We start from the raw sequence: 71857 nt of genomic DNA, 5'->3' as shown, positions 1-71857 counted from the left end.
TAGATTTAATAGAATAAGACTAAATAATTAACAGTAATACTAAAGAACCAGTATTAATCCCGATACTGATATAAGATATACAGGAATTATACTCAGCCGACTATATCAGTAGGAAGCTGTGCACTCCCAGCAGGGGACAGCAAGTATCGGACACCGCGAGCGCAATGGCTTCAGGAGGAAGGGAAGGCCTCAGGGCTCCGGCACCGGGGCAAGGGGTTGTCTGGACCGCCGCCATCAGGGAGAGAGAGAGCTACGCAGCAAACTTTTCTAATTTATATTGGATGTGACGTTCATGGTATGAAATAATCCTGTTGGCCAGCCTGGGTCAAATGCCCAGGCCTTGCTCCTCCTTGTCCCTGCACCCGGCAAGGCTCGAAAACACTAAAACCTTGAATCCCACGGAGCCTGGCTGGCTATAAAGTAAATATTTTCACAAATTCAGACACTAGAGTCTTCTAAAAGTGCAATTTGCCCCAGCATTAGAAGAAAAGTTAGTCCTGTGTCTCTCAACCCAGGACACCTTCTCTTAAAATGATAACAATTAAAAATGTCTGTGCTTATATGGTTTATCTTTTTAGCTGAATTCACAAGGTTTTCTCTGGGGGAACTCTGTAGATCCTTGAGGTACAAGCAGAAGTTAGAGATTACACCATGATTTTATAAAACCAGCTTCATGGCAACACATGCTGTCATCAGGCATGTGTCTACTTCAATTGACCTTACCCAATTACTTAATTTTATGACTCACTCTAACAAAGGTTAAGACGTTAAGGTTTTGGAAATCTATACCAAATAATATCATTGTCAGAGATTGCTTCCTCTTATAATAGTTTCATTAAAATCAGGTAAATAGATGAAGGGTCATCATGTAAGGACGCCCACTGAAATGGAAATTCACATTTCAAGGCAACAGCCCCGCTGCCTGACATACATGCATGCCCTAGTGTCTCCCTTTTGGGAGCAAGAAATACTTGACTCTTTTTGACTTGCATAAATGACAGGAAACTCATCCAAGGAAATCCTCTACAACCTTAGCATTTTTAATTAGGAAAGGGAACAAGGAGGAAAGGCGTCTCGGTGTGCTCTTTTTAGGCCAGTCAACAAACATCTGCTTTTGTGCTTCAGCATGTATTTTCAGTTGTAAAACTGTGGCTTACATGTGGGTGGGGACACGCTTTGTGGTTCAGCAGCAGTGGTCATTATACGCACTTTCAGGTTACGCCAGGGGAAAAGGTATCCCAGAGCCTCTGCTTGGGAGCTGTCGCACCGCATCTCATCCCCTTCCGTTATCCCCATCACCTTAATGCAATTTTGTGCAGATTATCTGTGGGCATGGGCTATCTGAAGTATACTATGCCTTGATCGAAGGGAAGGTGAAGCCACATTAAGGGCCAAGAGGTTTTATCATGTTACGATGTTCCAAGCTCTTCTCTCTCAAGGTTATGCTTATATCCCTCCAACAAAGACTGTGTTCTTTAAATGTCATGGCTTCAGTAGCCCTTGCTGTTGTCAGCAGAGCTATTAAAACCAGCTAGCAGACCAAGCTCAGTCTCCTTGAGCTTCTGCCTGCTAGAGCCTTCTCATGTGATATTTCTCTCTCTTTCCTTGGGCCTGCCCCAATGACCAACCCCAATGACACTCTCCCTGTGAGGAGTTTCTGGGTGAGGATGCCTGGTTCTCCAGGCCCCAGGGGTGCCTCAGCAGCGGATGCCAGGGAGGCTCTGCACGGGCTTTCGGAGCAGCCACAGCAGCCCAGTGCTCACAGACGGGGCTGGGGCCATTTCTGGGTGAGGAACTGGAGAAGGCTCAAGTCTCAATAGAGCAGCTCTGTCATTGGGTGGAGGTTCTAGCAAGGGCAGGCTCTGCCAGACAGATTTATAGATACAATGAGAAATTGATGACATTGTTTAACCTCTTTGAGTCTAAAAACACATGAATGAGCATCACTGTCACTCCACAGCTAACAAGACCCTTAAAGTTTTGTGACTTTCCAGAATAGTTAGTTGAATGATGCTCAAAGCCCTCAAAAATAGGAAATAAAGGTTAAGACGTTATTAAGACATTATTAAGACAAATATTGAAATTTTATGTCTGAGTACCCAAAGCTGTCTGATATAAATCAATAAATGCCCAGCTTTGCCCTACTTCAACAGTGGCGTACTGCAGCTATTTCTTTCAAAACTGAGTAAGAAGTGCACAGCACTCAGATCAACAACAAGGGTTTAATCCTCTCTCTTGATTAAGAAAAGAAATTTTTTGGCAAGTCACAATAAGCAGAGGTTCCTTCACTTGTTCTGTACTTGGAGCAGTGAACCTAATGCAATAAATATCCTCATTTTCAACTTCTACTGTCGTTATCCCCATCAGAAGGCATCTGCCTTCATTGATAGCAGTGCTACCAGGGAAGCACACGCTGCTTCTCCTGCTGCTAGGTGGTGTTCAGCCACTAGTTACTCTACCAGAAGTATAATACACATTTTTTTCCCCTAGATATATGAAACTGTACTCAACTTTTTAGGATTCACTTTCTTTGAATGGATCCAATTTACCCTGGAATCCAGATCGCACTGTGCGATGTCCGTCGCCATCGTGATTTATCACTTCATCTGTGCTTTTGGCATCTGCAAATAACAGTCACTTGGTGGCTTTGTATTTGTTTCCGGATTATTCATAAAAATATTACCTAAGGTCAGGTATGTATGTTTTTGATGCTACTTTGTAAGATGTCATACAGTATTTCTTATTTCCTGTGTATCTTATTGATAATATACAATGTTAATTTATTTTAGTTTGAAGGCCATGAAAGACTAAGTTAAATACCCTGCAGAAGTGTATTACATCATCCTAGTTACAAAACACAATTATATTTTTTAGTACAGTCTGAGTTCAGTTTGCCAAGTCCAATTTCTAAAACCATGTTAGTGAGCATCAATATACTTTTATAGACTCAACTTCATCTTTTACATTTTATAACTGATGAGGTCAGCCATGTCATTTGAGTCCAGCATTGGAGGACTTCCATTGTATATTCAGAATTATTAACAATAATTAACAGCAAGGCAGAAAGCTCCTCAGCCAACTCTTCTAGATTATTGGGTGAAAGTTCTCTCTGCCTTCCTTTTAGAATAGTTATTCCTAATTACTGTAGTTTAATATAATTACATTCTCATTATGGGTTGGCGAATTATCCAGTACCTTGATTAGATATAAACACATGCTTTTGCTCCTTCCCAAACACTCTAGTTAACTGTTGAACATTTCTTTGCACCATTTGCATTCTCCTATCAATCCAGCAGCCTTAGCTGCTCTTTTACCTTCTTTCATTTATACTTTAGATTTCCTTCTATTGTCCCTAGTTTTACTAGACTTGAATTTTCTTTGGCTTTATTTGGTAATTTTTATTGATACGTTTGTGATTGCTATCTACTTTTAACTACTGTTTTTCCTTCCTTTTCCAGAAAGAGGTTTTCATAGATTCATAGATTCATAGATTGGTCCAGGCTGGAAGGGACCTCCAACGGTCATCTAGTCCGACCTCCCCGCAGTCAGCAGGGACACCCCCAACTAGACCAGGTTGCCCAGGGCCTCGTCGAGCTTCACCTTGAATATCTCAAGGGAAGGGGCCTCAACCACCTCCCTGGGCAACCTGTTCCAGTGTTCCACCACCCTCATGGTAAAGAATTTTTTCCTAACAATTTTTTAATAAAATTGTTCATTTTAATATTTAAAATATTGTGGAATACTTACCATGAAGTTTTCTGAGAGACACCCTGATTTTCATTAATATTGTTAAATTTCTCTAATACATTCTCAGATTTTCTTATTTCTTAACTATTTTTTTTTCTAGGAAACTAATCGGGCAGATGTAGATAATTTATCTGTGTGTGTATCTAAGTAAACACATACACGTCTGTAAATGCCTACTCAGCCACAAAGATGTGCGCATGTAACAGATCTTGGCTGAACCTGTACTCTGTCTGCCCCTATTTGATGTAATTGGTTGTGAGCACTGATCTTCACGCCACCACAAGCTTCCAGCCCTGTGATTGTTCCAGCCCTTCCCACCATGGCTGGGTCTGCGTGTGTGTCACCTACTCGGTACTGGAAAATTATTGTCAGTAATTCCTAAAATTTCTAATGCAGTTTTGCTGCTGTCTTTGTGAGAATTCCATTCTCCATATGTCAAGGATGACAATGCCGTTTTTATTTTCACATATTATTGACATGGATTTAAGGGCTTATTTGGGTTTTCTATGCCTTTTTCTATGCTAAAAGCATTTTACTTTTATCCTTCATGATTTAATGTTTTCCATACATTATTCATACTTACATTGTCAGATTTTAAATGTGTGTGATTTACTAGAAAAAAACCCTACAGTTTTAGTCCCTGATTGATTTTCTTGTATAACCTTTGCACTTAATTGTCTTACAGTGGCTAATGACATTTTATCACATTATATTATTAATGCAATGACATGCAAAGAAATTCAATTTGGGTATAACTGAGATCTAAATCTTAAACAAGTGACACCAAATGTAACCCAGCAATAGGCAAAATTAGAGTTCAGCCAGTGGCATGGTATTACTATTTTCCTCGTGATTTATTTGATACTAAAGAAAACCCATAACTGACAGAGGAAATTCGTTGACTTGATTCTGACTGACAAGATTTTACATATGCTGGAAAAGACTTTGTTGCAGTTTCTGTAACAATGCATACCGCTGTCCTGATTTTTGTGGGTTTTACCTAATATGAGATATAATTCTTCTTAGATCTGCTTTTATTATTCATCAGTGAGGTAGCATATGAGTAAATAGCAAGCACGGGAAATATCGCTGTCCTCCTGTTGTCATTACATATTTGATTTGGCAAGTTAATAACATGACTGTAAAAGCTGTTTATATGAGATAATCATCACTGCAGAGTTTGGGCCCAGAAAATGGTGATATCTTCCTCCAAAACCACATCTGTGATGGAAATTTCCAAGAAAATCACTTTGACAGGAGATTACTAGTTTTACTGCAGGCCAGATGCAAACTGAAAGATACCAAACTTGGTGATGCTTTCATCTTGAAGCTGCCAAATCTACTGCATTTCCCTTTTTATTTCTTACTCAAAAGTGGGACATACTTGACTTTGCTTCTGTAAAAATATTAAGTTACAGAAAATACATTGGATGCTGGAAAAAATATATATATGGAGACATGCCCAGATATTGGTTTTTCTGATTCTATATTCAAATTTCCTCAATATTAAAGAAAAAAGCATAATCTGTCATAATAAAAAATACAGTGTCCAAAAGGTATTGAAAGCTCTTCCAATTGTACCTAATAAAGCAGATACAACTTTTAGCCAAATGAGAAAAAACCTGGACAGATCCCAATTCACTTACGTGCATTACTAAATGTATCATAAAGTTTCCAGTACTTGTAGGAATAAGTGGGAATACTACCTTTGTTCTTCAGGTGTTCACATACCTGGGGACACCTAGAAGAAATCCGCTTTTATTTCTATTCATCACAGGGAAAAATAACACAACAGTTTCTTTGGTAGGTTGCTTTCACAGCTGCATTAAGGCCACCGTGTCACATTTGTACAAGTTCAACTCCTTCCAGGATTCTCCCTTGGCTTCAGCAGTCATTTCCACTATGGGCAGAGAAGGTTTATGCACAGGGATGTATGATGTGAGAGAATATATCAAGAAAAATCAGCCTCTCGCCACTCTGCTAGTGACTCCCTTTACGTATGTGGCACCTGGCACAGGCATCCTCCTAGTGATAACAGCAGTCAGAAGTATGGCTTAAGCCAGTGTCTGGGTATAATTTTAGAAAAAAATAAAAAAAAAAAAAAAAAAGAAAGGAAAAAAAAGGGGGCATAAAAGGCTTCTTAGCATGTTTCTGAACCCATTTTTAGTTTCCAGGGCAACTTGCTGGCCTCAGAAACCATAGGCAACTTTGCAGAGTTCCTTCTCAACAATAATCCAGACAAGTAGCTGCACCTTTTAATAGAATCATAGAATCATAGAATGGTTAGAGTTGGAAGGGACCTGAAACAGCTTTTCCGCTATTCACCTGGTCAGGCTTGTTTTTATTATTTATTCCAGGTCACAGGTCATGGAAAATGATGTGCTCCCGAGGTGAGGCATACACAGGTATGTATGTCCAAAAATGCAACTGTTTACAACACCCTCAGTTTCTTCAAGAAGTAATATATTAGCATTTGTGGGATTGGAGAAGTGTTGTGCAGCCTCTAACTAGAGACTTGAGGCAAGTGCTTGGAGGCTAAACAGAAGGGGAGGGGAGTAGGGCTTTAGCAATGTTCAGGGTTAATATCCCGAGATGCTTGGTTTCTATTTCACCTACCTGAACCATTTTAAGTTCAGTTTGTTTATTTGTTTTACCTGTTTAGGTACAGACTGAGCAAATAAAGCAGAGTGATAAATTGGGTTAAATGGGGAGGAGTTTTTGCTGTTGAACCTGAAATTCTTGCAAATTGTTTTTATAATCAATAGAATAAATCACTGACTGATAAGGACAGACTATTTGTGCATAATGCATGGGTGTAGTTGCTCTTTGCCAACTCTTGTATCCTTTATATTACCCTTTTTTCTGGCTACTGACAATTTTAGGGGGTGGACTAACAAACTGGCAAAGGGTAATCTGATTTTATATTTTGTGACATGAAAGGGGGAAAGCTTTCAGACGGCACGTGTGAACCTTGCACAGGGTTATTTATAGAAGACTCTTCTGTTCCTCAGGGAAACAAAGAAACCTTTTCAACCCTGTCTAAAGTACAGGAATAATCTTAAATTAAAACCTGCCTGAGGGCAAGCCGTGTGTAACAATTCAGAGTTTTATCCTTGGACAGGGATCGTGTAGGGTCTTGGCTGTACTCTCTTTGCACTTTGTGTAATCATTTTTACTTCTGTGAAGTAACTGCAAAATACCACCTTCTGTCTGACTTAGGCTTTGATTGTATTTTATGTGGCTCCGTGGAGCCACATATGAAAAGGCTTTCAGAGAGGAGATTACATCTGAAATCCTCCCATAGATCGATCAGAGGCTGTTAAGTATGTTAGAAATGCTGTTGCAGAGTGCACTGGCAAGTTTGGCAAGTTGTTTTACAGTGGCTTAAAAAGGTTTTACCTCAGCTTCCAACTCCATTCCTCTGCTGGAGTTGCTACCTACATATCAGAGCTGGTGGGGGCAATGCGGATTTGTGACTTGGCAGCTGTGATGCATAGGGTAGCATTTTAGCAACTGGGAAAGCAGGTGGATTTGCACTAAAATGCCAAACTGAGAAGTTTTAGAGAGATAAGCACATGATACCTTCTGCTGGGCTGGAGGGTTGGGAGAGGAGACAGAAGGAGAGGTGGGTAGCGTTTGGTTTATGGTCGGAATTGGTGATCTTAAAGGTGTTTTCCAACCTAAATGATTCTGTGATTCAACAAAGGGGCAATGCAGGAGGGTGTGAGTAGCAACATCCTAAACTGGCACAGCATGACCACTGGTACTCTTTGGTTTGAGTGATCTGCTCATCCGGGCCACAGTGATCTATGGTTTTAGGTTCCTCTCTTCTGGAAGCTACTGCGTTTAAATCTCCAAGCAGAACTGGCAAAAAGGAAGATGTTCCTGCTCCTTACCTGTTTTGCTGCAAATTCAGCAGTTTATTTAAGTGAAATTTTGCATTCATGCAGCTGGGCTGCAGACACAAGTTTGCTTCTGCTGCTTCTGCTGCAGGGCTACGGCACTTACAAGAGGGGCACAAGTGCAGATTTATGGTAGAGGAGCAAGGACTTTTGCCACCTCCTCACCCTTATGTGTCTGCTGTGTGCCCACACCCAGACCCAGTGATGTGCTCACTGTGGGTTGCAGTCTGGCACAGCAGATCCTTCTAGCTCCTCTGAAGCCAGAGGGGCCGGCAGTCAGTGTCCATCCCTTCTGGTGTCCTTCTTGCGGCCCCAAGCTGTCACTCCACCTGAGACCCTGTAGATCCCTATCTTGATGTGACGGGGAGCCATAATCTAATGCAAAGGATGGATGTCTCCTGTTCCATTAGCACTGGGGCTTTGCAAGGGTGCTCAGATAGTGAAGCAAGTTCACCAAAGCTTATCTGTCATATCCATAACCAACAAAAAGCTTTCAAAAGCAGCTGCAGTTACCACTAACCCAATCTGGTTTTTTTCCTAAAACCAGAGAAGTGAAGTGGATAAGACACTCCCAGAGGTAGGTATGCCTTTACCCAGCCCAAACCCTGTGATGGTCAGGTCAGCAAACCACTTATCGCACAACAGCCTAACACTTTCCTTGCAACTGCTGCCTAAAACCTCAGTGTCATTCTCCGACTCCTGACTGTGGTGTGTACGGGGGAAATTCCCTCATCTTAACAACCTGGATTCTTGTCCATCGTGGGAGCAGCGTGGAATATTCTTCTGTTTATGAGCTTAGGAAGACTTACAGTAAGGAACACTACAAAAAAGAAATAATCTTTTCTGTGGTGGCAAGTTTTGGAATGATGGAGTGCAGGCTTTGCTGGCCCACAGGGGATGGGTTCCTTGCTTCTGCTCTGAAAGGAATCACGTACGTTCAGTGTGACCAGCATGCTCAGCTTGTCCTTTTTTAGTGCTCTGCTTAACAGAAGTAGGGCTGCAAGAACAACACCCACAATCTTCTTAACAATATATCCCAAGAAGAACAAATATGATGAAATGTAACACCAGTGATCTCACGTTGTGCAAAATTTTAATTCTTTTTTTATATACCCTGCCTTATTTGAAGCGCGTTTTGGGGGGATTACCACGTTTGGTTTTGTTTCTTTCTATGTATAGATTCTGTCATTCCTGTATTTCTGCAAGTTTAAAGAACAATGTGTGTACATGCCCTTACAGCCACACTTATCTTCCTTCTGAAGGAATTCCAGCTACTGATATTGCCAAGAAAATTGAGAGTACGTACCGATATTGCACAGAATGTGAAACACAGGTTTGCAACCTTGAACACTAATTACTAAACAATTTCAGAGATGTTTCCATGCACAACAACTAACACTATTAAGATACCTTTTTAAGACCATGTCTAAAAGGGAAACTCCATCAGCATTATGATTGTCAAATAGTACTTAAAATGGGCACTAATTGTTTTTTTGTGTATGACTACAAAATGATATGTTTTACTTGTAGTTAGTATGATTTTGATAGAATTTAACTCCATGTGTCCTCTTTTGTAGAATCAACTGTATTTTCACAAGTCAGCAGTTTTTGCTATTTTTCTTGGGTGAGAATTATGTTTATATTTACTTTGAAATAAAACTCCTTGAAATGTTTTATTTCCGGAATGAAGACTAATAATAATACAAATGTAATTGGTTCTCTTCTAATAATTCGTTCTTCATAAACAGTTTTGAATTAAGACTGACAGCTTTTCTTATTGATATAGGATATAGAGAAAATGTATATGTATTTACAGAATACATGTGTGTTATTTGCAAAAAGCTCAAATTCTTTGTGCCTTTCATTCTCTTTGAGGGCAGGACCTGTTAGAGCAACCGATTAGGCATGTAGCAATTCTAGAATAAGTGAGGTCTTGCAGTTCAACGGGCTTTAGTTTTGTCCATTAATAATTAGGAGAAAATCTGATATCATCATTATTAAAATGCTTTTTTGATTTATGCAATTTAAAGTCCCTATATTCTTTGCCATTTGACTTCCCAAGTGGCACATTACTCAAGCTGCTTGCTTAGAAGACCTATCTCCTTATTAGTTACCGTTCTTCTGATGGTCAGAAAAACTTGAATTTTTATCAACACACACTTGAAAACTGCACTAATCTGAAAACATTGTCTCCACCATGCAACAAGACCACACTCTGTACTGAAACTGAGTAGCAATCCTCTGCGAGAAAGAGTCCATACTTAATGAGGGCTTCTGAGGATTGGTAGTTTGGTCACGCACGCTCCAAGTGTATCACAGCAATTAAATGATGCTTTTATCAAATGTCTGTAGTCGTAGCGTTCAGGATTTTCATCTGTTCTTCTCTAAGGTCTTATGTTAAGAGTGCTTTTCTGGATCAATATCCTGACATGCTGGCAGAGTCCTGTGCAGCGCTCGCAGCCTCCATTAGCAAGGCTGACCTTTTGCCAGCCCAGCAGACATCACCCCCTGGTATGTGTCATACGCCCGTGCTGCATTTTAGCTACGGCAAAAGAAGGTTTGAATGATATCTGGCCAAAGAAATAGAAATACTTTTATTGCTTGCAGTATTAACAATGTATCAGTTATATCTGCATCCACTAACAATCTACTACCTTGTAATCCCAGATACTCCTGCCCTTATTGCCGGTGAGAAGTAGATGAGGATGAGCTGATGGACCACTGTCTCACCACAGATCAGAAAGGAGAGCAATAGTAATGGACATATTTTACTTAATTCACATGTTAAACTGATCAATTCTAGCAAGCATTACTGATAGGCAATAGCAGACAAAGATAAAATATATTAAATGTTTAGCTGGTTTTGACAATGGAGGAAAAACATACCTATATTCATTCCCTCTCCCCATCTCCCACAGACAAGCATGTATGCACATAATATTTAGAATATTAGCACTCCTATCCTTGTGAGTGCTGGTAGAAGCACTGAAAAAGGTGTAGGAAGTCTTATGATGGATACAACAAACAGTTACTTACAGCCAAGACGATGAGCATTATTAGGTTCAGTGACTTGCCTGCTTTTAAATCCCGCACGTGCTATTTCTACTGCCCTACCTCAGATTTATGTGTAGCATTTGCTGGGTATTCTCATCTGGGTTTTGAGGTTATAATTTGACAACTGCTTATGTGGCCTTGTATAGGAGTCTGTCATAGTGGGCGTTTTAATTTTCTTTTTTCACAGAAATGACTTCATTCTGAAGGTCCTCAGAGGCTGCAAGGTCTTCCTGTGACCCGGTTTGTCGGACTGAGGTCCATAGGGTGTAGACTCAGACCTTGACAAGAGTAATTTACTTCCCCGATCATTGTTTGCCGAGGCATTTTAAACTCAGAAGAGGTGTTTTAGAGAGGTTGCAGACTGAAGGACTTGTAGACAAATCAACCAACGCTCCCGTTTCCCGCAGCCGGTGGGATGGGGGAAACCCGCTCTGTTCTCTTTTACATCACAGGTTACTTTTCATCACTTCGACCATGATCATGTTAGTAAGCTATCATGGAGCCAAAGCTTCAATTAAATGAAAGGAAGCACTCACTCAGAGCGTATACTGTGCACACCTTCATCTGAGTTAATGCTTTAGTGTATAACATCTTGCCAAATTTTGTATTTTTCAGATTAGACTCTGTATTTACTTTGGTCAATGGAAATAATTGTCAATAATTTTTATTACACTTACGAGTCCATAAGCTCTTATTTTTTCACTCAGGGCAAATTCATAAATAGCTGTACTGTGCAGCTGTAGGGCAGAATTAAGCCTTAAAACTTAGAAAATTTTTAAATCCTTCACTCAATTCAGAGCTGCACATACAAGCTGATCCTGAGAGACTCGTGAGCACAAGTCTTAAGAGGAGAGGCTGAGGGAGCTGGGGTTGTTCAGTCTGGGGAAGAGGAGACTGAGGGGAGACCTTATCGCTCTCTACAACTACCTGAAAGGAGGCTGTAGAGAGGCGGGGGTCGGTCTCTTCTCCCAAGTTACAGATGATAGGACAAGGGGTAATGGCCTCAAGTTACGCCAGGGGAAGTTTAGTATTCCAGGTTAGATATTAGGAAATATTTCTTTACTGAAAGGGTTATCAGGCATTGGAATGGGCTGCCCAGGGAGATGGTTGAGGCACCATCCCTGGAGGTATTCAAGAGAGGAGTTGACATGGTGCTCGGGGATATGGATTAGTGTTGGGTGGTGTGGTGGTGTGTGTGTGGGTTGTGTGTGGTGTGTTGTGTGTGTGTGGTGGTTTTTTGTTTTTTTCATTGGTTGGACTAGATGATCTTAAAGGGTCCCTTCCAACCTAGGTGATTCTGTGATTCTGTAATATGCATTATACAGCCTCCGTTGCACATTTCTTGGAAACCTAATGTAAAAAACAACATTCAGAACTATGTTTGCCTACCAATAAAAATTATAAGCCTACCAATTAAAAATTATAAGCAGGGAAATGAAAATGTGATCTTTTAAGTCATAGTGGTTTCATAACTGCTTTTGTTGGTTTATAAACTGTAGACACCACATCGTTAACACAAGGCAAAGAGAGGGAACGTGCCAAGACGCGCACTTTGTTGTTCGCTACTGACACACTGACCCTTCCCTTTAATTCTGAAATACATTTGGAGTAACTGTTTCAGGATTTTAGGAGTATCTGAAAAAGTGACTTGGCACAGCTGTTTCAACCGTTTTATTTCAAACTTAGAATAAACACATCAAAGTTTTAGTTCTAAGAAAGGCATAGGGTTTTTTGGCGTGTTGTATCATGCTGCTCATTACCATAACAAGTCATAAAGCTGGTTTTAGTCTACACATAGTATATTCACACGTGGTGTATTCCATGATAATCATCTTTTTAGCATACACACAGTATTCTCATGATATTGCTTGAAGAAATAAATGTCGCAGCAACTGCAACTTTTATATTACAGAGAACCCACAGGAAGTAATTCAGCTTTTCTTGTGATGAAGTGTTTAAGGCACTTCTGTTGTAAGCACACAGATGAATTAATTTGTTATTGAAGACCAGAGAAACTCTGTGTGTTTCTTGTAGCACTTTTTCATCCAAACAGTGGCTTGGATGATAAACAAGTGGATTATTTGTTATTACTTTATTATTTGAATGATAAACAAATGGATTTGGATGATAAAAAAATTTTGTATTGGGTAAAACAAATGCTTTTGCATAACAGTTCTCTTGTAGCTAGTAGGAGGGAATATTTTAACCATCAGATCTGTATAGGTGGGCAGTCCTTGGGAGGTCTGCAGACACGAATTCCACAGACAGGATTAGCATAACTGACGGTTGATCTGACAGTGCACTGTGCCTGGCAGTATTCATCTTGCTCAGAGAATGCCATTTGGCCATAATAGATCCACTTAGTTCACAGTTCTGTTGTTTTTTTAAACACTGATAATATTTCTTCTGTAAGACCTCCAAGGCAAAAATTGAATACTTCCTTCCATTTATTTATAGCGTTTTCCAATTTTTTGTTTAACACCTGGGAGAGACCCAAGCTATTTCAGCAGAAGTTTTATAAGGCATCTTCAACTCAGACATACACTTTGTTATGAAGGCTACATAGTGAGTAATGGTATTTGCAAACTACTGGACTTGATTTCTTTATGTGTATCTTCTTCCACACCTTTTACAATCCAGAAGTCATGAAAAGCACTGAGCAGATAACTGCACCATGAAGTCACGACACATGGCAGGTGTGTACAGAAACAGCATGGTCTGGTACTCAGAGGTGCCAACTTATGGATTCTGTCCTCAGTTCTGTTGCTGTCTCATGGTGGCACAAGGGAAAGGAACTCCATTACCTCATTTCTTAACAGGTATCATGCGTCTGACTCATGTTTGTAATTGACTTGGAGATCCTCAAATGAAAACCTACGTACTTTAAATGAAAGTTGTTTCAACAACCCATTTTTATTCTGTAAGAACCTAAAATGACACAGTCTTACTTCTGAAAGGTGCTGCAGCTGTTTGCTGTCTGAGTGGGCTGTAAAACAGAAAATGTAGCACAAGCATTAACATGCTGCTAGAATTTCTCAAGAATATCAGTTAGTGCTTTCCTGTATTTATATTTGATACTCATCCAGACAAAATCCCAAACAAAGACATATAAATTTTTCTTTTTTTTTTTTAAAATGGGCAAAAGCCCTAGAGAAAATGAAATCCAAATGGAGGGCAGGGGTGAAGAACCATCTTAATAATTTGAACTTATAACTCATGCACATGGCAGAAACAGACCTATGTATGATAGCTCACCCATATATAGCTTCATAAAGTATAGCTGGGACTTAAGTATTTATTTCTATACACAGTAATATAACATGCATCACCAAATTGGACTCTTTAGTACATAGCATTAGCATTGTTGGGTTTTGCATAATCACTGAATTAATTGGTTTCTGCATTTGACATTCTCATTTATCTCAAGCTCCGTAATGATTTCTCTTGCTTTATACCACTAAGGAGCAGAAAGTCAGGCAGTAAACTTTAAACATGGATGGAAACCCACTGAAACCAGTATTTTGTTAACTGGTAACCCAAGCACTCAAAATTAAATCTATTAAAACATTAATTACTACCTTGATAAAATATCCTTTTTTTTTTTTCTTGTAGGACATGAACACTGTTGGAGAAGTTCCTGTTGAAAGAGTTCTGGATGGGTCATTATTAGAATATGAGCATGTGAGTCATCCCAACAGTGCATAAGGACTACTGCAAGAGTGGAAGAACGTGTTCTGTACATAAACACGGTCATTAAAATTTAGCCTTTTGCAATTAATGGAGTGTTAGTAACCAGAGTGGACCTAAAAATGTTAGTTCTTTTTTTTTTTTCTTAAGCATTGTTTTGTTTTTAAGTTTGGTGTTTTTTTTTATTATTAAATTTCAGCTTAATTTAAAAAATACGTTTGTTTGGGGTTTTTTGTAAGGATAAAAGAAAATATTGTCAGTTTCTCTACTTAAAACACAATGGTCCTGAACTCGCTGCTAGTCCAGAACACGAAACACTGGCTTTGACAGCAGCTTCTCCTATTTGTTTGCAGCTCCAGTCCAGGAGCAGGCCAGTCTCGTGTACGTTGATGATGACAGTTCAGTGCTGGAGGTAGATGACAAACAACAGCTTTTCAGATGCTACGGGACCAAATTGGAATGACCTCCCGGCCCCCAAATATTATCAGGCGTACTGCCTGCTGACAAGGACAGCATTACTGACCCCATAAGGCTGCACCTAAGTTTCCATTTACAGTGCAAGATGCAACTTAAAATTAGCAAAGTTGGTAAGTGAAAGCCATCTTGAAAGGACAGCAAGAAGTGAATATTATGTTTATAATTAAAACATAGAAAACCATTCAAAAGATTGACAGCATCTTTTAACTAGCCTGTATTCTTACTATGTAAGTTAAAAAAACAATATGTATGGGGTTTTTTACACATATATTACAATATAGTATCTTTCAAAGATGCAGTTGATTTGTCAAAAAATAAAATTCATGTTCATGCATAGAACTATGTGCAGTGATTAACACAGGTTAACATGTTAACAAGGGAAATCCCAATAGACTTTAGGTCTTTACTGTTTTTTCTTGGAATCAGAAAGTGGCTCCTTTTTGGGAAGAGAAAGATTCAGTGTTTGAGAATGAAATCAACGGCGCAATGTCCAAGTGGAAGCCAGTGACGAATGGTGTTCCTCAGGGGTCGGTACTGGGACCAGTGCTGTCCAACATCTTTGTTGGAGACATGGACAGTGGGATAGAGTGCACCCTCAGCAAGTTTGCCGACGACACCAAGCTGTGTGGCGCGGTTGACACGCTGGAGGAAAGGGATGCCATCCAGAGGGACCTGGACAGGCTTGAGAGACGGGCTCATGCAAATCGCATGAAGTTCAATCAGGCCAAGTGCAGGGTCCTGCACCTCGGACATGGCAATCCCAGGCACAAATACAGGTTGGGTGGAGAATGGATTGAGAGCAGCCCTGAGGAGAAGGACTTGGGGGTGTTGGTGGATGAGAAGCTCAACATGAGCCAGCAGTGTGCACTCAACCCAGAAAGACAACTGCATCCTATGCTGCATCAAAAGAAGTGTGGCCGACATGTCCAGGGAGGTGGTTCTGCCCCTCTACTCTGCTGTGGTGAGACCCCACCTGGAGTACTGTGTCCAGTTCTGGGGTCCCCAACATAAGAAAGCCCTGTTGGAGTGAGTCCAGCAGAGGGCTATGAAGATTATCCAGAGGGTTGGAGCACCTCTCCTATGAGGACAGGCTGAGAAAGTTGGGGTTGTTCAGCCTAGAGATAAGAAGGCTCTGGGTAGACCTTATAGCAGCCTTCCAGTACCTAAAGGAGGCCTAAAGGAAAGGTGGAGAGGGACTCTTTATCAGGAAGCATAGTGATAGGATGAGGGGTAATGGTTTTAAACTGAAAGAGGGGAGATTTAATTAGATATTAGGAAGAAATTCCTTACTGTGAGGCTGGTGAGACACTGGAACAGGTTGTCCAGAAATGTTGTTGATGCCCCATCCCTGGAAGCGCTCCAGGCCAGGCTGGATGGGACTTTGAGCAACCTGGTCTAGTGGGAGGTGTCCCTGCCCATGGCAGGGGGGTTGGAACTTGATGATCTTTTAGGTCCCTTCCAACCCTAACCATTCTATGACTCTATGATTCTATGAAATCTCCTCAGTCAGAATGATGACAATGCTGCTCCAAAGGGTGGAATTTGTGGGAACATTTAAGTAAAAAAAAAATGAAAATCTTATCTGCCAAAGCAAAGTAGCCAAAAAATATAGGGGAAGAAGTTATTGGATTTATGGCTTCAGAACTTTTTATATGTATGAAATAAGCTACCACCGTAGGAGTGTTACCCTTAGTTTTATTGTGGCTGCAAGTGTTCTTTGTTGGCAGTGATGCAGATACACTGGCAAGAGCAAAGGGGGTCCTTCCCCTTGCACGTGGCATCTTCCGATTCCCCCCGCAGTTACACGGCTTTCTCTCTTTCTCCTGCTCACATCCACCTTTGACCGCTCCCATAGAACAAATCCTTGCCCTTTTCATGTTGGCAAGATGTGCTGTTCTTCCAACAGCAGCAGCATTGTCAAGAAAGCAACCAAAATAATAGCTACACAAAAAGTAGTCATACAAAGTTGTACAACAGCTGCGCGGTGATCTCCAGTGTACCTCTTGAGTGGGAGCTGCCCCCTGCAAGCGTCAAAATTTTATGAGCAGCTCTGCAAGCTTTCACTGTTGAGATTTCATTTCACAAACACGTTTTATCACGAGGAATAAAAAGTTGGCAGGGCCATTGGTTTCATTTAATCTAAAAACCTCTGATTTAAAATGCTTTCCTTCACATAAATGTGTTTCATAAACTTCAGCTGCCTGATTTCTCTTTACATGTTGTCTATGTCAATGGCAAAAACTATGTAAGATTTACAAGGCTGGTGCTATGCTATATATTGCTCCGTGGCGTACTAGTTGTCAACTCCAAGGTCACAGCTTTATTAAAGGATCAAGATTTACAATAACGTTAGCAAGAGCATGAATGCCTTCACACACACCTTCCTGTAGTTTACTTCCCTGAGGTCACCTGCGCAATTTCTCCCCCTGCCAAAAGCTACTAATAGAAAAATACTGCCGTCTCCTGAACAAAGTCCAAATGGACCTATCATGTTCCTTTAGTAATAAATCTTTGCTTTTGTTTAACACCTGCCTTCAAAGGACGTAACCCTCTTTACCTGCAGTAATTAATTTAACTTCACAGCAGCCTTATTCAGTGATTAAAAACTGCTCCCTTTTTACAGATTGAGAAATTGAGGCCTTGCTGAAGTCATACAGAAAGACTGAAAAGACATGGAAGCCCATCTCTGCCAGCCTCTGGCATGCTGAGGCTGAAGGCCACGCTGCCTTCCTCCCAATGAGAAACACAAGGTGATAGCGTGATAACATCTGAACTGAGACTTCTGTAACTCGTCCTTTGAATGTACTGTCACACCATGGATAGGGCACACCTGAAGCTGGCTATACAGCTGTGGTATAGTCCTAATGGACACAAAACCACACAAGAAGCATTCTGCAGGCTACTTACCACCAAAGGTGTAGTTCTGTGTCTTCCTTTGGCTGTACTTGCACTGTTTAAGAGATTACTGCCACCAACTGCCACTCATTACCTGTCACGCCTCCTCAGATCCACCAGCCTGGCTTCGCATTTCATTTCAGGGAAGATAATCAGTTAATCACTTTAAATAGTAGGGCTTTTTTTGCCAGCCCATGAACAGGTCAGCTAACCCTTAGCAGCCTCTAACAGAGCAGTGACGAGCACAGAGGAGCAGTAAACTCCTGAGCTAGCACAGCCACAGTTACAAGAGGACATCTTACAGCAACACCTCAAATACCAAGCCTGTCCTCTCCCAGGAGATCCATGCCCAGGGAGTTCTGCTTTTTCCACCGGATTTTCTCCCAACCTGAAGCATGTGCAGTAAATAATCCAGCCCAGGTGACTTAAATCTGGCATTGGGCCCATCGCTTCGGATGTGCTTCCCTTCAGCATTGCAGATCTCCTGGTACTTGGAGCTGTTCAAATTTTGCCTCCATGTGGTTTAAAAATAAGGTATTTAGGGTAGTCATGGGCTTTTGCTCTACCATCTCTGCTTTTGCTTAGGAAGATGCTAGCATTTTTAGATCCTGAATAAGAAAACAGAGCCAGCATCATTCACAGAATCACAGGATGGTTGGTTCGTCCCTCACACGAAGGGAGACCTGAGCTTCAGCTTCGTTGTCTGCAGTTCCCTCTCTCCCTTCCAAACCAGGAACCCAGACGAAGGGAAGGGCATTGCCTCTTGCTGCCCATCACAAGAAGCACCTCTGATGCACAGTCTGAAGCGTGAAGAGTTGTGAAAGGCTGGAAGGCACAGGTGAACCACAGGTCTCCCCTAGCCCAGTGATCTCCTCTGAACATCTACCTACGGGACAGGCAGCTGTGGTCCCGAGGAGGCAGAGAAAATGAAGGTGAAAGACCCATTTCTCCTCAGAGATTGGTCGTAGAGGCTCTCCTCCGATGTAGGGCCTAGGCCGGGGCTAAAGCCCTGGGCCAGGGACCAGCCCGGTCCCCGTTCCTGGCGGACACGGGCTGAGGGGCTGCACCAGCTGCCGCCGTCCCTTCGGCCCTTCCCGGCGGCGCCCGCAGGCCCCAGGCGCCTGCGGAAAGGGAGGTGCGCGGCGCCGGCTGGCCCCAGGAGGGCGGTGGGGCCGGCGGAGAGCGGTAGGCGGAGCGGGTAAGCCTCCCGGGCAGGGCAGGGCGGAGATTAGGGAGGGAGGGAGGGAGGGAGACCGCCTCGCCGTGTCATAGCAGCCCCCGGCGGGCCGGGTAGGCGATCGCCATGGAAACACAGGCCCCGGTCCCGCCCCTGCCCACCCCCGGGAGAGCGGTAGCGGCGGCGGGGCGTGGGTGCCGCCGGGAGCCCGGCCGGAGCTGCGGCTGGGCCCGCTGGGAGGAGGCGGCGGTAGCCGCCGCGGCTCGCTCCCTCCCTCCCCGGGCACCGCCAGGTAGAGCGCGGGGCGGGGGCGCTTGCCGGGCCGGGGAGGGGGGGAGCCGGGCCGGGGAGGCGGGGCGAGCGGCGCGCAGGCCGGGCCCGCTCCCCCACCGCCTCCGCCGCAGCCCCGGCCTCCCACCTGGCGCCAGGTGCCCACCCGCCATCTTCTCCCGCACCCCCGGCGCCCTCCGCCCCGCGGCCGCGTCCGGCGGGGAGCGGAGTGGAGCTCGGCTCGCCAGGGCGGGGCTCGTTCCGGGTCCCCGATCCCGCACGGAGAGGCCCTGACGTGTTGCCATGGCCGAGGGAGCCGCCGCGGCGGCAGAGGCGTGCTTCAGCGAGGATGATTTTTACTGTCCCGTCTGCCAGGAGGTGTTCAAAACGCCCGTGAGGACCGCGAACTGCCAGCACGTGTGGGTATTCCTCCCCGCCGACCCCTCCCGTGCCCCCCCCCCCGGCTCCCTTCACAAACCTTTTACCGCCGCTTCTCCGCCTTTTACTTCTCTGTGGTCTCCCCCCGCCCCCGCCTTCACCCTCACCCATCCCCAACCCCAGGGCGCAGAACCCTCGGCCTGGAGCCGGCCGCGCCGGGGGACCGCGGAGGTCGTTGTCACCCCGGGACTGACCCGCCACCACCGAGGAGAGCTGGCTTCAAGGCTGGCATGCGAAGCGGTGCCTCAGCCTGCCCTCCCTCGCCTCCTTTTGTAGCCAGCGATGAGGAGGGGTCAGGCAGGAAGGAAGGGCGGCCCTTGGAGCAAGCCGTCTGGTCGGTGGTGGCCCGGGTTTCACACCTAACCTAACTCGCCTTTTTGACTTCATAGTTCCCTGGTGGTTTTCAAGCAAGGACCATAGCATAGTTGCTCGCTCTCTCTTCGCTTCGTCTGCTCTGCGTTTTTCAGAGGAACATCCGATTACAAAGCACTGCTTTGTAGAAAAAGGAAAACAAAATAGCTCTGGCAGTTGGTACGCGAGGAAAGAAAGTGAGAGAACTGCAAAAGCTGTTGGACTAAGATCTTTGGAGATGCATGCTAATCGAAGCTTTGCAGTATTTTTGGCACCGCTTAAGGACAATAAACGGGAGTTACTCTGATAAGATCTTCCAGTATCACGTGCCTGCTGCACCATTTAATACCTCATTAATGATCAATCCGGTGTATGGTTTAGGAATACTAGTCAGTAAATAGTAACATCTTTCCCTAAAGTGCATTGCCAAGTTCCCCTAATTTCCGTATACTTGTTTGTAAGCACCACTATTTCATTTTCCTTGTATTTATAAGAATTTCTGTTTAGTAGACTATTACTCTGATATATATCTTTTTTTCCCCTGATAATCACCCAGCTCTCTTCAAGGACAAAGTATCTAACTCTCTTCTCTTTGCTAACCTGTGTTTGTGGTAACTTTTCAATTTAGGTTTTGCAGGAAGTGCTTCTTGACAGCTATCAGAGAAAGTGGAACACATTGTCCTCTCTGCCGGGGGAGCGTGACTAAAAAAGAAAGAACATATCCCAAAAGGGCTCTAGATGTTGAAAACAGTATGAAGAAAGCTTCTGGGGGCTGTAGATGCTGTGAGAAGCAGGTAGAGTAAAACTTTACAAAAAGTTGGATAAACTGTTCTTATTTGTGACCACACATGCTTTTACTGTGTGTCATTCTTGTCTTGGAGTGAAAGAGCCTGTAGCAGTTTGAACTTAGCTTTGTATGGCTTATGCATATACTAGGCATGAAGCGTCTGCTAGGTATGTCTAACAGACATAAACCTGAGAGAGGATCTTGTATTTATTGTCTATAAGGACTTTTTAAGCGGAGTGCCAGTTTTTCCCCAAAACAATGTGAAAACTGAATATAGCTATAAAGCTGGCAAAAGAAAAGTTAGACAACTGAAAGTGAAAGTTGCAGATATATGAAAAACCTCAGAAACTTTCACTATGGAAATGAAAGTGCTTAGAGGAGCTACTGTAAAACAATTTAAAACCAAAAAACTACAGGTAGATTGCTCTTGGAGTAAGTACAATCATATGTAATTTCCCCCTACCCCATCAGTCTATTTACATTCCCTTCATTCCCTTTGTAAAGGGGTCATTATTTTCAGAACATTGGGTGAAGTCTTGATCCCCACTGAAGTCAAGAGTAATCTCTCTTCTGATATAAATGGATGCAGGATTTCAGCCACACATTTTGTTTACATCAAATTGCATCAACTCCAGGTAGTTGTCTTCATGTTTGTTTCATTTCACTTGGGACTTAGTTCTGCCAATGTGAAGATTAGCACTAGTGGAAAGCCGAGCTGCTTGCTTTGTTCCACATGATTCATTTAGGGTGGAAATCTGGGAGAAAGAAACAATAGCAAGTTGGTAAACTGGAAGGAAGGAAGAACAAAATGGATCCCCAGAAGAACTCGAATGGAAATTAGGCACAGACGCATGAGAGGTGATCTTGTTCAGCCCCTAAACCTGTAAGCACTTTCTGACAGTGCTGTTGGATCTGAAATTCTGATTTAAGGCATGTCCAGCACAGCTATCTTCTGACGAATCTAAGCAACTCATTGTCTTTCCTTGCATTTTAGCTGGATAGGCAGCCTTAGCGTTGGTGTTCATTCACCTTTCTTCCCCCTCCCCCCCCCCCCCTTTTTCTTTTTTTCCTCTCAGAAAAGTTCTGTATTCTCAGAACACATGTAATGCAAAAAGACTTTGCACAAGGTAACAGCAGGCCAGAGAAGACTGAAGGAGCGGTGTGGCTTATCCCATCCTCATGGCCCCTCTCTGTCGTAGCTCATCAGTCATTGATCCTGGATCTGGGAGGTGTAGTTCCTGTGACTTTGTTTCAGTTAAATGGAGTTTACTCGCATCTTTTACCCCCTAGAGAATTCTCTCAGTTGCTTGGCCGTTGGGGGCTTGGGGCGTAGGAATATGCTCCAGTCTCACAGGGTGACAGAGGCTCTATGGAAAAAAGAAATGAAGATCTCCCGATGGGAAAGAAAGTGTTCATGCTGAGAGGGGAGACACAAGTTCTGGTTTCTTCTGCATATGATGTCAAAATAATTCCTGCATGCATTGCTTTCTGTTGGCAGAATTGTCTCTTCCTTCTATCCCTGGATTGGTTTGTATAATTTCAATAATTTGGCATTTCATTTACAGGTTAGATTTTCATGGATGAGACAGCATTATAAAACGTGTAAGAAGTATCAGGATGAATATGGTGTTTCTTCTATTATTCCAAACTTACAGATTTCCCAAGATTCAACAGGGAACAGGTAATCAGGGTGTTTTATGTATAACAATGCATCTTCTTCTCCCCCCACCCCCAAAGGAAAGTGTTTTTTTTCCAGGGCATGCCTTCTTTTTGCAATAATTATTGTCCATATTTTAGTGCTTCAGAAAATGACAGTTTTTCCAGGTCTTTTTCTTTACTCTTAGCAAACAGAAGAAAACCTTCCTGCCTGATGGTTTGGAATGTCTTCTAGGGACTCTCCTAAAGAGTGTATAGTGTTTGCGCCTTATTTTCACTGCCTTGACAGCATTTGAGCAGTTCACTTTGTAACAAATTTCATAATACTTAGCCCCAGGGAAGTTTCCTTCTCTTCTTATTCCCCACTCCCTCTTCCCTAAGTCTGTTTCAGTGGGTATCCTGTTAACATTACTGTGCAAGCTTTTGCTTTCTGATTGAATTTATTTTGAACTGATGCCTTATGAAACGTTTAAGGAACTCCAGTATGTTACACACCATAAAATACGAATGCCACTTACCATTTGTTTTTCAGACAGTAAAGCTAAAGAACTTTTTTTCATCCCTTCTCACTGATGTGTTTGTTTGAGGATTTTTGCTTATTTATGAAGACCTTTTTTTACATAATAGTTTCATAGAGCTTTATTATATGTAGCCTGTCCTTTATTTACTTTCTTTTGACATCTATTTTCTATTTTTAGCAGTCTAAACTTCTCTGTGTTTAGTTTTCAACCCATCAATATATTGAAAGTGGAACTTTAAACTGTTAGCAGAACTAGTTGCAGCACTGTTCCTGGGAAAATTCGGAGGAGATTATACTGAGTGCTATTGAAAGGCTTTTAAAGAATAATAGAGTCACCAGGCACAGTCGACATGGGTTCACAAAGGGAAAGTCCTGTTTAACTAATTTGATATCCTTCTATGACAAGGTCCACCTGCCTAGTGGATGGAGTTTTTCTGGATTTTAGTAAGGCTTTTGATAGTGTCCCTCACAGCATCCTTCTGGACACGTTATCCAGCTGTGGGACGAGTGGGTTCATGGTGCGCTGGGTGAAGCAAGGCCTCTTGATAGCCTCTTAGCAAGGCCTTTGATACAGTGTCCCACAGTATTCTGCTGGAGAAACTGGATGCTCATGGCTTAGATGGGTATACTCTCTGCTGGGTAAAAAACTGGCTGGAGGGCCGGGCCCAGAGAGTGGTGGTGAATGGAATGAAGTCCAGTTGGCGACCGGTCACGAGTGGTGTCCCACAGGGCTCGGTACTGGGGCCGGTTCTCTTCAACATCTTTATCAATGATCTGGACGAGGGGATCGAGTGCACCCTCAGTAAGTTTGCAGACGACACCAAGTTGGGTGGGAGTGTTGATCTGCTGGAGGGTAGAGAGGCTTTGCAGAGGGACCTAGACAGGCTGGCTGGATGGGCTGAGACCAACGGAATGAGGTTCAATAAGGCCAAGTGCCGGGTCCTGCACTTGGGTCACAACAACCCCAGGCAGCGCTACAGGCTTGGGGAAGAATGGCTGGAAAGCTGCCTGGCAGAAAAGGACCTGGGGGTGTTGGTCGACTGTCAGCTGAACATGAGCCAGCAGTGTGCCCAGGTGGCCAAAAAGGCCAACAGCATCCTGGCCTGTATCAAGAACAGTGTAGTGAGTAGGACCCGAGAGGTGATCGTCCCCCTGTACTCGGCACTGGTGAGACCCCACCTCGAGTACTGCGTCCAGCTTTGGGCCCCCTACCACAGGAAAGACATTGAGGTGCTGGAGCAGGTCCAGAGAAGGGCAACGAAGCTGGTGAGGGGTCTGGAGCACAAGTCTTACGAGGAGAGGCTGAGGGAGCTGGGGTTGTTCAGTCTGGGGAAGAGGAGACTGAGGGGAGACCTTATCGCTCTCTACAACTACCTGAAAGGAGGCTGTAGAGAGGCGGGGGTCGGTCTCTTCTCCCAAGTTACAGATGATAGGACAAGAGGCAATGGCCTCAAGTTACGCCAGGGGAAGTTCAGGTTAGATATTAGGAAATATTTCTTTACTGAAGGGGTTGTCAGGCATTGGAATGGGCTGCCCAGGGAGGTGGTTGAGGCACCATCCCTGGAGGTATTCAAGAGAGGAGTTGACATGGTGCTTGGGAATATGGATTAGTGTTGGGTGGTGTGGTGGTGTGTGTGGTTTGTTTGTGGGTGTTGTGTGTTTTTTGGTTTTTTGTGGTTTTTTTTGTTTTGTTTTTTTTTTTTTTTCATCGGTTGGACTAGATGATCTTAAAAGGTCCCTTCCAACCTAGGTGATTCTGTGATTCTGTGAAGGACTGGCTGAAGGGCAGAGCTCAAAGCGTTGTAGTGAATGGGGCTACATCTGGCTGGCGACCCATCGCCAGCGGTCACCACCATCTCAGGGTTCAGTTCTAGGCCAGTCCTGTTCAATATATTTATCAATGACCTGGATGCAGAAGTTGATCTGCACCTAGAATGGAGTAATGCCGGACGCCAGTATAAATTGGGGGAGGAGTAGCTGGAGAGCAGCCCTGCAGAAAGGGATCTGGGGGTGCTGGTCGACAGCAGGCTCAATACGAGTCAGCAGTGTGCCCTGGCAGCCACGATGGCAAACCGCATCCTGGGGTGCATCAAACACAGCATGACCAGCCGGTCAGAAGAGGTGATTATCCCGCTGTATTCAGCGATGGTGCCGCCTCACCTTGAGTATTGTGTGCAGTTCTGGGCCCCACAATTTAAAAAGCATGTGAAGGTCTTTAAGTGTGTTCACAGGAGGTCAACAAAGCTGGTGAAGGGGCTGGAAGGAATGTCTTGTGAGGAGCAGCTAAGGACTTCGGGCTTGTCTAGTTTGGAGAAGAGGAGGCTGAGGGGTGACCTCATTGCTCTCTACAGCTTCCTGAGGAGGAGAAGTGGAGAGGGAGGTGCTGATCTCTTCTCCCTGGTATCCAGTGATAGCATGTGAGAATTGCTCAAAGCTGCATTGGGGAGGTTTAGACTGGACATTAGGAAGCATTTCTTTACACAGAGTGTGGTCAAACACTGGAACAGGCTTCCTAGAGAGGTGGTCAATGCCCCAAGCCTGTCAGTGTTTAAGAGGCGTTTGGACAATGCCCTTAATAATGTGCTTTAACTTTGTCAGCCCTGAATTGTTCAGGCAGTTGGACTAGATGATTGTTGTAGGTCCCTTCCAATGGAAATACTCTATTCCTATTCTGTTCTAGTTTCACCAAAGTGTCTGGATGTTGTTATATCACTATTTATTGACTACATCACAGTAGAATACCTGTACTTAAAATATTACAGAAGTATAAAAAATGTACCATGACCAGATTTGTGACTGTAAATATTCATGTTCTTAGGATGATCAGTGTGTCTGAGCAGTTTCTTCTGGCTTAGCTAGAGGTGCATTTATGGTCAAATTTACTTTCTAAAACGTTCCTATCAGTCCCTCTTACTTTAGGAAAGAGTTTATTTTGTGCATAGTGTAAGAAAGTTTATCTTACATAAATAATTTCAACACATGGCAGTTAAATGCCTATTTACATAGTCCTACGTAAAAAAAACTTAAAAAGTGCTACCTGTCTTACATTCACGTAGTTCATTGTGCCTGTTGAGCTACTTGGCTGTAATCTCCATTACCATTCTTGTTGGCTAAATGACTGTTGTCTTATATACCACTTTCCTATAAAGTTGTGTAGTATTGCACCAAAGGTCACCGTGGTAACTAAATGCTGAGACATACCTTGATCCAAAGGAAAAGTTGTGACAGTTAAGATATGTGCCATTACATATTTTGCCTGGAAATTCACAGGACAATGGAGAGAGAGAGATAGATAGATACATATTTTTTTCCCCCCATTACTGTTAAAATTCTAAAAAAATTAATAGTGGAGTAAAATAATCTCTATTTTCATTGTTTTTTTTTTTCTTCATTTAAAGTAGCAGGAGTGATGCAGTATCTGATAATGGCGAGATGGCTAATAATCAAATACTTCAAGGAGAAACGAGGTAGGCTGCTTATTTTTCTATAGTTACTATTAAAATAGATACAATCGTAGTGCAAGCTTCTACTAACTTGAAAAAACCCCACATCCACCTTCAACAAGTGGTATTAAAAAAACCCTGTAGTTTCTTCTATGCTTGCATCTGTATGTTAGAATTTGAAGGATTTGAACTGAAAGATGTTACCAGTAAGTAAGAACAGGGTGCAGTTGCAATTGGAACAAAAAGAATTTTCAGAAGTCTAGGTCTCAGAAGAATGCATTTAGGTACACAAATAATAAATGTGCTTTAAAATTGCAACTTGGAAGTAGCAGTGGAACGCCGTTAGATCTGCTGTTATGTCAGTGTGGGGAGGGGTGGGGTGTTGTTATCAAAAGAAGTGAAAAAAATGACAAGATGACAGACGAATTAAGCTTTTTGTAATACTACTTCTAAAACTCTCTTTTCTGTTTAATACTGTGTATTTCTGTTCACAGTGGACATCCAACCTTCAAATGCCCCCTGTGTCAGGAGTCCAATTTTACCAGACAACGTTTGCTGGATCACTGTAATAATAGACATCTTTATCAGATAGTTCCTGTAGTAAGTAGAGTTGCTTATGTATGCTTCTTAAGCTACTTCCGTTATAATTATGTGACCAATTTTAAATGTGCAGTAGCTAGTCTATATCTGTGAAGATCACTGTGGTCTGAGGAAGGCGATGCACTTAATACAGTGCATTATTTAACTTGAGGAGTGACTTTCATTTGTTTCTTGTCCAGCTTCTTGTCGGTTCTAAGGCATTTCTGACTCGGCTGTCACATTTATTTTGATGTGTAGTGAACTCAGGTTTTGAGCCTGACACCTACTCTTCTTCATTTAGTACTTCAGAACTGTTTCTATAGAATCCCATTAGTAACATAGCTATTGTTTCATGTGAAACCTACAGTTACTTGAAACATAATCTAAGGTAATCAAAGGGAGTGAAGGAGAAAAATCTGTTTGGTTTTCTATTCTTTTCATCTGTATAGGGTGTGCTATTTTTTTCTTTCGGCTTATTTGATGATCTCAGTTGTATGAAAATCCTTCCAAACAATAAGGAGGATGCAGTAATTACTTTCTTTTCTAAATTTTAAGCAATGGAAATTGACAAAAAGTGTGCCAGACAGACATGATAATCCCCCACTCCTAAGAGAAGCAGTTAAGAAATTTGGCAAGTTGAAATGTAAATTTTGGAATGTTACACAGTTGAGGAAAAGAACACTTAGAATTATGATTTTATGTGACCATCTTTACTGTATTTTAGTAGTGGATGAGTAATAGACGAGTTATTCCTGTCTTTAATGCATTCTTAATTACCAATAACTTTTTTTTTTTAATTCTCTCTCTTTCCCCTTCCCCTCCAAATTCAGATCTGTCCTATTTGTGTATCTCTTCCTTGGGCAGATACTAACCAGGTTACTAGAAATCTTGTTAGCCATCTAAATCTAAGACATCGGTTTGACTACGGAGAATTTGTGGTAAGCTTTTTCTTCTTTGATGTGTAGGGGAATAAATGGTAACTTTTTTCTCTAAATAAAAATGCCAAATAAAAATTTTGTACCAAACTTGTTTGTGCTCTGGACATGCTATGTTCCTGCTCTGTACAGAACTCAGGAGTAGGCCTGTCTGTTGTTAAACTTTCCGTTACCAACATGAAGTGCTGCTGGGAACAGGTGTTGTCAATAGTTTAGCTCTGCTCCAAACTGATGACTTAAGTCTTTAGCATAGCATAGCATTCTCAATGTGAACTATTTGTTCCTCCAGAACAGTTTATTACTGCTGCTTCTGGGGGAAATAAAATAGATGCTGCTCTGTTTAATTGACATTTTTAACCTTTTATGGCAGAAATGACTAAATTGTAATTCTCAGGACTCAAAGTGTATCTTGACTAGTGGGTATTGCTGCCACCACCTCTCTTCCAGTATGTTGTGAGAGAGGCTGCAATGGGAAAGAGATGTCATTAAGTCATTGTTCTCACCCAGAGCAATACCTTCTTCCAGGCTCACTTTGAGTAAATGACCTTGGAGTAGATGCAGAACTACATGCCTAGATGTAGTCACTGGATGGATCTTAAGTCAAACCAACCAGATGAGTTCTGCATATGGGACCAGAGAGCAAGAGAGTTTGTGTTGTTTCTACAGAGTTTGACAGGCTTTGGGGTACACTGCTTGAGCATTGTGTGGGACAAGCATAGTATTTGAGGTATAGGCAGCCTCACTGATTAGAGATGGCAAAGATGATGCATGTTTTCTTTGCGTTGAGTGATCTGTGACAGAGGCATGAAGAGGTAGGAGATTCATACAGGGGATTGGGCTCTTCAATATCAGTGCATCTTGCATGATTGAGGATGTAGAACTGGTGATTGGAATTCTGATTTGGGGAAGCTGCCAGAATTGCACCAAAAAGGTGTATTACTCTGCCATATTAGCAGCTTGGAAGATAGCTTTTCAAAAGTAGCAGGATTAACCACCCATCTTTTGTCATATGTTTTTGCTTTCTCATTTTAAGCAGTATATTTTCAACAATCTATAATTACTATTGTCTGGGGATCGCATTTTGTTTTTATTAATGGAGAATGTTATGGCTGGTTGGAAGCCCTGTTATAAGAATTGCATGCCACATTCAGCTTTCCTGAGCTGGCTATTCTGTAATGTAATTGAGCCAGGGAGAGAAGACCCTTCTGCTTAATGAGCCTTGTCGCACTCCTCTGATTCTTCTCCTGTCTCATGTATCTCTTGGTGTTTAGTTAAATAAAAGATATTGTGCAACATAAACAAGCATCCAGTACACATAAAGATGGAGAGTCTTCATCTAGGTGCCAATTCCTCTGTAGAAATGTGGAAAATGAATGATTAAACTAAGGACTGTGGTACATCTTGAGTATTTGTCCATTTTGATGATGTTTTCATTTTGTTTAGAATCTTCAGCTTGATGAAGAAGCCCAATACCAAAATGCAGTTCAAGAATCCTGTCATGTGAACTTTTAATGTATAGCCCCTCTTCATCTTGCTGATTATCTGAGAGAAAAAAAACATTAATTCTGTTGGTGATCTGAAGTGTATGTTAATGCAAATGGTATTCAGTAACCATTTTTTCAGGCTTAACTTTTTTCCGTGCTCATAAGGACTTTTCATAAATGATTTTGCTGAAACTCAAACTTCACATCTTTTCTGAGATCTGTCCCTGTGGAATTAGGGGCCTTTTTGGAACTTCTCACTGTTGTCTTGATTTTCTCTAACTTTTACTTCTCTGTTAATTACACAGTTTCTTTTATTAATGTCAGATATTTTAATTCACAAAACCAGCTTTGAAAGTAGTATCTTTAGAAAGATATGCAAAGATGCTCTGTTGCAGTGTTGAGTTTCTTTGAGTTCAGCTGTCATCTGCTAAGATATCTATGAGATGGTAATTTTTTTTTCCTCCTCCTGCCCAAGGACAAAGTTTTATTTGATGTTGTGATTTGTTTTTTACCATTACTATGTGAACGAAAATAACAACTACTTAAGAAATAAAAATATAAAATGTCCCTCGACATACTTTCTGAGCAATTCAAGATGACATGCAAAAAGTATACTTTTTCAGTATATGACTGTGACCAGCTAGTTTTTCATTTTGTTGGAGCTTTTTAAGAACTTCTGTTGTTGCATTTGGAATTCAAATTTTGGTCTGTTTTGTCTTTTGTGGAATACAGAACTAATTGGCTTCAGACCTACCAACACTCAGAAAAATGAAATTGTTTCTTTTGGTAAGACTGTTTAAAACTTGGACATCTTATGCATCCAAAGGCCTTGAAAAAACAGTTGCAAGAAAAACTGGCTCTAAAATAGTTACCAACATATTTTAAGAGTTTCTATTCTAGATTTCCACATTCCCAGCAAGACCACCATTAAAATCAGAGAAAACAGAGCAATAATACAATTTTTAATTTAAATGGAAAATCCATTTGTAAAAGAACTTTCAGGTCTTTTGTTTAATATTAATGGGGAGAAGGAGAAAGCAAGCTGCACAGATAATATATTTTGTAGGTTTAAATAGAGACTCTTCTGAATGTACGCCTTTTAGGACTGACTCTTCATCCTGTGTCGCCAGAGCCCATTGTCAAACTACTGTTCTTAATGGGTATTGTATACATGGTGGAGAACATCCCCAGTAATTTTCTAATTGGTGACTTAGGTGTAGTAATACCAGTTGTGCAGCCAAAGTCCAATCTGCTTCTTGTGTCCTGGCTCCCATTTGCTCTCCAAATAGAGGTTTTGATTATTCTTTGAATACTGGGGTATTTCATATTCCAAAACTGATAAGGTTGAAATGCCTCGTTCTGCAATGGAATGGGTTTCAGAACTGAATCTTAATTCTAATATGTTGAGTGTTGGAACTGAAACACTATGCACTGTAACTTGATATTTCTATCTTCTGGTTTTTGAGAGTGTAAAACATTACTGAAGGCGTAACTGGTTAAAATACAGAGAAAGTTGACTATTTCAGAAATGTCTAAAAGTTATATCCTTTTTATAACAACTGAACATGTCTTGCATTTTGTTACTGGCTTAATACAGTATTTTGGCAGCAGGCCACGCTTTGATCTTGTACTCCAACTTCCCTGTTTGCCCCCAGTGCTCTTGTCTGCCTATTCTCACTTGTCTGTCAGCTCTAGTGCTTGCGGGACCACATACTAGTTTGGAGCAGTTCACTGATCCAACTGAAAAGGCTGTTTGGACTTTTTACTTTCTCTTTTCCTCTATAAAGCCGACTATGAAATAGCGCCCTTTGACAGAAAGGAATTTCAAGGTAGCCTGATGCTGAAGTTTTAGCTTTTTAAAATAAGAACGCATACCATGGTGATTTTATTACTGCATACATTTCCTAAGGATTTTAATAGTTATATGTAAGTTTAGTTAACTTTTTTAGATTCAATAAAATATTTATATGATCTGGCAATAAATGCCTACAGCCAATACAGATTCAGAATGCCTCATGGACACTGGAACTAGCTATTTCTATTACTTGAACATATCTTGAGAATTGCAAATGAAATTACATCTATTTTAAAACTCTGGGAAACAAATTTTTCTATAGCAATAATTAGTTGTCGCTTGATGCATAGTTGCTGAGCATTTTAGTCATGTTTAAATGTTGAGAGACTTGAATACACATTTTAAAGCAACAAATGTGTATAAATGCAATATAAAAAAAAAAAACCTTGCAAAGTGTTTATCCTCTTTATTTGCATTTGTTAAAATCTGTATTGGCAGGCGCTGCCTTGCTTAAGATTTTATACTTTTAATATGAAGAGATTGCATCCAATACATTCACTAGGTAAGCGTTTAAGGAAAATGAAATAATTATTTAAATATGCTGCTGCTGGTCATGATCTTTCTCACTGAAACTCAGATATGCACAAAAAGCTGTGTATTTGTGATGGGTGATGCTTGTACTCGAAACACGCAATCTTTACTGGAAGATTGCTGTTTAACAATGTTTTCATGTTCACGTTGCATTGTGTATTGTTTTAATATGGTATATTATGTTTGAATTGTACTTTCTATTTTTTCTCCTATTAAAGTATTTTATTTTCTGTTTGTCTCTTTGTTGCATAATAAAGATGATCAGTCCCCTTGATGCTACTTCTTCCTTTCAGCTGCGTTCTAAATTTAAGTACGTGGTCAGTTGTATGGTTTCACGCTTTAAATGATGAGAACTGCGTGTGTGCTGCTGGAACTGGCGAGTTGTGGCTCGTGATCCTCTCACGAGCTGACAAGTTACCTTACATCACATCTTAAATCTTCTCATGAGCAGAAAAGATGACAGGTTGGGCAAAACTCATTCATGCTTCTTTTCTGCCTTCCGTGTTCATAAGTTGCTGTCCCATGTGATTTTAATAGAAAAAAAAAAAAAGAGAGTATGTAACACTTGGGGCCAACAGCAAAACTTTGTTATTTAAAGATAGATTTACTAAGAAGAGGTAGTGTTTTTCTGAGGAAAGAACTGTCAGTAAGTTTGGGCTGCTTGCAGTATTGGACCAGCAAGGTCGCATCTAGATGATGTATCCTTCTGCCCTCTGTTTCTGAGCCGAAAAACCCTGTGGTTATTTTTTGTGCTCTTATATTCTGAGGACATACAGATGATAATAGGGTTATGAATTGAGTTAATGTCTTATTTTGAGTGCTAGAAATACAGCAAGAATATGTAAATTTACCTTTTATTAGTTTATTGCCCTTAGAATGTAATTTTCTGAGCTCTGAATGGATTATTGTCTCTCATAAATCCGGTTATAAGCCCTTTGTTAGGGATTCCACTTAATTTTCTTTTACTATATCAATGCATATTTCATTATTTAGAGACAATGCACTCAATGTGTTTAATTGTCATTGGCAGTATGTTGGGTTATAGGGTACATGAGCTCTGCAGAACTCTTCTTTGTCCTGCTCCAGTCCTAAGGCAGGGCTTTGTCCCCAGGGGTAGAGGGACTTGCACCCAGGTCCTCTTCTGACAGTCAGGGCTAGGGTGTTTTCTGTATTTGGGAAGCATTCCTGTGTCACTCTTTTGAGATGGGGACTTCTGAGTCTGGTGACGTTTGGACACATCTGTGAGGACACTGCTATAAAAAAAGTACATGTAGGGTAAGTGTATTTTTTATATCTTTTGTTTTATAGAATCATAGAATCGTTTAGGTTGGAAGGGACCTCTAAGATCATTGAATCCAACCATTAACCTAAAACTGCCAAAGCCACCACTGAACCATGTCCCTAAGCACTGCATCTGCCTGTCTTTTAAATACTTCCAGGGATGGTGATTCAACCACTTCCCTGGGCAGCCTGTTCCAATGTTACGCTGAAACAGATGAAACAGATGAAACTGAAACAACTAATTCACAGACGCTCTTAAGGGTTGTGCGCGTTGTTATGTCTTGTAAATGCTGTGCCATTTGTGAAATGGCTGCAGAACCTGGCAGCCGAGGTTGTTTTATTGCAGGCAAGCAGAGCTACAAGAGTATCTGACAGAAGCATCTTCAGGGTTCTTTTAGAATTGGAGAAACTAGCAATGAGAGGGTACAAACACTACTGTGTCCGTTCTCAGTACAGCGTGCATTAGAACTTACTCTAGATACCAGGTTTCTTTTGTGTTTGAAAACATGTAAGAGACAAAATTCAGGGCCTCTACTATGAGGAGGCTTTTCAATAATGTTAAAAATGCCACGTCCTAGTGAATTGCCAGACTCTTACTAGGGTCAAAGCAAAGATTTTTTTTTTTCCCCCCATCATAATTAAACTAGGTCTGTACTGTTCCTTACCCTCCTCAAACTGTAGGTCTGCTTTGGGAAGAACCAGTTTTCACCTCTTTATTTTCCAGCTCCCATCCCATCCCATTCCATTCCCCCTTCCCCTGCAGTCATATATCTCTGCTTTTGTGGATATGACCAAGAAAGAGCCAGGAAAGTAAATTTTATGTTTATTCCCCCCACCACCCTCAAGCTGTTAGGAAATTGGAGGAGAAAAAAAAAAAGGAAAACAAAAAAGGGGGAAAACAGTCATCACTGCTAAATGCATTTTGTGGAAAGCATCTAATTCCATTTTAAATCTTTGCCTTCAATCCTCTGGAGGATGCATTCCTCAGCTCCATGAAGTTGCAGGTCATTTCCCAGGGCTTAGTGATAGAATACTGTTTTTATGAACTTGCTTAAGCTTGTGAGGACACTTAGTTGCTGAGAAAAGTGCTCCTTACTATTACTTTATATTCTTTCTCTACTCGTGTTTTTCTCTACTCCTTTTTTCCTCTGTATGTATTTCCCTACAGCAATTCTCATAAGTTTAAGCTATCTGTTTCCCCCCGCTCCCCTTTCTGTCTTCTAAAGTAATCGTCAATTAAATAGCTAAGATTATATTACTTAGCTACTAAGTATTGTCTCATATTCTGTATGTTTTATAAGCTCCTCTGTCTGTACCCTCAATATTTTGGGGCTGATGTGAGCCTCAGGGATAAATAGAGTAATTAAGAAACTTCGCATCAATAATTCCAGAGTTCGCCTGCCATGTTTACTTCCATGGCTTGGAGGAGTTTATATTTCTCAGAATCTGTTTGCAGTTTGAAAGAATCTGAACGTCTTACCAGTCAGATTTTTATTTTTTTTTTTTAATACTAGAAGCATTTACTTTGTTGTTTTCTTTGAGGGGAGGGTATGTTTTTGCATTGGAGAGACCAGGATGTTTAAAATTAAAAACATCTCAGGCAGACCTGCTCTTTAACAGCAATAGGCACTTGTTTTCTAGAAAGCTTTGCGTTACGTTCTTTGTTTTTGCAGGTACGGGCAGAAGACAGTAGGAAAGTGGTAGCTTTTTTTCTCTAGGGCAACAGTTGTGGCAGTAGTGTGACAGAAGGTGTGATTTATGTGCCACCTCAGTTGTGAGACTGCTCCAACTTCAGTAGTTTCTCTTACGATTTTTTCTTCTTTCATCATTCGAACCACAAGAGGGCACTGAATATTTTTGGGTTGCCTCTACGTAAGTACAGTAATTCACTACATAGAGATACTTTTAGATATGGGATTTGTATTTGTTACCTTTCATAAAACATAACAAATCTTTTATATATTTTAGGGGTTAAGAGACTTACTGGGGTCACCCCAAGCTACAGGAAGAATATTTCTAATTTACTTTAAAGCCTCAAACTTACAGATTTACTTGTGTGATTTATCGTCTGTGGCGAGTGAGCTGCGTTCCTCTAGGACTCCACTCTGGGCAGAACTGAGTCACCAGTTCTCGAGTGAACACAAAATGCAACGTGTTCGTGCAAACTCCATGTACCTGGCAGACCTTTCCTTCCCAAAACGCGTTCTTCAGAGGTTGTTCTTTAGAACCAAAGCCTTGCAGTGCGCGTAGGAATCACACGGGGGCATCTGAGGACTGCTGCATTCTGTGATAACGAGCCCAGGGGGGCTATTGCTGGTTTTTTGACTTTTTGCTTTCTGAAACTGCACACATGTCGGCGACCTCGCTAATTGCATTGCCCAGCTGCCGCGGTGAGATCTGCCTGGTGCCAAATACAGGTATGCTTCATTATCTCTTCATATTCCTTAAGTCTTTTAAGTTGCTCTTTGGCTGGACGTTCAATGGTTTGGGGTTGCTACAGGTGCCTGGAATGGAGAGAGAATTCCCCCAGCTAAGGCTGGTGCTCTGACATCTCAGAGAGAACTAGGTATCCCTGGAGTATGCTTCTGTAGTGGCATGATACTTAGTGGCCAGCTACAGCCGCTTTAGTAGCTGCATACCAGTCATGGTGTGTTTCACATTTATCATAAAATATACTTCTGTGAAAACATGTTGGACATGATTCAGATTCCTGTGAAAGGGATAGAGGTGTAATCCTGTGCGAGTAATTATGTAATTTGTGAAACACTGTTTTCTCACACAAAAGAAAGGGTAACGGTTAAAGTACCCTGTCTGAAGTGGCAGTGGGCAGTAAGGGGTGCAACGTCACACACCCTACCTTCTGCTGCTTGCTTTTTAACTTTGCTTTTTAATTTACCCATAGCTAAGCAGTGGGAGGAAACTGGAGGTGTGCTTCATTTTCTTGATAACTCTTGAAGTAAACGTGTCTTGTTTGTTCCTCTGCAAGAAGATGGAACACTTGTATTTGATATCTGCTTTAATTTTCACTTTTTTACATTATATTCCATATGACACCTGCTAGGTTTGTAAACGTTGGAGTTTCCTGACTTGAAATACTTGGGTGTTCAACTCGAAACTTTTTGGATTTGATTGCCTCTTATCTTGCAGGTTTATCTGACAACGCTTATCTTCATTCATGCTTTTGCCTCATCGCCAAGGGGTTAATATTGTAATGTTATCTCCATTTGGGAGATTAACTGAAAAAGTGAAACTACTTTGTGCAAGATAATGCAGGGAGTTTGAGTCTGAGCAAGGAACAATCTGCTGAGAATAATACACCATTTGAATATCCTCCTACTACGTTTGGTCTAGAAGCACTGCTAAGTGAGGTACATAATGCTCTACAAGCCAGCCCTTTTCAAGATTATTTACTGAATTCATATCACTTGAAGTTGACATTGAAACTCATAATCAGTCAGGTTCCACCCAAATGTCAACAAGCAATCATGAATCATCGTTGTTCACTGAGCAGTATACCAATAGCAAAATTATCAAAGCATCTGTGCTGAAATGCAGAAGATCAACAAACCTGTTCAAATGTGAAACTACCTACAAAAAATGCAAGAAAATCTTAGTCTGTATAGAGCTATTTTTAGTTGTTTTTATGGTTTTCTGTGGTTAGCTGACACTGCATTTTGAAATTAAGTTCCTTTGGCTTTTAAAATGAGCATTCTCACTCTCCTGTACGTCACCCATTTTTTTCCAGTCTCTTTTCCCCCGTTACTGTCTCTTCCCAGAGTATTATCTGCAGACGTAGCTTTAAGAAGAAGACTAAAGCAGGTGATGTTTCCCATCTGCGTTGGGCAATGCCTGATGGATGTTCCTTCTGCAACAAGGCAGCAGGATAATAAGTGCCCACCGGCCACAGTGCTAATGGGCAGACAAAGAGACGGTGCCTGACCAGGGGAACACGCTCTCTGCTCCGTGGTGCTTCCCATCTGTCTGGTGCTCATGAAGTGAACCTCAAGAGGACATCCAAGTGGTCACTGCAACAGACCTGCAGCAAGCGCCACATAAGTTCTGATATCTTGCCTTTTTGTTGCTTCTACTAGCAGCGTGACTATGGGGAAAGAAATGTAATGGGCTGGGAAAAGCTCAAATTTCACAGGTGTCTCAGTTACTTATGGCTCATTTGATAGCACCCATAAAAGTTGTGAAACACGTTCAAGGCAAAGAATTGCAAGAAAGGAAAAAGCAATCACCAAGCTAAAACCCTGCTCCTTCTGCTTTGTGTTTAATGTTTTTTGCTTTTCCTCAAATACAGAGCTTGTAGTCAGGACACTGAGGGACTCTGCCTGCAGATCAACATGATAATGGAAATAACATCCTTGAATTTCACAGGTCCCTGACTGTATCAAAAAAGGATAAGCGTTGCTTTTGGCTGTTATATGGCAAGTAACTGTAGAATGAAGACAATATCTAAGACTGCTGTTCTTTTAGGATGTCTGAAAATGCATACTATCTACTCAAAGAAGTTGCACTGTCCTTTATTAATTCATCTCCAGTAATACTCAGTTATTTCTTACTCTGGGCCTGGTTCTTAGAAGTATGTTATGGCTATAGTGCTTTTCATCTTCAAAGTAAGATGCAAGGAGTCTTGTAGCAAAACCCTTAAGGAAAATAAGGGGTAAGTATATTACCTGAACATAGTAAGTCAGTGATAAAGCAAGATGTTTGTCATTGTAGAGAATGTGGCCACAAAAGTAGATAAGGTCTGTAGAAACAATCTTCCATGATTAGATAGAAAATAACTTCCTTATGACTGCCCATTTATTACTTTGTCCTCAACATGTATGAAAAAACCATTTAGCTACTGCATGGGTGACACAGAAATTAAGGCATAAGTTCTTGGCATAAAAAGTCCTGACATTCTGGTTTTCATATATTGTTTAATTTTCTATTGCATCTTGTTTTATTATACCCAATGACTGATTGAGGTGTCAAAACTCTAAGTTTAACTGATTAAAAAGCAACGTGAATTGGAGGAAGAATGTGTCTAGAGACTGTATTTTACAACGCAGCATTAGCATGTAACTTTGATGCCTTCTCTGTTTGGTGTTACTATACGCCAATTCCAACAACTTCTACTGTTTTCTTTGATTAACTCACTTTTTAGCCAGTCCTGAGGGCAGCGATGGTCATGACACAGAGATTCTTACAGCCCTTCTTTGTGACAGGAAAATCATCCTCCTGTCTCCTATTGCGAAGAGGTTGGTGTGAGGTCTCAGTGCTGGTTGCTGCATCTTAGAAGTGGGGATGTGGGAATGCAGAGCAGATTGACTGTTTGCATGTAAAAGGGACTAAAGAAGTAGAAAAACAGGCTTTTAGCCTTTCTTCCAACACTCATTAGTAGGACCAAAAAACGTCCTATTTCTTTGAGTTCATCATATTCCACCATCTCAAGAAAACACTTGTACAGTACTGTAATTAAGGAATGATGCGTGCAGCTGCACTAGCCTTTTTGTTTTGGTCAGGCATGTGCTTTTTAAGCAAGTGTCATTGTCATTACCATTCCACTTACCATGCTTTAGTTCACATCACAGAGCAGTTTTGGAGTGTCCAAATTGAATTCCTTTGGTTTGAAACTAAACCAGAATATGTTCAGATTCCCCTGTAATGCAGTCCAGCTGCTGCCACTTGCTGTCCAGTCCTTGGGATCAAATCAGAGCCAGTCTGAAGTAAAACCCTTTGAGATGTGTACAGTGTAGATGCCAGGTTCTCAACACAACGTGTTTCAACATATGTATTTGTTCCAGTTGGTTTGAAGTACTTTTTACTGAGGACATAGCCAATCTAACCTAGAGAGGCTCCAAAAGGAGGACTGCCATCACCTCCCAGCGGCTGAAGACGACTGTGCAGAATAAAAGGACTGATGAACTTGCAGAAGAACTCTTGACAAAAAAAAAAAAAGAGCTTTTCGACCTCCCAAATGTCACCAATTTGAGAACAATTGACACCGTTACTGGTGGGTAGAGGATTACAATACATATTGTTACTTTTGTGGAAAAAACCCTAACATTATAAGAGCAATAATATCTACAACTGCTGCTTCTCAATGGATCAGCAATGAAATAACCATGGATCTGATCGGCTAGAAATTGCTCTGGTGTCCTCATTGCTTAGGAATAACCCTTTCTTATCAGCTCTGATACTTGAAACAGTATGAGAAGTGTTATTAATTTTGCATAATCTTTTCATAGAATCATAGAATTGTTTAGGTTGGAAAAGACCTTTAAGATCATCAAGTCCACCCTTTAATCTAGCACTGCCAATTCCACCACTAAACTGTGTCCCTAAGCACCACATCTACCCATATTTTAAATACCTCCAGGGATGATGCCTCAACCACTTCCCTGGGCAGCCCACTCCAAAGCTTAATAACCCTTTCAGTGTAAAAAATTTTCCTAATATCCAATCTGAACCTCCCCTGGCGCAACTTGAGGCCGTTTCTTCTTGTCCTACTGCCCGTGACTTGGGAGAAGAGACCGACCCCCGCCCCTCTACAACCTCCTTTCAGGTAGTTGTAGAGGGCGATAAGGTCTCCCCTCAGTCTCCTTTTCTCCAGGCTGAATAACCCCAGCTCCCTCAGCCCCTCCTCATAAGACTTGTTCTCCAGACTCCCCACCAGCTTCGTTGCCCTTCTCTGGACTGTTCCTTCTGTAGTGAGGGGCCCAAAACTGAACACAGTGTTCAAGGTGTGGCCTCACCAGGGCTGAGCACAGCAGGACAATCACTTCCCTAGCCCTGATGGCCACACTGTTTCTGCTGTAAGCCAGGATGCTGTTGGCCTTCTTGGCTACCTGGGCACACTGCTGGCTCATATTCAGCCAGCTATTGACCAACACCCCCAGGCCCTTTTCTGCCAGGCAGCTCCCCAACCACTCCTCCCCAAGCCTGTACCAGTGCATGGGGTTGTTGAGACCCAAGTGCACAACCCAGCACTTGGCCTTGTTGAACCTCATCCCATTGGCCTCGGCCCATTGATCCAACCTGTCTAGATCCCTCTGCAAAGCCTTTCTACCCTCAAGCAAGTCGACACTCCTGGTCAATTGATATAATCTGCAAATTTACTGAAGGTGCACTTAATCCCCTCATCCAGATCATTGATAAAGATGTTAAACAGAGCTGGCTGTGATACTGAGCCCTGGGGAACAACACCACTTGTGATCAGCTGCCAAGTGGATTTAACTTAATTCGCTACAACTCTGGGCCTGGCCCTACAGCCAGTTTTTTACCCAATGAAGATTACTCCTGTCCAAGCCATGAGAAGCCAGTTTCTCCAGGAGAATGCTGTGGGAAAAGGTGTCAAAGGCTTTACTGAAGTCAAGGTAAACAACATCTACAGCCTTTTCCTCATCCGCTAAACTGGACACCTCATCATAGAAGGAAACCAGGTTAGTAAAGCAGAACCTGCCTTTCATAGACCCATACTGACTGGGCCTGATCACCTGGTTGTCTGTACATGTTGCATGATAGCACTCAAGATGATTTGCTCCATAACCTTCCCCAGCACTGAGGTCAGACTGACAGGCCTGTAGTTCCCTGGATCCTCCTTGCTACCCTTCTTGTAGAAGGGTGTCACATTTGCTAGACGCCAGTCAACTGGGACCTCCCCGGTTAGCCAGGACTGCCAATAGATGATGGAAAGTGGGTTGGTGAGTACTTCCACAGCTCCCTCCATACCCTCAGTTGGGTCCCATCCAGCCCCATAGACTTGTGTGTGTCAAAGTTGTGTAGCAGGTCCCTCACCATTTCCTCTTGGATTATGGGGGTTCATTCTGTTCCCATCCCTGTTGTCCAGGTCAGGGGGCTGTGTACCCCAAGAACAAATGGTCTTACTATTTAAGACTGAGGCAAAGAAGGCATTAAGTACCTCAGCCTTTGTCACTATGTATCCCCCAGCATCCAATAAAGGATGGAGATTTTCCTTAGCTCTCCTTTTGTTGCTAATGTATTTATAGAAACATTTTTTATTCTTTTATGGCAGTAGTCAGATTAAGTTGTACTTGGGCTTTGGCTTTCTAATTTTCTCCCTGCTTAACTTCACAACAACCTTGTAGTCCTGAGTTGCCTGGGCCTTCTTCCAAAGGTCATAAACTCTCATTTTTTTTCCTGAGTTCCAGCCAAAGCTCTCTGTTCAGCCAGGCCAGTCTTTTTTCCTGCCAGCTTGTCTTTCAGCACATGGGGACAGCCTGCTCCTGAGCCTTTAAGATTTCCTTCTTGAAGAATGTCCAGCATTCCTGGACTCCTTTGCCCTTCAAGACACCTCCCAAGGGACCCTGTCAACCAGCCTCCTAAACAAGCCAAAGTCTGCCCTCTGGAAGTCCAAGGTAGAAGTTCTGCTGAACCCCCTCCTTACTTCTCCAAGAATCAAGAACTCTATCATTTCATGGTCACTGTGCCCAAAACGGCTTCCTACCATCACATCACCCACAAGTCCTTCTCTGTTTGCGAACAATAGGTCTAGTGGGGCACCACCCCTAGTTGGCTCCCTGACCAGCTGTGTCAGGAAGTTATTTTCCACACAATTCACGCACCTCCTAGACTGTTCCTTCTCAGCTGTATTGTATTTCCTGCAGGCATCTGGTAAGTTGAAGTCCCCCATGAGAACAAGGGCTAGTGATTGTGAGACTTCTCCCAGCTGCTTATAGAATATTTCCTTTGCCTCTACCTCCTGGTTGGGTGGTCTATAACAGACTCCCACCTTGATATCTGCCTTGTTGGCCTTCCCACTGATTCTTACCCATAAACACTCAACTCTATCATCACTATCATTAAGCTCTGGACAATCAAAAGAATTCCTAACATACAGGTCTACCCCACCACCTCTCCTTCCTTGCCTATCCCTTCTGAAGAGTTTACAGCCATCCATTGCAGTACTCCAGTTGTGTAAGTCATCCCACCATGTTTTTGTGATGGCAACTATATAATAATTTTCCTGCTGCACAATGGACTTTGCTTACTGAACAAGAAAAAGGTATATAAGTTAATAGTTAATGAAAGTTCAAAGGTTTTGATTTATGGTATTTACTGCCTTAAATACCAAGTTGGTCTGAAATTCTCTCCATGCATCTGCTGACTGGATACAACATGGGTTGGTTTTCTATGTCTGTGCTCCTAATTTGTCTTCTTCAGGTGGTCTGGAGTCGGGTAAGAGAACAAAAACTGCATGTTCTTTATATGATCAAGTAAGCAATGCAGCTTAAGATGACTTTGAGAGGAAAAGACAAGTATGTCATTTTTGCAAAATAAGAATTCTGTTGTCACCTTCATGGAAGAGAGAGAAAGATTTCTGTTTCCTCGGAGTCTTAATGCTGCTATTTTTAATTGGCCTGGCTATACATGGGAAGAGCTTATCTTGCATTCCTCATCTAAGCAAAATGTCCACTAGTATTTCAAGTGATGTTACCAGAACAGCATGTCTGGGGTTAGAACCAAGATAAGTATTAAAATTTATTTTGCTACTCCATATTTGAATGGAAATATGATTTTATTTTTGCTGTAACACAATATATTTGAGGTATAATCCAGCTGAGGTATTTAATGCCAAAAAATAACAATTGAGATTTTGCATTGCCTGTGTTTTGTAGTGAAATGTAGTATTTTGCTCATCTTGTGATAATTTATTGTAGAGGCCAGGAATTTTGGTGATACACAATATAATTATTTCAGAGAAAAAACCCCAGTAAGCCGTTGAAAGTTCATTTCAGCTGTTCATCACTTCAGGGTAATCTACAGAGTAGTTATTACTTATTGTGACATTACTTAAGTGGAATAACATTAACTATTTTAAGTTATGCAACTTAACTCTTCGATTCTGTGAGTCCAGCTCCAATATCTCACTGTGGCCGTCGTACCCTCTTCCTCTCCACAAACACATGCTCATGCATCTCCCTAAGTCAAGAGCTCAACTTCATGTCCCCAGCTTTCCCATAGTCCTCCTATATCCCTCACTACCCCAGCCTCACACTTCCCTTGTATTTCCACTGCCCGTCATGACTCACTGTTCATCTGTTTCCAACTTTTTGGAAACACAAGCCTCAGCCTTGATTAGATTCTTCTATAGGCTTTGGCAAAGCATGTAGTAGGTGACGCAGAGTGGTCCTAACATCTACAAGCTATCACACATTGAACTGGCTCCTAATGACCAGGTCCTGTGTGAGAGAGGGACTTCTGATCACCAGGGCTAATTATTTCATTTCCATGTGCCTTGTGGTCAGGAAGAGCTTGTTTTGTATTTATGGATGCCAATACTAAAAGTTATATAGCCCGGAGAAAATGCTGAAAAGTTAGGGTGTCTCATCTAAACTGGTTGACTATAATCCATCTGAAGTTCATGGTTAGACGGGACAATTTTCACGGAGTGATTTATCAAATCCTTGAATAGATGTGCAAGCTAGGTGAGGTGGACCATCTTCAGGAGCTGCCAGGGCACCATGGTCGTACCATACCTATTTTAGAGACAGATTAATTATGTACACAATTACCCATTTGTTTCTTCACTGATTACTAGGTGAGTTTACCTACCTAGCTTTTACCTGACTAAAATAGGTGAGATGTTTCCCACCTGTTCAAGATGTACTTGAATTATTTGCCAGTTAAATGTGCTCACAAGCTATGGTTTGACCAACCTTTAATGTAACTAAATTCACATAAACCATGTTGCTTTCCAAAGTTAGAGACTAATATTATAACTGTTCAGAATTTTTTGTGTGTGTAGATTTAAAAGTAGCGTTGGTTAAACTAGATTTTATAGTCCTCTTTGGTAGACCGCAGGTAATATAACCTTCCTCTGTATGTGAATGTGAACTGTGAATCTGTTATTTATTTACAACCATTCAGACTAGAAATGCATCATATAGGTCTCAGTTTGTCAGGCTCAGTATTGAGACCAAAGGCGTTGCACTCAAACGAGTAATACTGATACACAGAGATACTCCTTTTGAAACTGGGTATTTTGCTGCTGCAATTCACAGGACTAAAGACCCAGTTTTGTTGAGAAGGAAGTGGGAAGGAGTGATGAAAGGGATTCCTTCAGCATAAAACATTCAGAGACAGTTTTCAGATACTGAGGACCAGCCTGGATTTCAGTCAATTGCTGGATTTGTTATTCTTCAGCCACGGAGTCGCATTTTGGTTTATGCAGCAAAAGTACTGCTGGACTTAGCTACATTGATTTCAGTTTGTGAGCTTTTCCTGCAGGTAGAGGAGCTTTTCCATGAGCTAGCCAGTTTTCACCTTTAGCAGAATTATGTTTCTGATAAGTAGATATGGGAACATTGTAGTTTACGATTACTGTAACTGTAGAAACATTCTATTCTCTGTTAATGGTTATAAGGTCATTCAGCATATATGGATATGATTCTTCTCCTCCATCAATAATCTTTGATAGAGAAGATGATAATGTGATTTTAAATTTTGAATAATTCAAGCTTTACTTGTCATTTTTTTATTCCACGTTTGCTAGAAATCTGTGTGCAGTGGGATTTTAAAGCAAATTGTCTTCAAAATGTCCACTACACACTTTGCCCATGTACTTTCAGCTTGTTTTACAAGCTGCACTTTCATTTCAAAACTTGAATACGTGGACTGGATACTGTCTTATGTACATCCAGTGATAAAGAAATGTAATGAGAGGATATATCTGCAATAGAAATTCAGAATGTAAGAGGAGTCTACTGACATTTCAGATTTATGGATGATTTTTCTGGAAAAGATATTTTGGGTTATTAAACTGTATCTGTATACAGTTATATGCTTATTCTTTTTTTCTGAAGTCCTCATCCTTATTTATAATGTATCAATGTAAACCTGAATAATACCAGTTAACTCAGTGAAATGTGAGATCAAAATCAATACTTCAGCATTTGCATCTGCCCAACTATGGAAACAGCTTTTCAGTGGACTCGGTCAACTTTCCACAGTAACACTGGGTTTTTAAGGGTCGGGTATCTTAAAATCTGTCAGATTTTGAAACAATCTAAACCTGTGACATACTGAAAAAGAGCTGTTTCAGGAGAAATTGGGTCAGGAAACTAATTCTACTCAATGTCTTTTGTAACCAGCACTTCAAAGTCAAAATCCTGTCTTTAGACTGGGCAAGGACATATGTGGGTGGTAGTTTTCATTAAGAAAATTAAGAAGCAGAAGAAGTTGTTGATCAAAAACTTTGCCTGTTTATATAACATTTAGATATTAAGCATTTGATTATGCCAGCTCATACCAATTAGGCATTATCTCTCTTAAACCTATAATTTATAACCTCTACTTGGTTAGGCAAAAAATGGTTTTCCCCTCCCAGGCAATCAGAATAACTGATCAAATCTGAAAAAAAACTGTGAAGCAACAGTTTGAATTATAGAATCATAGAATGGTTAGAGCTGGAAAGGACCTTAAAGATCACTGAGTTCCAACCCCCCTGCCATGGGCAGGGACACCTCCACTAGAGCAGGTTGCTCAAAGCCCCATCCAGCCTGGCCTTAAACACTTCCAGGGATGGGGCATCCACAACTTCCCTGGGCAACCTGTTCCAGTGTCTCACTACCCTCACAGTAAAGAATTTCTTCCTAATATCTAATCTAAATCTCCCCTCTTCCAATTTAAAACCATTACCCCTTGTCCTGTCACTACATTTCCTGACAAAGAGTCCCTCTCCGGCTCTCCTGTAGGCTCCCTTCAGATATTGGAAGGCTGCTATGAGGTCTCCCCGGAGCCTTCTCTTCTCCAGGCTGAACAACCCCAGCTCTCTCAGCCTGTCTTCATAGGGGAGGTTCTCCATCCCTCTGATCATCTTCGTGGCCCTCCGCTGGACCCGTTCCATCAAGTCCATGTCAATTAATTTTAGTTCAGGTGACTCAAAAATGACAGAATATGGTTTCAGGCTTTTGTATTTACAATATTTTTTTCTGCCATTTGCTGAAGTTTTCACAAGACCGTCATTTCAGATTGAAAATGAATCTATCATTAAAAAGCTAAAATAGGACATTCTGACAATTTCAAAGCTTTCTTTCTGAACCTTTTACAAATGAAGAAATTTCATTGAAATTATTTTCTTTTTCTGCATTTGGTTAAAGTTTTAATAAGAACGCCATCAGTTTCAGGGCCCACAGTTATGTTTGCCCTCAGAATTGTTCCCATCATTATGTGCCAAAAAGCCAGGTCTAGAAGAACATGTGCATTTAAATCTCCCTTGAATATTCCAGCCATGCTATTTTCTTATCCATTATACAGGTGGTAAAAATTACTGAAATTAATATTCTTGTGGACTGTATGGACTTGATTTTTGCCATTTTTCAACGTTCTGATCTTGTACTCAACATTGCTTTTAATGGAGGTTGTAGGTGCTTATCACACTGAAAAATAAGTCCTACATGAAAAACTGCATGTACAAAAGTTAACAAATCATTTATATGGAGAAAGAAAAACAGTCTGGGGGAAACTATAGTAAAAATAAAAGTAAAAATCCCATCCTGCTTTGCAGAATTATTGTTATATCTTATAACAATAATATCTGTAACCCATATTGTCAGACTTTAGAATTTAAGGGTGTTTTTAACCTTCAGTTTGTGAATATCTTTTCTAACATACAAATACAAGACTTTTGGTGAGAAACACCCACCCAGCAACGGTTGCTTAGAAAGGCTGTTCTCACTGCATGAGAAATAGTTGTATAGTATTATATCAAGTATGTCCAAACCGGTCCAAAAGGAAGTGTCTAGTCCAATAAAAGGAGATAGATTATATTCTATGGGCATGTTATGGCAAGCAAAAATGTACTACCTATATCTCATTATGGTCTTGCTCCAATATGGATCTTGGATTCCCCCATCTTCAGCTTTACAATGAAAAGTCAAGCGTAGCTTCTGTAGGTTCTGTAGAGCACCTGACTAGTAGCAATATTTGATTTAATAGAAATAATAGGCTCTTTTTCCCTGTTTGTGAAAGACCAATAGGCACCGTCTGAGTTGTGAGAGAAAAACGGCTGTGAAAACTTCACAGAAGCCATACTGGGTGACTGGCTTGTTGGGCAACCTGAAGTGAGGAGGACGCAAAACCAGCACATAAGCAAATAGACATTTCCAGTCAAATGAGAAGGCAGTGTGTCCAGCCAATCCAATACAAAGCCATGCGCTAAGTGCTGTCAGTTGAGCTTAAATCTCATCTCTAATACTGTTGAGAGAGTAATGCGAGCTGCATTTTATTATGTGCCTTTCTAATAATATCTTTTTTTTTCTTCCCCCTCCCCAGCCTGCTCCAGAGACAACTGGTGAGTTCTGTTTAAAGATCTATTTGTATGCACGAGAGGCAGTCAACAAAAACAGCTGCTCATAAACATCGCTAGGACAGACACAGATTTATAATTACTGTTATTGTTATTGCATTAATTTTCACACTTCATAAAGATAACAGCAAGGGCTAATGTCCTACCTCACTTGTCTTTTTGTTTTTCAGAAATAGATGTAGATGGAGGAATTGATCAAGACATCTTTGACATCAATGAAGGTTTTTAAAATTCAGTTTATCTTTTAATTTTTTTTGGTGATTTTCATTATGGTAGCCACAGATCAATACAATAACTGAATGTTAATCTCCTCTTCCCTTTAGCTTTAGGACTAGATCTTTTTGAGGGAGACATCAAACTTGACAGGGTGAGTTCAAATATAAAATATAAAACCAGAAAGGTGTCATTGACTTACGCAATGTAAATTATCACTGGCATGGAAATGATTGATGCATCCTGCTCCTACTAACAGTAAATGCTGTTTATGTAACAATAAACTGAAAGTGTTTGGGAATAGATTTCTACCAAATGTCACAGACAATGAAAGAGCTGGGCACATTTGCAGAAACATTATCCAGAATAAGGTTGGGTTAGCCATTAGATCAATATTATTAGCTTCTTGTTTCCTTTACTATGGTTTTTATATTTGTACTTTTAAGAGATTCAGCAGCACTGATCACATCCAGACAGGTTTATATAAAAGATTTGTGATTTATCAACACCATATTTATTATGAGCCAATCAAATTTACAGACCAGTGCTGCAAAACCTTCATCATTTAAGTAGATTCACTAAAAGCAATAGAAAAATTAAATCTGTAATACCACATTTTAAAGCATCTGTCCAATATCCCTATCTGATCAATTAAAAAAAAAAAAAAAAAATTACATAGCAAGTTACATCTCCTAATAGAAACCCCAAAAGGGTCTTGTACCCCTGAAAGTCAGTAGTGTTTTATTCTCCCTTTTGGTGAACTGCTTTGGCTGCAGCATATCCGTGGAAGCAATGAAAGCACTTGCTAAAGGCACAGGAACTAACCCTTGCAATATGAAAAATTGAAGAATTACTAATCTCTGTGCAATTTTCAGGACTGTAGATCTTAATGCTTCCCACAGGAGCTGAAGCCCTCCTCACACATGCATCAAAATCTCAGGTTATTTTTTTGGAGAAAATGCTGCAGCAGTTGGAGACACTGGTAGAAGGGAGTGAAGGGATTTCAAACCCAAGCCTTAGACCTCTGAATGATCTTCCACAGTTTTTGAGCTCTTTGATTTCTTGGACTTGCAGGAGACATGCTTTGCTTTAGCACTATTGTAGTAGGGACTGCATACTTATTTACTTTCTCGGATGCAGGAACGAAACTCCATCATTGGTGACAACTATCGGTGGCCCCACGTTATCCCCTACGTCCTTGAAGACAGCCTGGGTACAGTATTTGCCCTTGACAATGTCTGTATGTTGCGTTGATTGAAATGTTAAGAACAGGTTGATAAAGATACCATGGCATCCTTTCCTCTTGCAAGTCTCAAGCAGACCATTTCCTGCAGCAGGACTGGGCCATGGTGTGCACAACCAGGGTGTTGGTGTTGGTGCTGGCTCTCACCTTCTTTCTTGGATGGTTCTTATCCTGCCATTGCAATGGCCCAGCAGATTGATTTATCTTAAAAGCATATGTCTGAGATGTGAAACTCTGCTAAGCAGAAGGAAAAACATTGAAGATCTTTTTAAAGCAAGAAAGCTTACCTGGCCATTTACGTTACCTGCAGCACCGACAGCAAATTGACATTCTGGCAGGCAATGCGATTTGCAATGGCACATTGCTGAGTCCCCTGTTGTGGGGACAGGGACAGGTCATAGCTTGTGTCTCCATCCCTTCAAATCCACCTGGCTGTGGCTCTGCAGGGCAGAGACAAGCAGTGAGACAGGGAGCTTGAGTTCCTACTGTGTACTGCATGGGGAGATTGTGCCCATGCTACACAGTGTGGGGGGTGAAAATATCACCCACCCCCAGTTTAGATTCAGATCTAAACCTCTGAGGGGTTTGAGACTATAAAAGTTGCTTAGAGGAGATACCCCAGACATAGCATTAGCAGTTCAAGTCCTGGAGAGGCTCTGTGAGAGATCTGTAGCCTGCGATCGGCACTAGGTGAAATCCAACATCTTTGTTCCCTGTTTATTTAGTACTTGCTCACATAAATCTCAGCAAAGTAAATGACAGAATTTGCAAAATTAGGAACCACATGCTATCATGTATTATATACTCACCATTTCCTATTTTATAAATAAGTACCAAAGAAGAATTACACAGAAACAAAACAAGAGGAATACATAACGTCACAACAACCTGATTTATGGAGTTTAGGTCCCTACCAAGTCTTAATTCAGCAAAAAAAGCCTTCTTATTTTAATCAAAGATTGCTGGAGCAAGACCCACCCTTAGGACTTGCTCCATAATAGTACAGATCTATTGGCTCATTATTGACAAGAACACTGTTTGCTTTGCAGAAATGAATGCTAAGGGGCTCATCCTCAAGGCATTTGAACGGTATCGACTGAAAACCTGTATTGACTTCAAACCTTGGGCAGGGGAGAAGAATTACATATCTGTCTTCAAAGGAAGTGGGTAAGAGGAGTAATGTAAAATAACTCTCATCCTGTTTGGCTACAGGCTATTTTGATGGCCAGTACTCACTCTAAAACTCATATATCTGATTATAATTCTGTATTTTTATTGTGTCTGTTTTTCCAGTCTTTTTTTTTTTAACCGGAAATTGTAGAAGTTTCCCAAACAGGTATTACCTAGGTAGAAATGAACAATTTCTTGCTGATACTTATTTTTAAATATAAGAGGCAATCAAATCCTTTAAGAGATAATTTTTCTGGGCATGGTAAAAGATATCAGAAAGAAAACAATTATTTTCTTGACTGATCTTTGGATATATAGTGTCACTTTCAAATGGTCATTCTCAGTATATCTTAGTCTTTAGAAAAAAAAAAAAATGTCCCAGCAGAAATATGGTAATTCTAACTGTGGGAGAATGAATTTTTTTGACTGTGACAAATGGAATAGCATTTGAACAATGTCAAACCAGCATTCGGATATAACAGCGATATTTTTAAATGCTGCACAGCACTGAGATATTTTACAGAGGTTTCTGTTTATTTACCTCTTTTGATGAATAATTATGCTATTCAACCTTAAATTTTTCAAAATAAGACTCCAGTAAAGAAGTCAAAATTGCCACAGCTGCTTCCCTTTCTAAGACAGTCTCTGTCAAAACAATGCAACAAGAACAAATATATTCTCCACTCTATACTCAAACATTTCTCTATTAGAAAAGATCAGGGAAAGCTTGATAGCCTGGTGAGGAAATTTACTTTTGGAAAATCATTTCCTGATATGAGAATGCATTCATAAATGGGAAAAGATTTTCTGATAATAGAAATGTTTCCCTTTCCCTTTGGCTTCTTCTGAGATATTTGTAGCAGATAATTGTTTCAAATTTTCTTCGGTCTCTGGCTCTTTATATTTTCTACTCTTCATGCTGTGCACATGACATTGAAATTCAACCCTAAAAGATGTATAAGTGGAGGCTCGGGGAGCAATGCATTTTCCTGTGCTAATGACTCTTTGGCTTTTTGAGCCAAATGGAAAACTGATGTAGCTAAATTTTTTAGTCCTTCATCACATAAAGTATGCATTGAATTTCCTAATAATTGTACCTGAAAAAGAACCGCAATGTTTAGCCTATGGCAAGTAAGAGGCGTCTGCACAATGTTTCATTTGTATGTCTATTAAAAATAGATGAGTCATGGTGACGAAGAAGACGAGCCATTCCAGTGGGATAACATATCTTGCCCTCACTGCCTGGTGTGTTGCTTGCCCTGAAATGTTTCTATCATCTCAGCTGACACATCCATAAAGCAATTAATGTGCAGCAGCACTTTTTAAACGATCGGAGATAAACGGCGCAGTCTCCTGAAAATGGCTGTCCAGTTTCAGTGAGCTCGCTTGGAGCTGTACAAAGAAATTATCAGGAGCATGAACTGCCTTTCATCACACTCCGTTCCTCTCTTCCCATATAAGGGCACAAGGTGAAATGTGGGTAAACCAACCCATTTCCACTCTGCCCTTCCTAACTATTTTTTTTTCCAAGCAGCTAAGACTCCCCTAACTGCAGACTAAAGACCTCAGTCCAGAGGGTAGAGTGCAGGCAGGAGCACAGAACCCCTGGCAACACCAGCTGGATTCACCAAGAAAAGTTGATAAATCAGCTTTGCTTTTCCAATCTTGGCTTGCATCTATAAACCAGACAGAGGAATGTGGGGGAACTTTGTGTCAAAAGGCTTTGTAGTAGGCCATAAAGTCCCTGTCTGGATTATCCTTTTGTATTCAAATGGAGTCAGCCACAAAAGAAGCCAGCTGCCATTTTGTTGGGTGGACAGCCCAGTGTAGAAATATATTTGTAGTCTCTAATGTACATAAACAGTGTCATCAACCCCCATGCAAAGAGCCCTCTCTGTGTCCACATTCTTTACCTACCATTTGCCAAGCCTTGGCTACTGCCTGCATTATAATTACAGATATATATATATATATATTTATAACGCTAAGTGAGTAGAGGTACACGTAAGGTTTTCTAGCACACAGCCTTTTGCCTCACCCTCTATTCAGGTCTATGCATCTGCAGCAGAGGTTAGACTGTGGACCTATTTAAAGACCTTTTCTTGACTCCCGCCTGTGTGCTAAGCAAAATGCATGAGGGATGCTTGTGAATTATGGAAATGCAGGAATATCGGATGTGGCAGGTGCCTGCTAAACTCACAGAGCAGTCTGGGGTGGCATCCTGCAATGGATGTGCCATTTCTCCCTAATCTTCTCATGAAGAGCAGGTCTCATTCAGCAGGAAAACTTGCATGGTGCGGTAGAGTCAAATGGTTAGCAGACCAGGGCGGATCAACCCCATGTCTAGTATTTCCACATGGGACATCAGATTTTCATGGAGATCACCTCAGGTCTTTGCCACTGTGGCACAGGGCAAAGGGAACCCATGCAAAAGTAGATTGATACAGATCCCTGGCTAACCAGCTTGGTGCTGGTAAGTCAAAGTGTCTGTGCGCTGATAGTGGTGAGCTCTGATATTATGGGAAGTTATTTACTAGCAGGACATTAGTATGTGCCTGAAATAAGTGTTGGCTCTCAGAGAACAGGATTTCTAGATGGCATCATTGCTACTGATGGCATGTATCTAATTACAGCCCATCTTCCAAGAAGAAGGCTGGTGGGATTAGTCAGACCAGGTAGTTCTCTGTTCCTCTAACCTCTGCTGGAGCATCTAGCAATGCAAAAAACATTGAATCAGGGGAGATGCGGCTCTCACACACTTGGGGAAGTTGGACTTCCCCCATTTTCTCCTCTCCTGAAGGCATCGCTAACATGGAATTCCAGGTGCCCATTGCTCTCTACTGCCCTGTCCCACTCACCAGTATTATTTTCAATGCTGGGCGACACAGACCAAGCATTGACTCCCTCTGTGGCTGCAATGGTGGTGTCATAGGCATTTGGCAGACTGAAGGCAAGGGGAAGCTGCATCCTCTGGTGCTTGGATGTTAATTTTGCCGAGTGTCTTGGATGTGCCTGTAGCCAGAAGCAGCTCCTTTGGTATGAGGTGGACCCAGAACTGTGATGGACTTCTAGACTTCTGCACAACCAGACAAAACTGCATAACTGATACGAGGCCTTGTTCAAGGGAAGCCCGTGAAATCATGGATACCACATGTGCTCCTTCCTAGGTCTCATGCTGTGCTTTTAATGAGTAATCAATAGCCAAGGCCTGTGCTGTTTTGTGGAAAACGAAATACTGGGGAATATGTTGTGCTAATAAGTTACAGGGTTCGAAATCACATGGTGTGCTTGTGTTTTTAAATTTCTGGGGTGATAGGACTACAAATTCCATGGCATATTTTGCGCCTGACTAATTTTATGGACTTCATTAGGTAAGTGTTGATTTATTTGCTGCATAAAATATCAATCTAAATGTAACTCTCTGTGCTTGCTAGTTTGTGGACGTGGGGTGCCATTTTATTGGCTTGTGCAGATAGCTCACTGAATTTTTTTATTCTTTAGTAAAAACTTCCAGCACAGCTGTGGTATTGCTCTTCTTGTGAGTATGTGTCAGCATCAAGTGCTCACAAATAACTAGAAAGAAAAGAGCTTGTGAAAAGCACTGTCAAATCCACCAGCTTTTCAGAAGGTAAACCTGGTTTACCTTATCATAAGGACAGGCTCAAAGTGCAGTCACAGTCATATACTGTGCTCCAGCTAAAAACTATTAATTCACAGTAATTGCTCTAAATCATGTGTCCACAGTCTTCGATGTTTACCAGAGTACCAATGAAATCCTCATCAGCTGCCTTCTGTCACAAATAACTCAACATTTCTCTGCTAAAGGAAACCCATTAAAAACTACAGAGCCAGAGCAGGGGAACCGCTTGTTCATCGAAACAGAGCTAAATGTGAGAGGAAAGGATCTGGTGAGGAACAGATCAATGAAAAAGTGCTCGCTGTAGCAAAATGTAACTTCAACACTCAAGTTAAAAATGTACCTTTTGAACAGACTGATTCTGGAGTTCACGTGGCGTGGGGATGGTATATGTCTCACAGAGTCCTCTCTCATTTTATTTCAATGCTAGCTGCTGGTCCTCAGTGGGAAACCGCCAAGAGGGGTTGCAGCAGATCTCCATCGGAGCCAACTGTGACAGGATTGGGACGATCCAGCACGAGTTCCTGCACGCTCTGGGATTCTGGCATGAGCAGTCACGGTCCGACAGGGATGACTACGTGTCCATCATCTGGGACAGGATTCAGGCTGGTCAGTCACTCCCTGGCTTTTCCTTTCAGACTCTGGTGTTAAGGGGTTTAGCAGTGAACATCCCTTCCAGCCATCCTTCGGTGGCCACACTATTCTCTCACCTGGACTTAGCTTTCAGAGCCAGCATATCGATAAATTAAATGTCAAGTGAAATTCTCTATTTGGGACAGAAAGCCTCGTTTGTTGTTGCTGTGGTTACTCCTTGTGTCACAACACTTCCCAGAGACTTCACGAGAGATCTGAGTTCTGTTATGCTACATGTTGTACAGAAGAGCAACAGAAGAGAATAATTTAGTTTATTTAAACGAATACATTAAAAGCACTGTTGATCTGGGAGCCCTTGACAAAACAAAAGTAATGGAAAAAAATAGTCCCACTCTGAAAAACCCAGTGCGACCAAAAGCAGTAGAAAATCTCCAGTGAAAACACTGGTGTTCCTCTTTCTCCCTGGCCGCTACACCCAGTGCGGGCAGCAGAGCTGGGACAGCAGAGAGCGCAGAGAGGGTGTACAGATAGAAAAGGCCCCCTGCAGGGTCCGCATCCCACGAGCGGTTACTTTAACGATGCAGCTTGTGAATGTAAGTGCTGGTGTGTGTGGCACAAGCCTGAGAGGTGGCACAGGGACCCTCGGGACTCTGCTCGGTCTCTGCCTCTTCAGCTTGACATTGTCCTCTCTGACTTTCAGGCAGTTCAAAAACAAAGTTATATATAGACTTGATGCTTTCCTAACACAGGTACACACAGAAGACTGAAAAAAACAGATAATGATTAAATTTGATGCATTCTTATTTAGCCGTGATCAATAGTCAGGTGCATATGCAAGTATATATTACAGAAAATGACTTAGACTGTTATTTGATTTCCATTCTATTTTGCTGACTCTTTAATGACAAGTTGTGCTGTTGTTAGCCCATTTGAAACTGCTGTATCTTTTTTACGCTGACCAGAGCATAGTTATTGTATTTTGACTAATTTAAAACATCTAAAACTTTACCTTCCGTTGGGCAGTTAGTAATGGTTCTTTGCTCATACTCGAAAAAAATATCTGTAAAGTTAAATTCTGGAAGCTTATCTGATGAGAACTCTAAGGTGTTTATTGCCAGCTAAAATGACCATCAATTAAACATCAGGGAATACAGATTAGAAACAGGGAGGCATTACAGTTGCAAATTGCATTAACTTGAGTACTGAAGCAGTATCTCCACTTTTGGGTATCACAAGCCCATCAAAGGTTACGGGTAGTTTTACAGGGAAAAGATTTCTGGTAGCAAAAAGCTTTCCTTCATCCAGCAGAAGTCATCATGTTATGTCCCAGTGGCTGAAAGAGGAAAGTAAATTACTCTATCTAGAAATAAAATAGTTTTACGGATTAAGTACAAGTAAACAACTACAAAAAATACATGGGGATCTGATGGATTCTTTGTCTCTTTAAGACTGTACATCAAAACTTGGTCCTCTTGGGCAATGAAAAGTCTTTCCATTTATCTTTCCCATTTAGGTAAAGAACATAATTTCAACAAATATAATGATACAACGTCAGACTCCCTGAATGTTCCCTATGACTATACTTCTGTGATGCACTATAGCCAAACTGCATTCAGGAATGGAACCGAACCCACCATCGTCACTAACATACCAGACTTCATGGATGTTATAGGGCAGCGAATGGATTTCAGTGATTATGATCTCCAGAAGCTGAACCGGCTGTACAATTGCTGTGAGTTTTCTCCATTTCTTTTAATTTTTTTTTTTTTTTCGCTTCTGGGATTTGAAAGAAATGGGGGTGATACATACATGCTGGACTCATCCAGGCACAAGTGAAAGAGATGCTAACATGTTTGGAGAAGTGAATTGTGCTAAAAACACCAGAAATAATGGTATAGCTAGAAATAGCATAGCCCTCCTGCAGAAATACTGCTGTGTAGCAGAGTTTTCTGTGCAATACTATCTGACCTTTAGTTAAAAACCAGCTTCACTCAGCAGCTGATTTTTGTTCATCCCTTGGGTGGTTGTTTAAAATGTGTGCTTCTGCACAAGCGTTTTTGGTTTTTTCCCCCATTATTCTGCAGCTGTTGCTCAGACACTGTACAGAAACGAGTATCTTTGCTGTGGCCATCGTACCTACTCTGCTCTCATGCAATCTGTGAGACAGAGTGTGGGTTTATGCAAATAGGGTACAGATGCTGTTAGGAAGAAAATGGGAGCTTTTTAGGTTTTTATTTTTAGTTTCAAACCCAGCCTCTTACAAAAGTGGTCAAAAGAGTTATTTTGCTCATGTGGGATTTATTTTAGAAAGTTGAGTGAAAGTAAGAGACAGAGAAATATAGATAATTCTATTACTAAACTGGAACATAATTCTGTAATTGTGACTGCATCAAATGAGCCGTGGTACTCAGATGAAAACTTTTACTTCACTGCCTCAGTGTCCCAAGTAGTGAGTACTGGTTTACAATTATATTTTAAGATTCTTTCTACAGATACCTCAAATAATTATCAAACAGTTTTATTCAAACAGTGCATTTTTTGAGCATACAATTCTGATGAAAATATTTCTGTTCATGTAGGTCTAAACTGAACACACACTTACATCCAGCCTTACTTACTAGCACTTGGCACACAGTCACTTGGGTCTTCCAGAAGTGCCTACAGCTAAGGATGTCTTTAACAGTGGATGGGGTCCTTCTTCCTCTCCATTAATCTTATAAACTTTCCGTTATTCTCATGCATTACATAAATACTTCATGATGTTTTATTCTTAACCCAAAGGCACGTTCCCCAAGTCAAACATGCCCCGGTCACGTTGAAATTAGTGACAAATCTGCCACCACCCCCAGGGCAATCAGGATCTGCCCTGCTCCCCAGTTTGTCCCTTGGCTTTGTATAGTGTGCACAATATTGGCAGAGCCACAGGTGGTCTTCAGAGCACCTGCCATTTGCCTAAGTGGCCCCTGTGCCAGGGAGGATGGGTGCTTCACAGGTCCCAACCCTCAGCCACCCAACTTCTACCCTTTCAGGTTAGAGGGAATACTGAGAACACCAAACATGGTTTGGGTGGTAGATATCCTGCCAGAGGAATCAAAAAATGGCTTCCATTGCTGAACATGATTTAAGGAAAAGTTTAAGCTGAATTTCTGCTGAAGGCTCGTGTGGTTGGGAAATTACATTAAAAATGGGAAACTTGGTTCTTAAGTTGAAAAAAAACCAACCCACATCATAAGAAATCCTGACTGATACTTTAGTTCTGTTTTGATCTCTTCTTCAGGACTTTCTTTCAGGCCATATGATAATGGAGATTTTAGCCTGCTTTCCCCTTCTAGCATTAGAATACTTAACAGAACTGACCATGAGGTCTGCTTCAGCCTCTGGAAGTCAGGACTCACCATTCACCCCCCATGTATTTTCTTCCAAGTCCAGCCTTTCATTACATACCAACAAAGTCTCTGGCTTTTGGTGCAGAGGGAGTTCAAAACCTCCCTAAACCAGTGCCCCCTTCCCCAGTCTCATTAATTAATCTAAGAAACACATTGTAAGCTACTGAGTCTTGCTTTCCTGTCTTCATGTTGTGCAGGTTCACCACTCCAGCCAGCACCTTCTAATTAAGGTAGTTAGGATACTGCTTTCCTGTCTGGGCAAATTGATTTCATATTTTGTTTTGTATTTTCAAAAAGTTTTGATTTCAAAGAGTTCTTTCATCTAATAATTCTCCTTTTTTCGCTTACCTTCCTGCTGACACCCTGGGTTTCTTTCTTTCTCCAGCAGTCAATATAACATTTACTATGAAGATCTTTTCTTGGTTTTCACATCATCATACCAATACTGTATCTTAAAAGGTATCAGTCATAAAGCACATCTGAAGTCCTTGCAAACCTCTAGAGGGTTGTAGCTTTCTATGAGGACAGTAGGAAACATCTCCGCAGTACAACTGATTTGGCAGCAGTTCATACTCAAGTGCTTCCCTGAGCTACAGCCTAAGTGAAGCATTTGGCGTGCCATTGAGGTTGATTTTTCTGATACTCAAGGTCCTTTTTGTGGTGCAATGAAACTTTTAAACATGCCACAATACTTTTGACATTATTTGAAAAGCAATAATCATGAAGCATTTTATTAACTTAGTTGCTTTCAAATCATGGACGGTGTTACACAGAGCTCAGACATGGTACAATGAGAAACAAATCTAAGAACAGGGGTAAACCTGGACTGTGTTTTCCTTCACCCATCCAAGGTTTGCTTTAGACAGAGAAAACATTTCATACAGTGTTTTCCATTTCCTATTCAACTGCACAGTTTTCCTTCTCTTAATTTTTCACTTGTTATATGCAAGACATCTTAAAAATTTGGATGAGATATCCATTGGTCCCAAATGTACCTTTGCCAAATGTTCTTTTCCAGCCAACATTTTGAAAATCAGGGTTTACTTATTGCAGTGAAATCACTTCTTTGCTCTACTATATTTGAAAATAAACACTCCAGCTGATTCATTAGTGAACTTTCATCAAAATCTGTGGCCGTGTATGGACTGGCCCAAAGAAAGCAGAGGAAGGAGTGGGAGGTCTCAGGACCTTTTAGGCTGTGTGAAGATTGGTGGGTTGGGGCCAGTACTAGTGTTCCTTTTATAAATAAAAGATGGGATATGACAATTAGCTGGCACCATCCTCTGCTTGTTAAGTGCCTAGAGTGGTCCTGACAACATCTCATTAATGTCAGTATTAATCGCCAAATGCTTTGAGTTCCTGAACTTTATACCTATGAACGCTTGATGGTATGTGAAGCTGCTGATTATTTTGTGTTTGCATGTAGTTTTTCCCTGCTCTTGGCTTTGGACATTCAGAATTAAAACATATGTCATGTAATATAGAGATTAAAAACTTTTTTTTTCTTTTCTTTTCTTTTTTTTTTTTAATGTTATAGCCTCCTCCCTAAGTTTCATGGACACTTGCAGTTTTGAACTTGAAAATATATGCGGCATGATTCAAAGTTCAGATGATAACAGTGATTGGCGGCGTTTGTCTCGTGTTCCTGCTGGGCCAAATACTGATCACACTAATATGGGAGAATGTGAAGGTATGAGAAAAGACTGTTCTTATCTCTCTGGGAAGCATTTTCTGCAGAGGCATGTGAGTTGACTTCTATCTTGGCCCTGCCCTCTGTTTATTTGTTAACAAATTACAGTTTATTTTTTAACTAGGCAACATAAATGTACATCCTTAGGGACATCATGTGTTAAGTTCGATTTTCTGCTTATTTGAGAAGACTGAATGTCCTTATCTCATTTGGTCTGTTTTCTAATCTCAGTGTCATGTCCTGACACAAGAACTATATAAAATATTCTAACCTATGGTACAGGCACATCAGAAAGATTGCTGCTTTTCTGAACAATTGCTCAGTAAGTCTTTGGAAAGGATTAGGATTTAGAAATGATTTACAGTATCAGGGCTCATGTGAAAAATTAATTGAGAATATAGCCAGTTTTTTCTGACTCTGTCAGAGGAAACTTCATGAGTTCAGGAGCTTAAACTAGTCCTCCAAAGAGAGAGTTAACTGTGAATTACTGGCACTGGGTAAAGAGTAAAAGCCCATGCTTTTGAGTAAAAATTGCTAGAGATAGGCAAATGAGAAAAAAAAGTTGCAAGGAGAACTGTTCTGCCTCTGGAGAATGTGAACAGGTAACAGTCCTCAGTCTGAGGATTTGCGCAGGGTCTAGCTTACCCTGACCCTGACTTGACCATGTCTTCTAATGGTGTTACAATACAGTGTAAAGAATGCAGGTACACCAGGAAAATTTTGTTTTCTCTCTCCTCTACTGTTCATTTCTCATTGACTCTTGACAGATTCAGGCTACTTCATGCATTTCAACACCAGCACTGCAGCACAGGGAAGCACAGCCATCCTGGAGAGCCGAATCCTGTATCCCAAAAGGGGCTTTCAGTGCTTACAATTCTATTTTTATAACAGCGGTCACGAAAGCGACCGGCTGTATGTCGGGGTCAGGGAGTACACTTCGGCCCATCCGAACGGTACTTTGAGATTCATTGAAGAGATAAAAGGTATGGAATAAAATTGCATTTTGGTTTAATCTATTCTCAATATCCTTTTCAAAGTACTGGGGGGAAATATTGTAGCAAAGTGACTCATCTAGCATTATTCTTTGGCTTCTTCTGTATGTAATTGATTCTCTGCTGGTGAAATTATACATGATGGATCCTCAGTCAGCTATTTTCCTATAATATAATCAATTACCACAAATTACAAACTCTTGCATTATCAAGATAGTTTTCTCACCAAAATAGCTAAAATTCCGTGAGCAGTCATTCTAACTGTTCTAGAATTGCTGGTATCAATAGTAACAGATGAAGTTGGCTATTAGAGTAAATTACAATGAGTAATAATAAAAAGATAAAAAGCATAAATAAGTGCCCTGGAATACCTACCATACCAGTTAAAAAAAGATAAATAAAATTCAACTTGATTTTTAAGCAAGGTTTGAGATTACTTAACTGAAATATATGGTCAGCAAATCATGATTTGAGTTGTAGTTTGAAGAAAATTAAGTTATTGTGGTTTTAGGAGCCAACGGCCTACAGAATGAGCAACCGAGGTCTGTTAATGGACAAGAGCTTTTTAAGCTAGATTTGCCAAACTCACCTTATGATTAAATTACTTTCTCAAATACTTAACTATTACTTGGTCTCCATTGCAGCTACAACTAGTTCAATCTTCTGGTAACATAAGGGTCTTTAAATAGGTATCAAGACCTCTCTTCTGCCTTTTTTTATCCCCTTAGGCTCAACTGTTGCTGGTGGGTGTTTTTCTTTTTCTTTTTTTTTTTGTCCACTCTTTTCTTCACCCTGATGCTTTTTTCATCCTTGTGTGCCACCAGTAATCCTTAATATGTGTCAGGACTGCTAAGGCAGATGTAGATTTCAGACTAGTCTGAGCCCTCCAAATTCTTCCAAACCCTGCTTTGAAGCCAAGATTAATTTTGCCATACTTCAGCCTTCTTTACAAATACTCTTCCATGTGTATTAGGTCCCATCTCCCATTCCTGCTTTCCCAAGTCCGTAATTTCCTTTAAAGTTTCTGATCTCATCTCCTACTTCGACAATCTCTGGTAAAATTTTCAGGAATGGTTTAAGATTGTTTTTCCCCTCCACGCTGTTTCACTTCTCTCATGTGACAAGTTACCCTCACCAACGCAGTCAACAAACTGGAAGAAACAGTGGCACTGCAGCCCTTTCCAGCTGTGATCTGACACCCTGGCTGAGCTGCTCATGGGTTTGCACTGACCCACCATGCTCAAGGGGCTGAGGGACAAGCCCTGAACCCTTTCTGCTGGTCTGTGGCAGCTGTGGCTGCCTTCAGCTGGGAGCAGGGGAGGTTGTGGGGGTGGGACATTTTACAGCACAGTAGCCGATCTACTTATTGAACATGAGTCACAAACCCCAGTCTTGTATATAATCTGTGCACTTCAAAAAAGCTTTAGTTTACGCAAAAGGCAATTTAATGGAAAAGAGTGGGGTGCTTTTGTTCTTGTTTCTGGGTTTACTTTTTTTTTCCTCTTAATAATAATGGTAATGAAAAATGGCAAGAAATTAAGACTCATATCTGAGCGGTGTGTTTAGAATTGCGAGGAAAGTGGAATATGAGTTCTATACCTGGGATTGGCACTGCTTATTCCACAAATGCAGCTGAAAGGCTGGTCTTCTGTGCAGGTGAAAATAAACCAGACAGCAAAAGAAACTGTTTTGCTGCACAGACTATTAACAAAGGATGTCCTACTTTCACTTGCCTTACAAGGCCCCTGTGCAGAGATCTTTGCTTTTGTACATGCTGCTCCTTGAGTCAAGTGGAGTTTGCAAGTGCAGGCATTTTTGGATGCAGCATCAGACTCGCACTGAGTCTTTATCACATTAAGTAGGTTTTGCAAATGACTGGCTTTAATTTGAACTCAGGACCATTAATCGTTTGATGGGTGAATAGTTCTTCTGCATAGGCAAACTTCCGACAAGACATTTAAATATACAAAAACAATTAAAAGAACAAATCTTGTAGTTCTAGGCTCCCAGAATCCTCTGTAGCATTTGTTGTTGAGACACGTTGTTATTCAGTTATTTGAATATACTTTGCTCTGATATTTTTTTCTTTTTAATAATACAGGTGACAGCCATCTTTTTGCATTTAATTGTCACAACATTTATACTAATTTAATGCAATGTTCTTTAAAAATATAAAAGAAAAAGCAGTCTCAAAAAACATTAACACTGTTTTCTCTCAAATTAAAGAGCTGCTATGCATATTAAATCTGTTGAAAAACTGAATTGAGAAAATGTAATCTTGCACTGAATATGTAACATCTACAGGAGAAATATTCCATTGTGTCAGTGCCAGTGGAGAAATTCTTATGTAGCCTTGGTATAAGGTCTGTAGACCAGTGCAGTGTTTGAACATACCGCTCACTCAGAAATCCCTACCCTTGCTTTTCAGGTTCACCTGAGACTTACTGGCAGCTCCATCATGTTTCTTTGAATGTCACAAGTAAATTCCGGGTTGTGTTTCAAGGCGTGAGAGGAAGCAGCTTATCGAATGGAGGCCTCTCTATTGACGACATCAATTTGTCAGAAACTCAGTGTCCCCATCACGTCTGGCATATCAGAAATTTCACACATCTCCTCAACACAAGTCCAGCAGGGGAAGCTGGAAAAATATACAGTCCTCCTTTTTACTCTAGTAAAGGATATGCTTTTCAGGTCGGCTTGTATATAAATGGTACCACTGATAACCCATTCAATTTAGCAATATACTTGCACTTGATTTCTGGAGCAAATGATGATCAGTTGCAGTGGCCCTGTCCATGGCAACAAGGTACCATGATTCTGCTTGACCAGCATCCTGATATTCGTCATCGGATGTCAAACCAAAGAAGCATAACAACTGACCCTCTGAAGTTATCAGGTTAGTTAAAATCAGATGTGCTACCCAGTACATTTAAAACAGTCAAAAGATAAGGAGCCAAATTTTCTCTCTGTGTAAATTCGTGAGGTTTTTTTAGCTTCTGGAATGTTTCATTTGGTTGCAGCAACAACGTAATTGATCCACAGACAAGAAAAAACTGAACGTACAAGTAGGTTAAGCTGGGACCCTGGGTTTCAAAGTTGATTTGCCTAGGAAATAGGTGGATGATACACTCCTAAAATTTCTTTCATATGGTCTGTGAAGATGCATTTATATCTGCTTTTATGAGAATGGAAGTTTTCCAGAATGCTTGAAAAGAAAAATATTGAATTAACAATAAAGACAGTTGACACCAGATAAAAGTGCAGCTATAAACAGATCCCCTCCCTCCTTGTAAAAGGTACACTGGTGTCAGCGCAAACCTCCAGATGGACAAAGTACTGATTTGTATTACATAACCTGTTCTTGTTCAAGATATGAGAAGATAAGGAGCAATTGTCCACAATAACTTGGAAAGGAGGCAGTTGAGGTAAAGATGTAACTCTGAGAAATGGTAGAAATCTCTATAACGAGAGATATTAAAGAAAATCCCCATATTCACCATTGGATAATGATTGGATTTAAGCCAAAATGACTTTCTGCATCCATATAAGTGTTTTGCCAAAAGAAAGCACCTCCACCACTGAGTTAGTTTCCTGGGCTTTCAGGCTGTAACATTAGTCAAGGAAGGCAGGCACAAAAATGTCTAATTCACAGTATTGTTTTAAAAATTCTATTTTTACATTCATTTTTCTATGACACTGTCTACATGAAAACAATGTGGGTAATCTAGAAAGACTAAATGTCCTCCCCTGTAAATGTAAGATGCATTATACCAGGTCCTCCATAGATGGTTGCCTTTTTCCCCTTGCTCTCTGCCGTTATGGCCACAGTGCTCCGCCCTTCTCCTTCCCTGACCCTGTGGACATGCAGTCTGTTTGCACTCTGCTCCTTCTCCCTTGTTTATTTAGATATTGCTAATAGCTCCAGATTCCCAAGAGAAGCCTTCTAACTCCTATCCTTTCTCTAACCAGCAGAGGTGGTGGAGCAGGCAGCTTCTTCTCCCTCTGTCAGATACTTTCGCAGACAATCACGCTCAGCTTTGAGACTTAGAACAGGGTTTGATGGAGGGGACATCAGTGGCCTGCGACTGTTCAGGTTGTTCAAGTACCCTCTGGCCTACATCCACATCAAGAGATGCTCTTTTTTTGGGAAGCGCTGAATTAATTCATTTTACAGATGACTCGTGCTACTCATCTTCTTGCCCACTACACTTTAAAAGAACTAAAAAGGAAATACAACAGGTTTTCAACTAGGTCTCCAATAACATCATCTCTGGTAGGCTCTTTTCTCCGTACCTCAGGCCAAATGAAGCCATTTAAGATCTCCATTGTCTTGTGCATCTCATCAGTATGAAATTTCAGGCAAAAAACTCTGCAAAAATTGTAGGCAGTTTCAGCATTGCTCCTACTCTATGAGTTTCAGGTAATTTACTGTCTTCTATGTATTCCTGATATCCATGAGCAACTAAGCAGAAGCAGGCAAAATAGGACACAATCTGTCTTGGTTGTTGAGAGAGGCCTCAGTACTACTTTGCAGCAGAGATTATCTAAGAAGGAAGGGACCCTGTTGAGAAAGAAATCCAGAGTGGTCCCACACTCACATTCCGTTAATTTTTTTTCCAGATTCCTCATCAAGTTATTTGTGGGATAGGCCAGATAAAGTGGGATCCATAGCATCTTTTCCCAATGGAACTACATTCAGGAGAGGTCCAGGAAGTGGAACGAGTGCATTCTTAACTCATCAGAGACTTAGAAGCCGCAACTTTATTAAAGAAGATGGTGTTTATATTCTTTTAACAATGGAAGGTATGTAAACATGCCTGATATTCTTTATGATATGGTAAACAAGGAGTGTCACATACTTACTAAGTCATGTTGTGGTTTTGGCTGAATTTACCAAAACCGGACCGACAGATGGCCCTTCCCCCCCGGCCTTCCCCCCGCCCCCGCCAAAAGAGGAGAGAGGAGGAGAAAGAGATAAGGAGGTTCAGAAGTTTAGAATGAACTAAACTACTTTAATGAAGAATTAATATTAAAATAAAAATGAAGATGAAAATAATGAAATAGATACAATATATACAAAACCGTATCAAGCTCCCAGGATGACAGTCACAGCACTGGCAGGCACTGGGGAAGTCCCAGACTGGACTCAGTGACGAATGGGAACTGGATTCCAGCTCTGGAGTCAGGAACACACGGATGGGGATCAAAGGCAGATGAACAGAGTCCTCTCTGGACGTCGGCCATCGCAGGAAGGGGGCTGACCCTTTGATCCCTCAGCCTTTATACTGAGCATGGGGCAGATGGGATGGAATACCCCAGTTGGTCAGGTTTGGGTCACCTGTCCTGTCCACTCCTCCCCACCGATGTGACCCCTCTACGTTTTTTTTCCGTTTCCGACCCTCTAAGGGGGCAAATAACGGAATTGGCTGACCTTGGTTGTTATAGCAATAAGTATAAGCAAGGGCCTCCCTGCATACCATTCCTTGGCATGGAGCACAAACATTGGTCTTATCATTCTGAGAATGAGCAGTTTTCTCCACAATATGCCATTAATTTCAGAGAGTTAGAGGAGGCCTGGCTAGGATGTAAAGTTACAGAACAGAAAATTGGTTCGGTTTTACTTCAAACCGGGACAGACACTAGTGCTGTAGATATAAATACATGTGATGTACTTTGCAAATGAGCAATTTTGGAACTATGCGTTCATCTAACATCAAATCATACGCTTGGATAAATTTGTGGATAAGTACATACACTGTATAATTCCTTTATCTCTTATTAAGATGTATAAAACAATGCTAATCCTGTGAAAATTATTTTGAATAGAGTACTTTGAATAAAATTGTCTGTTTCTGAAAAAATCTAGAGGACATTTCCAAAACACCTCATGATCCTGAAAGGTAAAAAAGACTATTTATCTGTTATACCTGTGGACAGCAGGCTCTTTGCTCTTCACTATTAGAACTTATCATTAGAATAAGAAGAAAAATAACATGAAGTAAAGACCTTATTTCTTGTGTTTTTATCGTGCAGATATATCACATCTACTGTCAACTCAGCCAAGTGTTTCACCTACTGTTGTTACGAATACGTCCGGTGCCAGCACCATCAAACCTACCACAACATCCCCTGTCACCCCACCCAAAGAGCCAGACACAGAGGTTCCCAGTTCCTGCCCAGCCAACCCTTGTGAAAATGATGGTGTCTGTGTTATTGTAGACAGAGCCCCCGTGTGCAGGTAACTGCCTGTACTCACTCTCAAATGCAGCTTTAGCATGAGTAATGAAAGTTTCTAGTAGAATAAATCTTTGTTCCTAATGAAAGACAGTCTATAGCTGATTAAGGCAAATATTTCCAACTGCTACCGTGAGACTAAACTTTTAACCAGTTTGGGCAACAAAGCTCCTAACCTCAGCATTTGACCATTTTGAAGTACTCTGCTTGCCTTCCCTGCAAATTATGTTTTAAATGTATTTAGCATTTTCAGTAATGTTTTAGTCCAATGTTATGAAATGGACTGTTCATTTCCTTAGAAGTCCCCACAGCAAAATTTATAAGAGTTAAATAGAAATGCAGTTGAAACAAAATAACATTTATATCAGTAGAAAAGATAATTAATACTTCGCAGGCAGGAAGCAGCATAGACATTATTTTAGAACTTGATTCAGAAATATTGTGTAGTGTAAATTATGACCATGAATTTCAAAAGTGTATTTGCTTGCCTTTGAAACCAGAGAGGAAGGCTGAGGAGTAAAAAGATTTTTTGCCCTGCATGAAAATTAATATGAACTTTTATTTTTTCCTCTGTGGATACATTTACGTAACCCACCTGGCTGATCAGCATTCTTCCAGCTCTCAAACATGCTCTAGGGCTGAAGACAGTAACCTTATGTGATGCTGTGCCAGGGCAGGTAGACTAGAGGAGTGCTGTGAGGCAAACGTCTAAAGGCCAGAAGCAACAAGAGTCAGGATGACTCATTAAGTGTTGTATCTCTCCATCTAGAAACCTTTTAAAAAACAATTCTTGTGCAACCCATCAGAAGCAGGTCACAAATACGAGTAAATGTCAAGAAGCTGTTCCAAGAAGACAAAAAAAAAGACTTACGCTTAATGTTATGCCTGATTTCGAAATTATGGAGAGAAAACATTTATTTTCTGAAATCTCTGGGCTATTTGAAGCTTTAGTGCCTATGTGACCTACTTTCCATCCTAGGGAAGTGTGTGACCAGCAGTCAGTTTCTGTTCTGATTTTCTATTAGGAAACAAGGGGGGATGTGATACATAACTCTGTTTAAGCCAGATCACATGAAGTCCCCCAACAATTGGTATCTTTGCAGTGCACTGAAAATGGACTCGTTTTCAGGGTTTAATGTATAGTTCTGAAAAAATGGCTTAGACAGGTACTAGAAAAACAGTAACACTAGGAACAACCAGGGTTAGAAAGATAGGGCAGGTGCGCACTCAACAGTGCTGCATGTATGTTTTTTTTTTCAATTAGATCATTGGGACCCTCATATGCTCACTATAAAATCATAGAATTATAGAATGGTTCAGTTTGGAAGGGACCTTGAAGATCATCGAGTTCCAACCCCCTGCCACGGGCAGGGACACCTCCCACTAGACCACATTGCTCAAAGCCCCAATCAACCTGGCCTTGAATACTTCCAGGGATGGGGCATCCACAGCTTCTCTGGGCAACCTGTTCCACTGTCTTACCACCCTCACAGTAAAGAATTTCTTCCTGATATCTAATCTAAATCTGCCGACTTTTAGTTTAAAACCATTACCTCTTTTCCTATTGCTCCACTCCCTGATAAAGAGTCCCTCCCCATCTCTCCTGTAAGCCCTTTTTAGGTATTGGAGTTGTTTCGGAGCTGATAGTGATGCTGCATAAGGTGGAGGAATCAAAGCTTGCAGGTTTTTTTTGTCCTAAAACCAGATAAATGCTAGGATATTAATTTCTTTTCTTACCTTCTTCTTGGAGAGGGCATAGGCATCTCATACCAGTTCTTCAAATTTGAAAATAAACCCCTTCTGGCAATGAGAAGGTCTGATGAGAAGGTACCACATCTACTAGTGGAGAAGTACTGAGCAGGGAAAGGGGAATGTGGTGGGAACATCTTCAGCCAGCTCTGTCCTACAACAGTGGAATTCCTGGACCTAAGCTTTGGTTCAGCGGCTATCTCGTCAGAGATGCCTTGAGAGTCCGCCTGTGGTCTCCACCCCATTTATCTCACAGGTTCGAATTGCTGCATAAGGTGATATTAGAATTAAAAAAGGCAAAGAACACATGAGGAAACAGGTGAATGAAGTTTTCTGGAGGGTAGTAAATGTGGTTTGATTGGATAAAAATATCAGTGTGTCGTGGTTTTGACCAGATTAACCAATCAGAGCGACAGATGGCCCCTCCCCCCCCCCCAAGGAAAAGAGAGGAGAGGAAGAGATAAAAGAGATTTATGAGTTTAGAAAAAACTAAACTACTTTAATGAAAATATTACTAAATAATGAAATAATAAATAATAATAATAAATAATAAAAAAATAATAAAAAGAAATACAGTATATACAAAACCATATCAAGCTCCCAGGGTGATGATCACGTCACCAGCAGGCACAGGGGAAAGTCCCAGGCTGGACTCGGTGATGGACAGGAGCTGGATTCCAGATCTGGAGTCAGGATTGCTCGGATCGGGATCAAAGGCAGACAAACAGACAGGGTCCTCCTCAGATGTCAGCCATTGAAGGAAGAGAGATGACCCTTTGATCCCTCAGCTTTTATACTGAGCATGATGCAGATGGGATGGAATACCCTGTTGGTTAGTTTTGGGTCACCTGTCCTGTCCGCTCCTCCCTACAGGTGTGACCCCTCTACGCTTTTCCGCTTCCAACCCTCCAACGGGGCAAATAACAAATTTACCTGACCTTGATTGTTATAGCAATAAGTATAGGCAAGGGCCTCTCTGCATACCATTCCTTGGTATTATCAGGTCTTATCACTATAAGAGCGAGCAGTTTCTGAACAATATGCTGTTAATTTCAGAGTTTAGTTAGTTAGAAGAGGCCCAGCTAAAAAGGTAAAATTACTGAACAGAAAATTAGTTCTGTTTTACCTCAAACCAGGACACAGTGTAAAGCTTCTGGACTGCTTGCCCTAGAAGCCTCCTACAAAGGCCTTTTTAAATTGACTGAGTGAAGAAGATAGAAGGGCTTTATGTAAAAGCTGAGCATGACAAAAGGCAGAGCTGCACCAGGATGTGAGACTAATTAGTATTAGTTGAAGCAAATATTACGTGACCGTGGTTCTAATGACAGGTATCAGCGTCATGGAGCAGAAAGTGAGTTTTCTGTCAACAGTCAGTGCTATAAACTTCAAGAAGAAGGAAATAGATAAGTGAACTGAGTGATCCAGAGGGCACCTCTATTGGTAGCAAAAGATGTCCATTCTGTAGCAGCAGGTCTGTAGGTCTGCTGTGGCCAAGCCTTAAGCAGTCAAAAGGATCAGGATGTCGTCTGGGTTTTCTGGTAAAGGCTGTCTCTGAAGACATGTCCTGTAAAACAGCGGGAAGTTGAAAGCACATCCAGATGTGTAAGGACAATAGGCCGCTTAAGAACTTTAAAATAATAGTCCATTTTAAGTTACCTTCATTTTGCTTTGGGATATAGAAACAGTGCATCAGAGATGCTGTTTATTTTAAGTAGCCCTTTTCACGCTTTTAACTTTAGATGATTCCACATGTTTGTTCCTTTACTTTCCAGATGTCCAGCAGGTGATGACTGGTGGTACATGGGAGAAAAGTGTGAAAGGAAAGGCTCAACTCAAGAAAATACTATAATAGCTGTTTCTTCAAGCATAGCTGTATTTGTTGTAATGCTTATTGTCACTATCACAACTGCTGTGTGCCTTAAAAAGAAATACAGACAAGGAAAGAAAAATTATGGGAGCCCAAGTCCAGAAGTAAGTATTTTTCCTTTTAAACAATGATATATATATATATATTTTATAAAAATAAACAAATCCACTAAAAGTAAATTGGAGGATGTTAAATTTTTGAAATCTTAAGACTCCAGCTTAGGAATTAAAGAGCTCCATTAAGTGCTATTAATTTATCAAACACTAAAGAGACACTTCATTCAAAGCCTGTTCTCCTCCTCCACCCCTACCACTCTTACTGCCCAGATGGCAGCCTACATTGAGTGGGAGAGTGTGAACAAAGGGGCTCATTTTCAGTTTGTAACTAAACCTTGTCTTTCACTTTATGGACTTGTATTTCATCTATTACTGCATTTTCTACTAAAGATCTCCCCTTAAAACACCTGGATATAGTGCTGGAAAACCCAACCCAAAATACCAAAACAAAAAATAAATGTAAAAATTAGTTTCCCTATTTGATCACCATTTTATGCAAGAAACAAAGTAGCCATGAACTAGTAGCCATTGTGACTTGAGGAGAAGTAAAGGAAGACAGTAGGTTAAAACTATCTGAAAAACTGGATTGGAAAGGTCCTGTAGTGAATAGCAAAGACATGTGGGCAGGTTTTGACAGGAAGTTTGATGAAGTCTCAGGCATCTGGACTCTTAGTTTAAATAGAGACTTGGTCTTGGAAATAGTAAGAATGATATAGCTTAGAGGGACTCACAAGGCATGGGAGAAATTTTCTAAGCAAACTCAAGAAGAATGGCCTTCCAGAGGGCAGACTTCCATTTTTTGAATTTTGTCCTAATATTCTTTATGTGATGTCCTATTGAGGTGCAGTATCTCTGTAAAATGCCAGATACTTTACACAGTTACTTTATGACCTTCCAAAAAACTATTTTGGCTTCTTTGTATGTAACATTGTACATGTATTTCTCTTCCCTACACATTTTTAAGATGTGCGGGTTTTGTTTTGTTTTGTTTTTTTCCATTTAGAATATGACAAACTTCTGAAGATAATGTAAGCAAGCATCAAAGACACAAGATGAACATCACCAGAAAACCACAACTACATCATCGTTCTTTCTGATACTTTTCTCTCAGCCATCATGATAAGGGTTTGTAAAGTCTGAAAAAAAAATTAATCATCTGGATAAAATACTGTGCTAAAGTCATTGAAGTGTCTGACTGTTGTGTATCACCATGCAATGGAGAAAGATGAAAATATGTTGTATGACATGCCTGCCCTGTCCTTTAAGACTACCTGAACGTGAAGAAAACATGTAAAACATGAATCCTGACTTTCAATCAACATGGTGAAGTCTGGATTTGCTATCTTATCGTGACACAGACGTCTAAAATAAATGAGAACTGGGCCCTGTAATCACAGGGCACCCAGTGGTTCTGAGTCCTGCAACTGCTGTCAGTCACTAGTGTGAGGGTATGTGGAGTGTGGGAGCGTCTGGGTCATTAAGTTATTTCGTTGTTATCTACTCACTATAGAAGAAATAACAAGTAATGAGGTAAGTGATAAATTAGCCACACAGACACTTGAACATTAATGAGGAAGTCACAACAGAGACAATAATGAGGACTCAGAATGCTTCAGCTGCTGATTGATGGGACATTA

At 41.0% G+C, this 71857-nt stretch overlaps 3 protein-coding genes across 3 annotated transcripts; all 3 read left to right on the top strand.

Moving 5' to 3' along the window:
* The first annotated feature begins 5676 nt into the window (after positions 1–5676).
* On the top strand, positions 5677–14408 carry RNF125 (ring finger protein 125). The gene is given in 7 exon segments (XM_074146789.1): positions 5677–5744; positions 8829–8982; positions 9227–9234; positions 10317–10372; positions 10375–10403; positions 13161–13268; positions 14316–14408. Coding segments are annotated over 7 exon segments (516 nt in total).
* A 4884-nt stretch (positions 14409–19292) lies between these two features.
* Positions 19293–32063, top strand: RNF138 (ring finger protein 138). Its single transcript, XM_074146536.1, has 7 exons — positions 19293–19628; positions 20627–20792; positions 22351–22466; positions 26360–26428; positions 26899–27004; positions 27814–27921; positions 29362–32063. Exons 1-7 carry the CDS (start codon positions 19513–19515, stop codon positions 29428–29430), a joined length of 750 nt encoding a protein of 249 aa, XP_074002637.1. The 5' UTR covers positions 19293–19512; the 3' UTR covers positions 29431–32063.
* A 10135-nt stretch (positions 32064–42198) lies between these two features.
* Positions 42199–71241, top strand: MEP1B (meprin A subunit beta). The gene is made up of 15 exons (XM_074146788.1): positions 42199–42258; positions 47356–47374; positions 47560–47610; positions 47713–47756; positions 48710–48815; positions 49895–50012; positions 54083–54261; positions 55760–55978; positions 59170–59322; positions 60090–60305; positions 62743–63210; positions 64935–65117; positions 66348–66552; positions 70070–70268; positions 71224–71241. The coding sequence occupies exons 1-15, from the start codon at positions 42199–42201 to the stop codon at positions 71239–71241; spliced, it is 2238 nt and encodes a 745-aa protein (XP_074002889.1).
* Positions 71242–71857: the final 616 nt, after the last annotated feature.

This window comes from Numenius arquata, chromosome 4, assembly GCF_964106895.1.
Source record: "Numenius arquata chromosome 4, bNumArq3.hap1.1, whole genome shotgun sequence".
Lineage (NCBI taxonomy): Eukaryota > Metazoa > Chordata > Aves > Charadriiformes > Scolopacidae > Numenius > Numenius arquata.
This window is presented reverse-complemented; position numbering and strand designations above follow the sequence as displayed.

Coding starts and splice junctions, on each gene's coding strand:
- RNF138 (XM_074146536.1), top strand. CDS start 19,513: ATGGCCGAGGGAGCCGCCGCGGCGGCAGAGGCGTGCTTCAGCGAGGAT. Junction 22,467..26,359: donor CAAGATTCAACAGGGAACAG/GTAATCAGGGTG, acceptor CTTCATTTAAAG/TAGCAGGAGTGATGCAGTAT. Junction 27,005..27,813: donor TTTATCAGATAGTTCCTGTA/GTAAGTAGAGTT, acceptor CTCCAAATTCAG/ATCTGTCCTATTTGTGTATC.
- MEP1B (XM_074146788.1), top strand. CDS start 42,199: ATGGGTTGGTTTTCTATGTCTGTGCTCCTAATTTGTCTTCTTCAGGTG. Junction 48,816..49,894: donor CGTCCTTGAAGACAGCCTGG/GTACAGTATTTG, acceptor TTTGCTTTGCAG/AAATGAATGCTAAGGGGCTC. Junction 63,211..64,934: donor TGACCCTCTGAAGTTATCAG/GTTAGTTAAAAT, acceptor TTTTTTTTCCAG/ATTCCTCATCAAGTTATTTG.